Raw genomic sequence first — 72,089 nt, 5'->3', positions numbered from 1 at the left:
AAGTCAACTGTCCATGTTGACCTGAACTCGTCGAGTACAACCAGCCACTCGCCGAGTTCCTTGCATAACTCGTCGACTCGCCGAGTCACTTGAGTGACTCGTCGAGTTCCTCTTGCAACTCTCCAAGTCCATACGTGTCCAAAGGCTGGGAAAACCCTAGCCGACTCACCGAGTCACTCAACTGACTCGCTGAGCCCACGACAATCTACATCGGACTCGTCAAGTTGACCATGCAACTCGCCGAGTCTCTTCAGTCCTTCATCCATACAGACGCTTTTAAGCCATGCTAAGGTTCCAAATTATAGATCCAGCTTCCTAAGGCATGTTTATCACGTAAAGTTGCAAACTTTACGTGCATGCAAAGCTCTAAAGTCTTAAAATGACAAAACCAAGCTTATAAAGAAGTCTCACACTAGAGGGAAAGCTCATACTTGTCAAAGCTGATAACTTTATGGATCTAGAGACCAAGAAGACCTCAGATCTAAAGTTGCAACTTCAGATCTTAGCTCAAACACAAGAAAGGTTACCAAAGAAAACACCCAAAAAGGGATCTAGGAAGAAATAAGCCAAGATAACAACTTAATACCTTCAAAAAAGTGCCAAATGAAGTAGATCTCTTATTCCCACAAGTTCCTTGCTTCTAATCACTTGTTTTCCCCAAGCTTTTCTCACCAAAAATCCTTCCGCAAAGCTTAAATACACCAAAGACGTATACACACACGAATTAGGGTTTTGAAATGTCAAGGGGCTGTGAAGGGGAGGCCAATGATCCTTTAAATAGGGTGCAAAACCCCGGAAATTAGGGTTTCATCCTCCAGCTCCTACTCGTTGAGTCCCTACTTGGACTCGGCGAGTAGGTCACTTAAGCACGCGGACCAACTCGCTGCTACTCGACGAGTCGGGCACCCAACTCGTCGAGTAGGCCTTGAAATCAAGAAAAGTCTTATTCAAACAAAATCAATACCTGAGAATCGGGGTGTTACAATTCTCCCCCACTTGAACTAGACTTCGTCCTCGAGTTCTGCTGTGGCGAACAACTCCGGATAGTGCTCCCACAACTCTGCCTCCGGCTCCCACGTCCACTCGGATCCCCTCCGATGCTCCTACTCTACCTTTACCAAAGGTATCTCCTTGTTCCGCAGAACTTTCGTCTTCCTCTCCAGTATGGCCACAGACCTCTCCACGTAATTCAGGCGTTCATCGACCTGAATATCATCCAACGACACTACTGCCTCCTGATCCATTATGCACTTTCGCAACTGCGAAACGTGGAAAGTGTTGTGGATCCGGCTAAGCTCCTCCGGTAGCTCTAGCCTGTATGCCACCTTGCCAACCTTGGCAATGATCCTGAATGAACCAATGAAACGGGGACCCAATTTTCCCCTCTTTCTGAAGCGGATCACACCCTTCCAGGATGAGACCTTCAGGAGTACCATATCACCCACCTGAAACTCTAACTCAGATCGACGTCTGTCAGCGTAACTCTTTTGCCGACTCTAAGCGGTCTAGAGTCGCTGCCTAATCTGCTGAATCTTCTATGTAGTCTGCAAGACTACCTCCATCCGTCCCATCACCCTGTGTCCGACCTCACCCCAGCAAACCGGGGTGCGACATCTCCGCCCATACAACAGCTCGAAAGGCGGGGCGCCAATGCTGGAATGATAGATGTTGTTGTAGGCGAACTCTGCAAAGGGTAGGTGGGAATCCCAGCTCCCACCGAAGTCAATGACACACGCCCTCAACATATCTTCGAGGGTCTGAATGGTCCGATCGCTCTGACCGTCGGTCTGCGGATGAAATGTTGTGCTAAAGTGCAACCGCGTGCCCAATTTCTCGTGGAATTTCTGCCATAAACGAGAGGTAAATCTAACATCCCGGTCGGAGACAATGGAGACCAGAACCCCATGGCGAGCCACGATCTCGCAGACGTACACGTCGGCCAACTTCTCTGTGACATCCCCATTTTTCACGGCTAGAAAAGACCGATTTTGTTTATGCTTTATAAAAATCAGAGTACCCTTTTTAATAAAAATGTTGCGGAATTTGTTCCCAGAAAAACATGATAAATACGTTATCAAAGCATTTCCGAAGAAATGTATTTTATTCATTTTAAAACATTGGGATGTCATCGTCAATACAGAAACATAAGCATAAACAGAACTTACATTCATTATCACTAGTGATTTATATCTCCTTAATCTCTCAGTGCAATGTAACTTCATATTGACACCTGTGATACAGATAAACTGAGTGGGTCAGGTTAGGAAACCTGGTGAGTACATAGGGGTTTCAAACCCACAATAATATAATTATTATGTCTAATCATCAAACAATTAACCCAATTACCCATCCCCATTATCTTCTTTAATCTTAAGGATCTACCCTAAGAGTCAGCTATTCTTCATTCATTCATTCCTAAGGATTGTCCTAAGGAATAGGCACGAAGTCCATTGTTGCCTATGACATAGCTGTCAAGCACATCTGCTAGTTTTATCACTTAGGCGCAGCTGCCAGAATTGTGACATTCTCTATGCGGCGCAGCTGCCGGTATTGTCCTTCGGGCACAGCTGCCAGGGTTATCTCGTTTATTGACAGTATCATTTTCGAGAGTCCACTCGCAATACATGTCAATGGGTTTTTTTTATAGTACACCGGTGAACACATCGTTCACAATACCTACAGGTTGCGAGCCTGCTAGTGTTCCACTGGACTGTCTAGAATAGTCTGTGGTTGTCATCCATACTCTGCTAGATGACGGGGCCAGCATTTGGGTAAAAGGCTTCTCACATCGTCCACCTCTCACCCTCACCTCATGGTCTATTTCACCTCTCACCTCATGATCCGACTCATATTTCATCTACCCATGTTTACCCAACATATTTTGTAGATATAAAATATATATACAGTTTAAATCATTTAAAACATGTATAAAATTGTTTATCCAACATAGATAGCAAGTATACAGATAAGATTCACACATAGCACGTAATTTATATTAAATACTTCATATCTATGTGTAAGATGAAAGTAACTATGCACTCACCTGATAAGGTGGTGACTCGGTACTCGGACAACACTTCGTTTACTTTAAACAACTCCTCTGACAGAACCTAGTATCATTACCACTAGAGTTTAGTCTAATATTCTTCGAGACTAATTAATAGTCTAACTATTATTACTTTTATATAAGCATTAAACAATACTCTTCACCCACTATGTACAGACAGGGGCCAGACATGGAACACCGGAGGGCATGATCATTTTGGCATAAAACACTTCTGAATCAAGCAACCCAAGCGGCCCTCCAAACCAGATTCCCCGTACCGCGAGTGGTTAAAAAAATATTATAACGACACTTATATAACTCATAATAATAGCCCAAATAATTATTATAAGGTCCTAATAATGTTACTATAATTAATTAAAAGCTATATTAAAAATAGCGTAGGCGTAACTCACTTACAGCGGGTTTTCTCGAAAACCGGGCTTCGCTTGGAGCAGCGTTTCAGATTCGAAAGAATATTTTTCTTGGGGCTTCGGGAGCCTCGGGGATTCCTTCGGGTGCTAGGGGGTTTACCTAGGCTTAGGGGGGGGGTTGGGGCTAGAGAGAGAGTTTAGAGAGAGAGAAGAGGTTGGAATGGTGTGAAGAATGAGGGAACCCGACACCTCTATTAAAGACTGCCAGGCAGCTGGACTCGCCGAGTTGGGTCACTAACTCGCCGAGTCAGTGCCATGTGTCATCATCTGATGGATTTTCTTGGGGAGAAAGCAACGACTGTGATCGCGCCACATCACCCAAACTCGCACAGCACCCTCCCGACTTAGAAAAATCATAACTCTCGCATACGAGCTTTGATTTTGATGTTCTTTATACCCACGCGTAGGTGGGATCATAATCTACAACTTTCATTTAGACTCCGTCAGCTAATTCTCGACCGATCTTAAATTTATTAGTAGGAGGAGATTAGATTGTTAAATGTCCGCGTAAAATTCATAACTTCTACATACGGACTCCGTTTTCGTCTGTCTTTTTATCGTTGAGTTCCTATTAATGAGATCTTCAACTCTCATTTAGGTCGTGTAGGCCAAAAATCGCTCGAACTAAAATTCGAGTTTCCGATAGTGCACTGCTATGCCAAATTTTATAAAATTCATAACTTTCTCATACGAAGTCAGATTTGGGCGTTATATTTTTTGTATGTTCTCGGTTTAACATATACTAAAATTTTTGTTTAGATCACTAAGGCTAAAAACTCCTCTATCGTAAATTCACTATTTACGTCTCCCGGTGCCGTGCCGGTTTTGCCGTAAAGCTTCGACGAGCCATAACTTCTTCATTATAACTCGGATTTCGGCGTTCTTTATATGTACGGAATCCTTGTAGCATACACTAAAACTTTTATTATGATTATTCATTCTAAATAATCTTCTACCAAAAAGTCGTTTTCAACACTTATTGTCTCTATAATGACTAGCCCGTATCTACGGGCGTTACATTCTCGGCCGATGAACTCTCCCGTATGGCCAAGAAATGGGCAATCTTGGTCAATAGATCCACGAGGACCCATATAGCATCAAACCCCTTCACCGTCCTCGACAACTTGGTAATAAAGTCCATCGTGATCTGTACCCATTTCCACATGGGAATCTCCATGGGCTGCAGCTTGCCACGCGGCCTCTGATGCTCGACCTTGACTATCCTACAGGTCAAGCACCTCTCGAAGTACCAAGCGATTTCTCGCTTCATGCACAGTCACCAGTAGCTCAAACTCAAATCCCGGTACATCTTGGTGGCTCCGGGTGAATGGAGAAGTGAGACTTATAAGCCTCCTCCATCACTGTCGGTCTGACCCCACCAGACATCGGAACCCATACCCGACCGCATCGGGTCAATAATCCTCGGCTATCCTGCACAAACCGGGTGTTCTTACCCCTAATCCTTTCCAGTTTCCAGTTCTCTGGTCGCATGCCCTCCACCTGAGTATCCCTGATCAAACTCACAAGCGGAGAATCCACCACTATCCTCATACATACCGCTGGGGTGGAAGACCCAGCGGACTTGCGGCTCAGAGCGTCCGCCACCACATTCGCTTTACCGGGGTGGTAAAGGATCTCGCAGTCGTAGTCCTTGACTACATCCAACCACCTGCGCTGCCTCATGTTCAGGTTCGGCTGATCCATGATGTGTCTCAAACTCTTGTGATTCGTGTATATGGTACAACGGACCCCATATAGGTAATGTCTCCATATCTTGAGAGCGAACACCACCGCTCCCAACTCTAAATCATGAGTAGGATATCTCGTATCATGCGGCTTCAGCTGTCGCGACGCGTATGCTATCATCCGTCCTCTCTGCATGAGGACCGGCCCCAAACCTGTGATGGATGCATCACAGAACACCACAAAATCCTCCACTCCCCCCGGGAGTGTCAAGACTGGAGCCTCACACAAACGCTGACGGAGAGTCTCAAACGCCCTCTGCTGCTCAGGACCCCACCAGAAATCCACCCCCTTCCTCGTCAGACGAGTGAGGGGTATTGCAATTTTAGAGAAATCCCGAATAAACCTCCGGTAGTACCCTGCTAAACCTAGAAAACTCCTGATGTCCGAAGGAGACCTCGGCACCTCCCACTTCATGATTGCCTCGATTTTGGCCGGGTCGACCAAAATCCCCTCCTGGTTAACGAGATGTCCAAGGAACTGGACCTCTCGCAACCAAAACTCACACTTCGAGAACTTGGCATACAACCGTTCTCGTCTCAGAACTCCCAACAACTCCCTGAGGTGCTCCTCGTGCTGCTCTCGGGTCTTGGAATACACCAAGATGTCATCTATGAACACAATGACCAAGCGATCAAGCATTGGTCTGGAGACCCGATTCATCAGGTCCATGAATACTGCTGGCGCGTTGGTGAGCCCAAATGGCATCACCACGAACTCGTAATGACCATAACGAGTCCGAAACGGGTCTTCTCCACGTCCTCCTCTCTGAACTGGACCTGATGATATCCCGACCAAAAATCAATCTTGGAGAACCAAGATGCACCCTGCAACTGATCGAAGAGATCATCTATCCTCGGGATTAGATAACGGTTCTTCACCGTCAACTTGTTCAACTCCCTATAATCATTGCACATCCGGTGTGAACCGTCCTTCTTCCTGACTAAAAGGATCGGTGCTCCCCATGGAGAATTGCTAGGTCGAATGAACTGCTTGCCTAGCAGTTCCTGCAGCTGTGAAGACAGCTCCTGCATCTCGGGTGGCGCCAACCGGTACGGTGCCTTGGCGATAGGAGCCGCACCCGGCACCAAGTCGATCTGAAACTCGACCTGCCTCTCCGGAGGTATCTCTGGCAACTCCTCAGGGAACACGTCGGCAAACTCCCTAACCACTGGAACCTCTGAAACTGAAATCTGATCCCTGACCCGCGTATTCACCACATACGCTAGATAACCCGCACACTCGTGCTGAATATACTGTCGATCCCTGGCAGCTGAACAAAACCCTGATCCCACTATGGTGCCCTCACCATATACAATCAGTTCTCCCCCACTTGGGGTTAGAACTACCACTCGCTGGCCCTCACAGACAATCATGGCACCGAACCGACTAAGCCAATCCATCCCTACAATCACACACACCTCCCCCATGGGGATCGGAATCAAATCTATCGAAAAGGACACCCCAAAAATCTCCAACTCACACCCTCGGTAGACCGAAGAAGCAGAAACCCCATGTTCGTTGGCGATAGAGACTCGCAACGGACACTCTAACTCGCCCACTGGCACACTGAACTCCCTACTAAACAACTAAGATACGAAAGACCAACTCGCCCCCGAGTCAAATAAAACCAATGCAGGCAAAGAGTTCACTAAAAACGTACCTAATCACAGGTACAACGGATAAGCATAAAACATATATAATAAATGAGAGAAATGATAGAAACATACCGGGAACCACATCCGGTGTTGCCCTGGCCTCCTCGGTTGTAAGCTGGAAGGCACGCCCCTGAGCCTTTGGAGGCTCCGCCTTAACTGGCCTCCCATCTGCAATCCTCAATGTAGCCGGTGATGGAACCTGCGTCGGCCTGGCTGCGAGCTGCGGACAGTTGGTCTTCACGTGACTAACCTGATGACAATGATAGCATATCCTCATGTCCGATGCAGGGGCGGACTGGAGACAGTCCCTAGCATAGTGCCCCTCCTTGCCACACTTGTGGCACCCACTACCCGCTCGACAAGCTCCAGAATGACTCTTGCCGCACTTTCCACAAGTGCGACTCTGCTGACCCCTGGTCCTAGAATCAGTGGTCTTAGACCACTTTGGCGCCGGCTGAGACTGTGTTGGGGCCTGACGCTGCTCCCTCAACTGCAGATCAATCTCCAACTCACGCCACCTAGCGGCCTCCTGTAGATCCAGTAGAGTATCACATCGCTGGGTAGACACAAATTGACGAATGTCAGTCTTGAGCATGCTCAGATAACGGGTCATCGCTCAGAAGCAAACTCTGGGCAAAACATCTCCCTCTCCGTGAACATGCGGGTGATCTCCGTCACCGACTCCCCATCCTGTCTCAAACTCAAAAACTCTTGATCCAAACGTTCTCGCTCGACCCGTAGAATGTATCGCGCGCGGAACATATCCCTGAACTGCTCCCAAGTAACAGCAGCTCTCTTCTCATCAGTGTACGACCCCGTCGTCAACATCCACCAGTCCTTGGCCCCGAGCCTCAACATGTTCAGGGCACACCTTACATTCTGGTTAGTAGGACATGAACACATGAAGAAACAGCCCTCCACGTCAGATAACCACCTCATGGCTCTAATCGGATCCTGTGTACCATCCAATGTCGGGGGCTTCGTGTTATCGAAGTCCCGGTACTGGAAGCCCCGACTGGATCCACCTCCTCCTGCCGCTGTAACAGCCGATACAGCTGCAACGGAAACCGTCTTTTCAAAGGCTGCGTAACGCTTGTCGAAGTACTCAACCATGGCGGTCTTAATAGACCCAAACATCTCCGACAGCTGTGCCCGGAACATAGCAGCAACCTCATCATGCAGGATCTCTCGAATCCTGGCATCCAGCTCCTCTGTACCCATCTGCACCACAGGCTCAGGTGCTGTTGGCCCCTCCGTCTCGCGATCCTGATCCTGAACCGGATCCAGTCACAAAGCGTCTCGTCATCACCATTCTGAAACATACCACAAGATATCAGATAATCCACATAAATAACTGGGAACCAACTCCCGACTAAACCCTAGGGGTTGTGACTTCCTTGATACGCGTATGGGTCCTGTGCTTTCAGTAGTACGGGCCCATACTACCTTCCACACCTACCCATATTTGTCTCAAGTATCACCACAACACCCTAACAATATACATAAGCATAACGAGCGCTCAATCCTCACCCCTAGAGGAAGGCTAACTGTCTCACAACTGACCTACCGGTCCCACACAACTCATCCATCCATGAAACTTCCATCAACCCTGTAGCACTAGTGTATGCTAGCCATACATAACGCTAGACCCTATAGACTTTCGAATATCCAGTCCTACCCTAAGCCCTAATCGATAAGAACAGTTAATAAGGCCAAATCAAACATTCTTGGGCTATAAGATCTTAATTATGTATAGCAGTGATGCATACACAAGTAACTACAGTAATGATGTCAATCTCATATAAAGAAACCCTAAGCTAGCAGGCATCACGTAATCAGACAATTCTATCATGCCATTCCTGAGGATCCTTAGCCTAGTACTAGCATGTTGTTCTAACATATCATAATATCAAATAACTGTATGGTATTTTGGGGTCTACTTATTGGCTCCGGTTGATCGTAAACTTCGCATCATCCTTTCTTAATTTGAAAACAATTTAAAATTATTTCAAAAATCTTTTTCCTTAGTTTGAGACTGGATTCACACAAATGTTCCTCCAATTTACTCAAACCAAGGCTCTGATACCAACTTGTAACACCCATAAAATTCAAGCCAATTTAAAACTTTTCAAAACATTTAAAACCAACAGTTATTACAGATTTGTTTTCAAAATAGTCTATATCAGAGTTTTTCTCATAAACATAAATAAAACATGAGGAGTTGTACGATCATGCCTTCGCCTTGCCGCGATCCCCTGATGTACCTGAAACAATAAACTAAAACTGTAATCCCGAAAGCTTAGTGAGTTCCCCAAAATACCAACCTCATATAACTATAATAATATCTTATCAACAAATACAGAACAACATTCATAACGAGCCTTCAGCCTGACTGGACCGCCTCGCAGGGCCTACAGCCTATTTGGACCGCTCCCGAGCCTACGGCATGACTGGACCGCCTTGCAGGGCCTACAGCCTATCCGGACCGCTCACTGGGTATGTTGGCCTACAGCACAAAGCAGGACCGCCTCAACCCAACCCCCAATCGACAAACATGTTTACATAAATATCATACGCTAGCTCATATCATATAACAGTCAAACCGATCTAGCATGTCACTAATCATAGCAACATCTCAATAATAAGGGTACAGACCTAACCGGTCACTAGCATAGCATCATCCTATAATCAGGACACTGACCTAACCAGGTCACTAAGCATAAGCATATCGCCATTCTAACTACCAGGATGTAAACAATAAACATATCATGCCATAATCCAGATATGAATCCACAAAGGGCCAGCCTTGGTGCCTTAGACCCTATTGATATAGTGAAGATAACTCACCTCGCAACTGTTGACTCGAAAGATAAGCTCAACCTCTCGGATCATCAAAACGAACTCCACCACCTATAGTTACCATAAAACCCATGTTCATAAATTCCCAAAATGCCCCAGAAGTCCAATATTTAACCCTTGGTCAAAGTCAAAGTCAACTGTCCATGTTGACCTGAACTCGTCAAGTACAACCAGCCACTCGTCGAGTTCCTTGCATAACTCGTCGACTCGCCGAGTCACTTGAGTGACTCGTCGAGTTCCTAATGTTGATGGTCGTGAACTCCTTGGCCAGCTCGTCGAGTTCCTCTTGCAACTCGCCAAGTCCATACGTGTTCAAAGGTTGGAAAAACCCTAGCCAACTTGCCGAGTCACTCAACTGACTCGCCGAGTCTCTTCAGTCCTTCATCCATACAGACGCTCTTAAGCCATAATAAGGTTCCATATTGTAGATCCAGCTTCCCAAGGCATGTCTATCACGTAAATTTGTAACGACGTAAATTTTTAAATAAAATTTTCATTTAAAATCGCATAATTCTCATAACACATTTCACGAAAATCTCATTTATTAAATTTACAATTCAAAATCCCACAATTTCTCGGTTAAAATACAGGATCCTCAAAACGTAAGTCTTTCACTGGTGTGTGTACAATCAAGCCGGTGCCTTCCCGCGATCCTCTGAGATACCTGAAACACATAACACATAACACGGTAAGAACGAAGCTTAGTGAGTTCCCAAAATACCACATACAACATATTAGCCACTCGAGGCTATAACTCTGTAAGACCTTCTGGTCAATGTGTCTCAGTGGGACCTTCCGGTCCCACAACTCTGGTAGACCTTCCAGTCCTACCCATGATGACCTTCCGGTCCTACTCTGTTGACCTTCCGGTCCACTCTCTGTTGACCTTCCGGTCCAAGCCATGCAAGATCAGGATATAACGTACACATATCACATAGATAAAATCATATATCACATAACCCTTATAAACACATAAGACCTTCCGGTCACACATAATTACCACTCTAGGTAAGGTATAGTGAGAAGACTCACCTGACAAATAGCAAGTAAATAACCTCGCACCCGAATCTCGAACTAGCCTCCGCCTAACACAAAGGATGAGTATCTCTAATTAATACTCATGTTGACCAAAACCCCAAAGTCAACAGAAGTCAACAGTCCGAATTTGACCTGACTCGCCGAGTGCACCTTTGTGACTCGTCAAGTCCCATCGTTTTACTCAGAAGTTTTGTGAAGGTTGACTCAGCTCGTCGAGTTGACTCCTAACTCGCCGAGTGATTGCATGATTCAGCTCTACGGGACAAACCCTAATCAACTCGTCGAGTCGGCTCATTGACTCGGCGAGTTCATTCATACCCAAAGCTCATTCAGATGATTTAAATTAGATCTATCACTCCAAACACTAGATCTGTCCTCTCAAGGCTCAATAGTCACGTAAAGCTTCTATCTTTACGTTCATGCATGATGTTATTGCTCCAAAATGCTAACACATGCCCTTCATGAATGGTTAAGCCCAAAAACCCTCATATGGATGAATAAAGTTGGGACACCTAGGCTCTAAGGACCTCACAAGGTCCAGATATGAGGTCTAGACTTCTTAATAACTCGTGCTACTCAAAAACCCAAACAAAAGATGGCAAAAAGCCCTAAAACTCCATAGATATGAGATCTATCCAAAATAAGAAGAAAGTAAAGACTTCTTACCTTTCTCAGGAGCTCTGGACATGAATTCATTGGATCCAACAGCCTCACCTCCAGCTCCTTGCTTGATAACCTCCTCCTCTTCCTCAATTGATGCACAAGAGCCACAATATGAGCTTCTCTCTCACTCTCTAGCTCCAATAGCAATTAGGGTTTGCTATCAGGGGAAGGTAGCCGCAAATGAGGCTATAAGTGCCTTTAAATAGGTCCCAAACTGGGGAAATTAGGGTTTCTCTGCCCAGTACCTACTCGGCGAGTCCATCCTCTGACTCATCGAGTCCACTCATTAAATCCACGCGAGTAACTCGACTCGACTCTGAGAGTTGGACCCTCAAATCGTCGAGTCTCTCCTTCAATCTCAAGATTAACATACACAATAATATCCCTGAAAATCCGGATGTTACAAAAGTTGCAAACTTTACGTGCATGCAAAGCTCTAAAGTCTTAAAATGACAAAACCAAGCTTATAAAGAAGTCTCACACTAGAGGGAAAGCTCATACTTGTCAAAGCTGATAACTTTATGGATCTAGAGACCAAGAAGAGCTCAAATCTGAAGTTGCAACTTCAGATCTTAGCTCAAACACAAGAAAGGTTTCCAAAGAAAACACCCAAAAAGGGATCTAGGAAGAAATGAGCCAAGATAACAGCTTAATACCTTCAAAATAGTGCCAACTGAAGTAGATCTCTGATTCCCACGAGTTCCTTGCTTCTAATCACTTGTTTTCCCCAAGCTTTTCTCACAAAAAAAATCCTTCCTCAAAGATTAAATACACCAAAGAAGCATACACACACGAATTAGGGTTTTGAAATGTCAAGGGGCTGTGAAGGGGAGGCTGGGGAGGCCAATGATCCTTTAAATAGGGTGCAAAACCCCGGAAATTAGGGGTTCATCCTCCAGCTCCTACTCGTCGAGTCCCTACTTGGACTCGACGAGTAAGTCACTTAAGCACGCAGACCAACCCGCTGCTACTCGATGAGTCAGGCTCCCAACTCGTCGAGTAGGCCTTGAAATCAAGAAAAGTCTTATATAAACAAAATCAATACCTGAGAATCGGGGCGTTACATACCAACTTGTAACATTCCAAAAATCATAAAAATTTAATTTTTTCAAAAACAACCCATTTCAACCATAAAGTGTTTACAAAACCATTGTTTCAAAAGTATAATTAAAATCAGAGTTTTTCCCAAGATCCAATGTCATGAAAACAGGAAATGTGTACGATCACGCCTTTGCTTTCCCGCGATCATCGCAAGTACACGGAACAATAAACTGAAATTGTAAGCCAAAGCTTAGTGAGTTCCCCCAAAATACCACCACACAAACAAATATCATATGCAATTTTGCAATGTGGGTCCACAACCTCCCGATTTGCTTACCCTGGCCCACAACCTCCCGGATGGATTGCCCTGCATGTAACATACTTGGCCCACAACCTACCGGTTGGATTACCCTGGCCCATAACCTCTCGGTTGGATTGACCTGGCCCACAACCTCCCGGTTGGATTACCTCGGTCTATTGACTGATAAAAGAAAGCAGTAGTCTCAACCCAAACATAAACATGTCAGCATATAACAAATAACAACATACTCAACAAGCATATAATCATACAACCAGAAAATCATAGGTAATCCTACAGATCTACCAATCTAACACATATCATCAGCCATCATAATATCATACATGTCTACCACATACTCAGCATAACATCAATCAATATATATAAGGATACCAAATCCAATGGGTCAGCCTTGGTGCCTTCGACCCACAAGTATAGTGAGGAAACTTACCTCTCAGTCTGAAACGATTGCTGAATTGGACACATCTCAGAATATCAGCTCTATCGATCACCTATCCAACAAATAGTGACAAATTCTCAATACAACTCAAAGTACCCAAAATACCCTTAGGTCAAACTCGGTCAGAGTCAAAGGTCCACGTCAATTGGACATGTCACCACGTTGTGGCCTCACATTGACACGTTGTGGGCGCTTCACGACAAAATAGTCGGGTTTCCCCAGTCGCTACGTCCTCGCATCCAAACGCCACATCGTGGGAACTGGGTTCTAGAATCTTAATAGATCTAGCCCTTAATATGTTAATCCCTTCCCTTCCAATCTTACAGAATCCTTACTAAGGTCCAAAACATTCCCAAGATCATTGCTTTTTCAAACATGCATGCCCAAAGCAAGTCTAGATTCCAACATAGGTCAAAATGAAGCAAAGTCACCAAAAATCTCATGCATGGAACTCAAAATAGCATTAAACTCCAGATCTGCAACATATGATAGCAAGGGGACCTTACTAATCTATAAAGTTGCCAAATTTATGGACCATTCCTTCTACTCAACCCAACATGAAGAAATAAGAACAATAACCTAGATCTAGCATGCTTGAAAGAGAAAGGTAGAAGCTTGATGACTTATAAAGGTCCAACAACAACACAAGATGATGGAAAGAAGCTTGCTTGCTCCAAACAATACACCAATGGAGTTTTCTTCTTCAAGAAAGAGCTAAAAACCACCCACAAAGGCCCAAATGAGCTCAAAAGCTTCAAAGGAGATTAGGTTTATGAACTCAGAGGTTTAAGAGTGATGGAGGTTGAGGGTGGGCAACCCTAGCCTCCCTTTTTCCTTTAAATACCCGAGAAATTAGGGTTTAATGTTTCATCCACTCGCCACGTCGTGGGGGCTCATTAAAGTCCCGGGAACATTCTAGCATGGCCACTCGTGGTGAGTGATAACTTGATTATTTTTATATATTTTAGCAATCGTTATCTTTTACTTTTAGCATTTTTAATATTCTTTTTGCATTAAATCGTTAGATTTATTGTTTTGAATATTTTTACTCGTTTAAGCTATTTTTATGTAGATTTGTTCGAGCAAGATGGTATTTTGGAGCATCGTTAAAGCCATATCGAATTCCTTGAAACCACGATTGAAGTCTCGTAGCAAAATCTGGGAGTGAAAAGAAAAACGAAGCTATATAAATTAATTTTTTGGATTTTGACAGCTTTACGCGGCTTTCTTCAAACGATCAGACGGAGGAGAAAACGTTGTCCGATTGAGCTAAAATTTTACGGACGTCTTCCCAACTCATCAATCTTAGACCTCACAAAAAATGAGCAGATTTGAACAAGTTTTGATATGATTTTTGGTGTCGTGAACATCAGAACAGGAAGCTGTCAGCTTTAGCTTTGGCAGCCCAATACATAAAGCTTGTGGCAGTCCGTTTTCAGATTTTAAATAGCCCAACTAATTCATATGGTAGCCCATTATCTTTATTTATCCAGCAACCCATGTTTCAATTTAATTGAGCCCACTTTGACTTATTGTGTATGTAACATCCCAAAAATACAACCCAAAAATTTTTGTTTGAAAACTTTACTAAACCATAATATCAAATATTAAAAGATAAAACCATGAATCATGTGTCTCAAAATGTCATAATAAATTTATCAAATCGAAACTAGTGTCAAGATCATATCAAAATATCAGAGTCTAACTCCCAGGCTAAAACTGTGGTGTGTGCCATGCCATCATCCCGAGCCCTTCCCTTTGCTAGTTGAAGTACCTGAAACCAAAACTGAAACTGTAAGCACGAAGCTTAGTGAGCTCCCCCAAACTACCACATACCATACAATAACATATAAAGCACATACTGGGTCTTGCCCACTGCATCGGACCGAAGTTCGGAACTGCATCGGACCGAAGTCCGGAACTGACTAGGGCATTGCCCACTGCGTCGGACCGAAGTCCGGAACTGCATCGGACCAAAGTCCGGAACTGACTAGGGCCTTGCCCACTGCATCGGACCGAAGTCCGGAACTGCATCGGACCGAAGTCCGGAACTGACTAGGGTCTTGCCCACTGCATCGGACCGAAGTACAAAACTGCATCGGACCGAAGTCCGGAACTGACTAGGGCCTTGCCCACTACATCAGACCGAAGTCCGGAACTGCATCAGACCGAAGTCCGGAACTAACTGAACATAGCATAACATAATCATAACATATAATATGAACACATATACTGTATATTGTATCAGACCATAGTCCGGAACACATAACACATACCATGCATGTATCACAAAGACACCAAGCATACTGAACTACTGCATCGGACTGAAGTCCGGACCTACTGCTAACTAAACAGGCCGGCATTGTGGTCGTAGACTCGTTCCTACTGGAAGGAAAAACTCACCTCGTAAGGCTGGCTGCTGAAATGTTGCTCGGGAACTGTCTGACTGCTGCTCCGGTAACTCCCCGGCTACAATTCCCAAAAGACACTTAATCAGACACTGATAACTAATCTTAGGGTAAAATGACTATTTTACCCCTGGTCAAAGTCAACAATCCGTTGACCTGACTCGCCGAGTTGGGCCGCTAACTCGTCGAGTCCCTATCTTTCCTTCTACTCCCTTTCCCGACTCTACTCGTCGAGTTTAACCAAAACTCGACGAGTTCTCCTTCTTTACTGATATCATGCCAACCTTCATCCGACTCGCCGAGTTGTATGAACAACTCGTCGATTCTGTTCTTACGGGTAAGGAGATTGCCTTGGACTCGCCGAGTCAGGGCGTAGACTCGTCGAGTCCCTCTACACTCAGATCCCTGTCTTAACTCACCGAGTCTTTACTCCACTCATTAACGGACTCGCTACTACTGAACAGGGAATCTAAGACTCGCGACCGGACTCGCCGAGCCCTTTGCATGCAGTTTCTATTAAGTCGATTCTAATCAGTTTCACTGCATCCAATTCATAGATCTGGGTTTCTGGGACAATCTGAACACGTAAAGTTGCTAACTTTACGTGTATCTATGATGCAATGAAGCAATAACACTCAAACTTGGCTATAATGGGGGTTACTTGTCTAGAACAAGGCCATGGCTGCCAAAAGGTGGCCTTCTTGAGCTCCTGGAACTCAAGAGAGGCTAGATCTGAGATATGGCTTGATTACAAAGCTTCATCACTAGGGATTTGGGGTTTTTGAGCTCAAAACCATCAATTTGGGGACAAACTAGATCTAGCAATACAATAACCAAGATGAAAGCTTTATTACCAGAAAGGATGGCCAAAGAGGAGTATAATCTGGATCTACTTCTTCTTCCTTGAGTTCTTCTACATTCTCCTTCTTCTTCTTGCTCAACAATGCACCAAGATTCCTTCACAAGGGCAAAAATCACTCACACACACTTCAAGGAGGCTAGGGTTTCGGGAATAAGTCTCTGAGAGGTGAAGGAGGCTGGTTTGGGGCTATAATGGTGTTTAAATAGGGTACACTCCCTAAAATTAGGGCTTCATCCAGACTGGCGGACTCGCCGAGTCCGGAATATGGACTCGTCGAGTCGCCACGCCAACTCCACGTGCTGACCCGCTGCTACTCGATGAGTTAGGGCCACTGACTCGTCGAGTAGCTTCTAAAATAAGAAGAAAAATAATGTTTTAAATGCATACCAGGAACGGGGCGTTACAGTGTAGCTTGGAAACGCAGCAAATCAAGGGCATGAAATAGAAGTATCACAATTCACATTAGTAGAAGTTAGGAGTGGCAAATCGTGCTATCGTTTTGTGTTTCTGTCTGACACGACACGACACGACAATGTTTTATGTAACACGAAAACGACACGACATGATGTCGTGTTTTTTTAACTAACACAAAAACGAACGAATTTAAAAACAACAAACACGACACGACACGAAAAATATAACATATACTAAAAACTAGTTTGTTTAATGAATACTTTATCAAATATAACATGACAAACACGACAAAAATGAAAAACACGATAAAGAACTGCTAAATCGTGTCAATTTCGTATCGAATTTTGAACACGAACACGACATCGTGTTTTTTTACAGTTAACACGAACACGACACGAACACGAATTCAAATTGCAGTTTCGTCCCAATTTCGTTTCGTGTCGTGTCGTGTCCTAAATTGCCACCCCTAGTAGAAGTAGGAGGGAGTGACGACGCCTTTTGTGTCTCCTCCTTTCTTATTTTTGGAATTCAAATAATATTATCATTGATTTTATTATCTTGTAATTAGTTATTTTCTTTAGATTAGATTAGGTTAATTTTTGTATTAATACTTTGATTGTGGATGGAGTTTTTGGAGCAACAAGAAGTGACGATTTCAAGAAGCTTTGTCATCTTCGTTTCGTAATCGGTATTGGTATAATTTTCATCCTTTTTATTGTCATCATTATTATGTGTAGTTAGTTTTTATTTTCAATATTGGGTGAATGTATGGAACAATTAATTGATTAGGAGTATTTTTGTATGGTTTTGATGGTATACTATGAAAATATTTTCTAGTAAAACATCTATTTATGTTCATATGTCTTTAATCATGAGTTTAGATATGTGAATGTTTAATTAGTTGGTTAATTTATTGATTACATAATGGATCCTCAAATTAACAAACGACAAATGGTTCTCGTGATTGCTTTCCTTTCACACAATCATTAAAGTATTTTCTCCAACATGGTAGTGAAAACATTTTGACTCCTCTTGGATTTGGTGACTTTTAAATCTTAATGCTAGTTAATTTTCATTAATTACATGCTCCATGGAAATTATGACTTTAACTAAGAAAATGTGTTATGAGCTTCTCTAACCATTGTATTAACTAAGAAAAGTTTAGGTGATCTCAAGCTTCTTAGATTGCTATAGCCAAATTAGTATCCATTAAACCCATTGCACCACAGAATTATGATGATTAGTCAAATAGTTGAACTTGCGATTTATCCCGATATTAGAACGTTTTATTTTTATAGATTTTGTATTTTTCTATTTTTGTTAATTTTGTAAAATAGTTTTTATCGCATTTAACATTTTGAACCCCCCCCCCCCCCCATATAATTTTATATTTTTATTTTGTAGAAACTGAATGCATAGATTTGATTCGAACCAATCCCTGTGGATTCGATCCCTATTACCGCTACTACAATTCATTTTTGTATGTCGTCGTATTTAAGGTTTTTTTTATTTGGTAGTCTCGACACCCACCAGTGAGCCATCACCATGTCGTGGTCAACCAAAACTCAAGAATTGTTTATAAAAATTTTACCTTAGAGAAACCGAATGTTACAAACACTCGTGTATTTATGACTCTTACCGCAACATGAGGTATTAGTTATCCGATTATCGATGACGACGTGCGTCAACTAAGGAAGAAAAATTCAATCATGATACACACAACTCATAAATGTTATTGAACACGCTTATGGTGTTTTGAATGTGAGATTCCCAATCCTAAAGCAAATGAATCCTTTTCTTTTTTTCAGTGCAAAGAGACATAGTCATTGTTTGTTTTGCAGTCCATAAATTTATAAGGAAATGCAATATTCATGATGAATTATTTATGACGTCTAGGGAGAACATCGATCAAGCATAAGGGGGGGAGAGTGATGGAGAAAACGTACACGATATGGAATGGGGTTCACAAGGCAGGAAATACATGACTAGTTTGCATAACCATATTGCGAATCAGTTGGTGTCAGATACTTCAAATTAAATTTGTAAGATTTTATTTGGATTTCAGTATGATTTCATAGATTTAAAAATATCTGTGTTTGATTTGGATTTGTGTTTAATTTTAATTTATGTTCAATTTGGATTTTGTATGGTGTTTATATATTATTTTTATAATTATTTAACAAATTGGTTTGATTATTTTATAAACAAACACTTGAATTCATTAAAAATAAAATAGAAGAGTAAAATAATTATTTTTATAATTCAACACAACTATATATAGAGGTTCCAACTAGACACCATGTTAAAAATTTAAATTTAGACCACTTAATTAGATTTTAAAAATTCAAATCTTAGATCACCCTTGTGCCCTAAGAGTAGGGATGTTATTCGGGTCGGAACTGGATCGAACTGACCCGGACCCGAAAACCAAATAATGGTGATTGCATGAACCGAAAACCGAACCGATTAACCAATACAGGTTCGGGTATTAATCGATTCGGTTCGGTTATTACCCGAATAACCGAATAATATGTACAAGATGATTAAGGACCTAATATAACTGAAAAAAACCCGAACAAACCATATTATGATTTTATAACCCGAATAACCCGAATAATAAAATAACAATGTGCTTTTATACATCAACATAAAACATTCAAAGACTAACATAACACAACAACACATTGAAAGAATAACATTTACATTGTAGATTAACATAATGAGAATTAATTTCATACTTGAGTTTCTTGAGTTAGAGCCCAATTTTCCATGACTAGACAAAGTAGGAATTTGTGAATCCTTAGAGACAATAGGAATGGTTGATTTTTGAATGTTTGAAACAAGAGGAAGGATCTACGGGAGTGATTTCGAATTTGGAACTAGATGAGAAGATTGGTCGATTTTGAAACGATGAGAACAAGCGTAGGGTTTTTTTTCTGTTATGAATGACGAGGACAAAAGTGTGAATCATGATTTTGATTTATGTCGATCAGAGAAAAGGGAGGAGGAATGCTTATTCGGGTTGGGTATTTAGAACCGAATAAGCTCTTATTTGGGTAACCTGAACCGAATAACCTGAGAACCGAATAAGCATAATATAGATACCCGAAACCCGAATCGAATTGCTTATTCAGACTTAATTCGGTTCGGTTCGGGTTTTCAGGCCGAATCCTCATCCCTACATAAGAGGGTGTTTGGGATTACTTTTGAAATGACTTTTGACTTTCAACTTTTTTAAAAAGTCAAAAAGATGTTTGGGAGATACAAAAGTTATTTTCAAAATAACTTTTGTTATTGAAGAAAAATGTGAGGTTTCAAAAGTTAGGAAAGTGTGATTTTTGTGACTTTTAGCATTTTAAAGCTAAATTACACTCAAAAGTCAAGAAATGCAACCCAAACACTTTTTAAAAATAACTTTCGCCTTTTTCCTCCTCAAAAATTAAACTAAAAAGAACTTTTAAGTTCAAAAAGTAATCCCAAACACCCCCTAAATAAATAGTAGAAACGAAGGTCAAGTTCACAGTATATATATATATATATATATATATATATATATATATATATATATATATATATATATATATATATATATATATATATATATATATATATATATATATATATATATATATATATACTCGCGCGTTGCGCAAAATACTACAATATATTTGAAATTTTTACAAATATATGTTTTTTAAATATATCAATGACATTGTTATTAGCTTTTATATAATAAATCTTATAATAAGTTGGTATAAACATTGTTTGTTTTAAATTATATGATAATGTAGATATCTTTTAAAATTGTATAATCCTAAGTATCTTAATAACGTCTACCTGCAGCTTACTTATGAATAAAATTAAATATAATATATGATTTAATGATATTTATAGTTGTTGTTATGATTAATTAATTTTAAAAAGTTTATTTGCTTAAGATTTTAATTTCTACCATTGTAATTATTTAAAACATCAAACATTGTTTTTGTTTTTAAAGACAACAATATAATTTTTATATATAATTTTACTTTTAACTATTGTTGTTGTAAGTTATTTAAAATAACGTATTTCGAAACTCTTAATTATTTTAATTTGGTTTCTGAAATTTAATGTTTTTAAAATTTATTTGATGAATATTGTTAGTTTCTATGATTGTAGTTATTTTAAATAAAAAACATTGTTTTTGTTTTTAATGAAAATATTATAGTTTTTTTATATAATATTACTTTTTACTATTCTTATTATAACTTATTTTTAAGCTATTTATTTGAAAATTATTAATGATTATAAGGAATAGTTTCATGGTTTTTTTTTTGTTAATTTAGGATTATAATTTAGGTTTAACATTATAATTTATAATCTTTAACTATTTATAAAACAGTCTCTCGATTTTTTTCATGTTTAATTGAAATTTTTATTTAAGTTAATTGTTTAATATTATATTGAAATTAATAATTTAACTATTTTGCATCAACTTATAAATTATACAAATATTGTGACTTTAAAATGCTAATTGCTCACATATAACAACATATTTAAACTAATAAGTTAACTATAGCATGTTAAAAAGTTAAAGTCATGATTTTATAAATATAAATATAATATGAGATTTTAATATTGTAGTTTAGTCAATCATTTGAATGACTTCTACCGGCGAGTTACACATGAATAAAATTAAATATAATATATGGTTTAATGTTATTTATAATGGTTGTTATTGTTAATTAATTTTTTAAAATTTATTTGCTTAACGTTTTAATTTCTATCATTATAATTTTTTAAAACACCAAACATTGTCTTTTTATTTTAAAGGTAACAATATAATCATTTATATAGAGTTATCTTTAACTATTGTTATTGTAAGTTATTTTAAGCTATTTATTTGAAAACTTTTAACGATTATAAAAATATCTTTAGGAAATATTTTAGTTAAATTGAGATTAGAATTAAGTTTTTGCATCTATCACTACAATTTATCACTTTTAACTATTTACAAAATATTCTTTGGTTTTTTAAGTGGAACTGAAATTTATATCTAAGTTGATACTGCAATGTTATATTTAAATTAATAATTTAAATATTTTGTCCAAACTGTTCAAAAGTTGTAGCTTTAAACTGATAATGGTTTACATACAACAACATTTTAAATCTAATAAATTAAGTATAATATATTAAAAGTTAAAGACATAACTTTATAAGTAGAAGTAAATATATTATTTTAAAATTGAAATTTAGTTGATTTATGATTACACTTTAGGTTTGATATTTATTTAACTTTATTAACAAACTTATAATCATTATTAAAAAGACACTACAATTTAACACTTTAACTATTTACAAAATATTTTTTGGGTTGTTTAAGTTAAACTAAAATTTATATTTAAGTTGACCCTGTAATGTTATATTTAAATTAATAATTTAAGTATTTTATACAAATTGCTCCAAAATTATATCTTTAAAATGATAATGGTTTACATCTAATACTGTATTAAAACTAATAAATTAAATATAATATGTTAAAAGTTAAAAAAATATAACTTTATCAATAGAAATAAAGATATATTGAAATTTAGTTTATATATGATTACACTTTAGGTTTGATATTTATTTAACTTGCTAACCAATTTATAATTATTGTTAGAAAGAAATTGAAAAGTCATTTGAAATGAATATGATAAAAGAAAAAATATATGGAAGTTTGGAAAGGAAATTGAAAATGTTGTGCTAGTCCCGCCAAAACCACCTATGGGGCAAGTCTTAACGGTGGTCGCAGGTTCTTCGTCTCCAGCATTTCCGTCACTCCTCTGCTCAACCACCGCAGTCCTCCTCTGCTCCGAAGATGCTTCCAAATATATTAACATGATGCTTCGAAACGACGGGGCCACATATGGCAGTTCACTGCCTCCCCTAGTTTCCTTTATCACATCAAAATTTCCTGGTTTGTTTTCTTTTTTCTATCATTCAAGCAATAGTCACAATATCCACCTCCGTACTGGACTTATGCTGACAACCTGATCGTTTTTACCCAATACTCAGCCCCATAATCGATCCCTGTTGCAAGTCTTAGTCGTATACTCATTGCTGCTGTTAATTTAGAGTAGGACTATTCGACTTTGTTATTAATCTGGTGACACTTATTTTGGTGTAGGTTTAGTAATGCGATCTAATAAAATGATATGTTCGGTTTTTGGGGATTTAGTTGAATTGGGTTTTGTAGTTAGGTATGCTTCAGGGTTGTTGAAGAAAAAAAAAAGGATGAACTAAATGAAGAAGACGAGGGGATAAAAATGATATACCAGATGAGGGAAAAAGTTAACTGCGGGCAGTTGACCTCGGAGGAACGAAAAGTTTGAGGTATTCTTATAATATGGACCATAGGATGATTTTTATAATTAAGTCAAAATTTTATCTTAAAATATATATGTATCACATCTAGTGTTATACTTAAAAACTCAAAGAAGTACATAAATGACAGCTTTTATTGTTTGAGTATTTCACCCACTGAGATTCATAATACATGCCAGACCTCTCTCTCTCTCTCTCTCTCTCTCTCATATAAACTAGTTGTATCTATCTATCTATCTCTATTCAATCACGTGGCAGAGGTGCTGTTTCAGAATTTGTTCTATCTGATGGATGCGGCTTTGCATGGAGGAGAAAGTAGTAATCAACAGGGTGTCTCAAGTGACCGGAGAGTTTATCAGAAGGCTGCGCTTCTTGTCCATATTGTAATCATTTTCTTTGGCTTACAACATTTCTTTTTCATCCATAAGAGTGTATTTATACAGAGGAAAAATACAAATACCAAAATTTCATTGATTATAATACCAACATTACATTAATCCTAACCGATACATCACTTTAATCGTGATTGATACTTGCCAAGTGTTGGTTAAATCTACTATTTTTTAAGTTATTAACTGCTGTTTGCTATTTCTAGGCTGAAGATGGAAATGGTTTACCAGAGGAAATCCTCGAGTTACCAAACTCTGAAACTGCAAAGTTGTATTGCATATTCATCCGCTTTAACATTATACGGAAACTTAATTGTTTTGCACTCATAACTTTGAATTTCTTTGAGGTTAGTCATCTTTTCTATAAACGACTTTCTGATTATCTTAAGTTACTGTTGTAGCTTTTTCTATCATGACTATTACTTATTCTTATTACTTTCAAAATCTACAACAGAAACCATTATGGTGTAGCAGTGTTTCCAAAATCTCTTGTGGTAACAGAGACTACTATTATCTTGGGGAGCTTCCATACTTGACTAATGCAGGATCTTTGGCATATAAGGTTTGAGTCCTGTGTATTATGTAGAAACTTATCGATTGGAACCTTATTGTAAAAATATAAAACGTCTCATTCTTTTATTGTTTTCCTGCCTGTATAAAAACCCAAATTTCTCATGTTGTATATAACTATATAACTATATATATGAAGGTAATCTAAATGATTGACAATTGACCTATTATCTTATGCAGGGTGTGACCCTGACAATTCTTGTGGTGCATACTCTGTTTCCTATTTTATATAAAGGAGGTCAGCTCTATTGGAGAAGCCATGTTAATAAGCTGAAGGTACACGATTGAAATTGCTAAAAATCCTGCACATGAAATTGCTATATGAAGTTTATTATCTGATTATATTCAACTGAGTGTGTTTTCAGGCAATTGCACTGTTAATTCTGGCTGCTGATTTAATAGTTGATATCCTCAATCTCTCTCCAGTGGCCATATATTCTTTTCCATTGAGGATTGCACCTTTTTTTAGGGTTGTTTTCTTTATCTTGAGCATCAGGTATGGCATGAATACATACAAAACAGTCCAATATGATATTAACTGTATCCCAAGTGAGTGACACAAGAATCAATATTAATGGCAACAATGAGAAAATTAACAGGATGACTATGTTATGTGGTGAGGCTAATTTCTTTTTTATTTATCTTGACTTAGGGATTTACAAGACAGCCTCATCATATTGGCTGGAATGCTTGGCACATATCTCAATGTTATGGTTTGTATTCCATAACCTTATCATAAATTTATACTTTCACATCACATTACTTGGATCATCATTTATAATTGCTGATAAATTATTTCTTGAATGCAGATTTTGTCACTTTTGTTTCTTCTGATCTCCAGTTGGTTAGCTCAAGTCATCTTTGAAGACACTCAACAGGGAACTACAATCTTTGTTTCTTACCGAGCTACATTGTATCAAATGTTCCTTCTATTTTCCACATCCAACAATCCAGATGTTTGGATTCCAGCCTACAAGTGAGTTGCTTAATGTCCATGAATATAGTCCAGCTTAGGGTCTGCTTCTTTTTTTATTTTTTATTCCCATCAAGTCCAATATGGATAAAGTGGATGAATGGCTAATGATGTCTATCTGGATATAGTGCTGTATACACAGGTCTGTTTCTGTTCTAGACTACATAACCATCTGAATGAGACTAAATGACCATTTTACCCTTACATTCCAATTTTTTCCCGAATTCATCAATTTTAACGTGAGAGGATTGGGAGGAAAAAAAGAACAAATAGGTAAAGGGTTAGTGTCATAACACATTAAGCCATGTTTTTTTTTTGCTTAACCCATTAAGTCAAAAAAGAAAAGTCATATATAGCTATCCAGATTAAGTGTTTAACTCATTAAGCTCATTTAGTCAAAAGAAGCAACCCCTTAGTCTGAAATGCATAAAATAATGTGTATATATATGCAACTATAGCTTTTAAAATGACTTCTTATGTTCTCCATGAGCTTTTACCATATTTTTGTTTCCATCCATAGTAGTAATGTGTCTCCCTCTTCTTTCCAGATCATCAAGATGGTCTTCCCTTTTTTTTTGTTCTTTATGTCCTTCTGGGTGCTTACTTTTTCACAAACTTGATTCTTGCTGTTGTGTATAATGGCTTTAAATCTGAGGTACATCTTTCTTGAATCCTTTATATTTCTTTAATGATTACTTCTGAAAGTCCATCTAATAATTTCAATTCATGTTGATGTTCCAAGTTTCTCCGAGTAAACAACTCATATCTTTGGCCAAATTCACTGAAACTCAGAAATAACTGCTTTAAGTTTATTGAATTTGAATCGTTCCACTCCAGTTCTTTAGGGATTGATATTTTAGTAACTCTGATTATATAATTTTATTTTACCTTAGGATAGAACTTGTTACACATGCCAATTTAACTGCAGCTAGCTAAACAAGTTGGTAAGAAGGACCGAATGAAGACAAGAATATTGGGTAGAGCCTTTAATCTCATTGATGAAAATGTGAGTACAAGTCATTAATGTTGTGAAATTTCCTTCAAGGCAAACATAATCTTCTCATCCAATTCCTTTTTAAATCAACAGGCTGTTGGCACTCTTGATAAGAATCAATGTTTCCAATTGTTTGAAGAACTTAATAAATATAGGTAAGTAATTCTCTTTCTGAAAAATACATATATTACACTTGTGCCCCCCATCTTGAAGCATTCCTATTCAGGGCACTAAAAAGCACCTTTTATACAGGACACTGGCAAAAATATCAAAACAAGACTTTGAGTTGATATTTGATGCACTGGATGACAGCCATGATTCTAAGGTAATTTTTGGTCTATAGCCTCTTGTTGGAATGAATTACTGAAATAATTCTTCTTCCCAATGTTATACATAGAATGGATTCTTATCCCTTTAGTCTTTCTAGCTATTGCATGCAACGAAAATCACTTGGAATTTTTCTTATATGTTTATATTTTCATGTAGATTGATGCATCGGAATTCAATGATCTTTGCAATGCAATTGATATAAAGTTTCAAGAGGAGTAAGTTGCTATTAATGATGCACATTTTTTTTTATCAATTTCATATGGAATAACAAAAAATCTGTATCTAACTCATCTTTTGTTTTGTTGTGCCTTCATTTTGCAGGAACCTTGGTTAAGAAAGTTCCCCTTCTATAATTCTTCCTTCTCTGAAATACTGAGAGACTGTGTAAGAAGTAAAATGTTTGAACGTGTAGTTGTTTTCCTTCTCCTCTTGAATCTGGCTTCTATTATTATCGAAAGGATGGTATGACCTAAATCCTTGATGGCTACTTTTATTTTTTCCCATTACCACATTTTCAATTTTTTCTTTATTGAGGCATTGTACTTTCAAAAATCAATCCAGTTATACGTTATAACATTGTACTTTCAGTTTTTATCTTATTAGAACATTATACTTGGAAAATTTCACCTATTTATAAAATGTAAATCATTTGTATTTGTATGATATTGCAAGTTTTGGGTAGATTTTTCAAAGTACAATGTTGTTGTAATAGAAAGGCTATAGTAAACAAGTCAATGAAACTGTATTGATATTTCTTGCATTTAACCCTATTCTTAATGTGATTGTTGAATCAATTACTTAACTAATGATGTACATTCTGACTCTTTCTTGGACAGCTTGATACAAAAAACAACTCTGGTCAGAAGTTCATGCAGAAGGTGGAGTTGGTGTTTGGTAAAGAAAAACTGATACTTTATATTTGTTTATGTTCACCCATCTTTGTTTAAAATATAATCTTTGGTTTAAACTTTAAAGTAATATACTAATTCATTTAACAGCAGATTGATAATTTCTTTTGCATGCAGGTTGGATATATGTAATCGAGATGGCTTTGAAAGTTTATGCATATGGATTTGAAAACTACTGGAGAAATAGTCAAAATCGATTTGACTTCATTGTCACGTGGTTCATAGGTACATTTCACAATTCCAGTACTAGTTTATGTGATTCTTCCTCTTTCAATGGGCAGAGTGCAGACATATAAAATAAGTAAATGATAACTTTTTCCTTGTATGAATGTTTGCAGTTATTGGAGAAACAATAACATTCATATCTCCAAAGGAGCTAGAGTTCACTTCAAATGGGGAGTGGTAAGGCTGTAATATCTTTTAAGTTTTAATTAATGAGATGCTATACATATATTTCGTTCAAAATTCTGTTGAATTGCAAAATTTATATATCTCTATATTGTTTCCAAATACGCACTTCTAAACATTGCTCCTAAAGGCTAAAGATATTCTTATTTTCCATTGTATTGTTTCCAGGATTCGCTATCTTCTAATTGCAAGGATGATAAGACCGATTAGGCTCATAACACGTGTTCATAGTTTTCATGCCTTTGGTAGTGTATTTTTAACAGTGATCCCAAGTTTGATGCCATACCTGGGCACCATCTTTTGTGTTATGTGCATTTACTGTTCCATGGGTATACAGGTACTTCATATGTGTGTGTGTGTGTGTGTGTGTATATATATATATATATATATATATATATAACTTGCAAAATATATCTGTAATCATTACAACTTAGTCTTTTCCTTATGGTGCCTAGATCTTTGGTGGGAAAGTCAATGCTGGGAACCCAGATGTACCAAGTACAGATCTTGCTGATAACGAGTATCCTACATGAATCATTTGCTACAATGCTTTATTTATTATTCACTATATTTATTATTATGAAGCACCTTTCATCTAATATCTTCTTATACATATAAAATGAATCTAATATTCGGGCTTAGACAATGATATATTGTTAGCTTCTCACGTGCTATTTAATTTCCCACATATGCATGGGTTACTAAGTAAATTTCCCTTGACTCTATCAGTTACTTGTTATTTAATTTTAATGACTACCCAAATGGCATGGTGACCCTTTTCAATTTGCTTGTGATGGGAAACTGGCAAGTTTGGATGCAGGTATGATTGATTTATTTGCAAGTTATATATGTATTGTATACTATCGATGATTAAGATGTTCATAATGCATCAAGTAAAAAAAGAAACAGCATCATTTTCATTTAATAAAAAAACGACATTAAATTTCAGGCTTATTATACTAGGTTTAACCAAAACAATTCTATCAGTATGTTTCTTTTTCTTCCATCAAAATGATGTGTATATGAAGCAAAGACTATTCTTTTTTTACTGAGTGAGAGTAAATGACCATTTTATCCTTTTGTATAGAAGTAATCAAGTCCATTATATGAAAAAGTCAAAAAGAAACAGACGATAAAATTTATCCTTCTTACCTTTGAAAAATGCTCTTTCTCATCATTTATATGAGTATGACCTCAGAGGACATATTAAATTTGCATTTTCAGTTTTTTATTGAGCATAGAAAATATGAAATATTTAGATTGTAATTTATTTAATTACTTCAGGATTATGGGATGTTGACAGGAAGTAGTTGGACCTATGTGTACTTCATCAGCTTTTATCTAATAACAGTTCTACTCATCCTCAACTTGGTGAGTCTTAGTGATTAGTATTCAAGGCACCCACATTTTTATTATTATCAATTTTAATTGCCAAACATATATATATATATATATATATATATATATATATATATATATATATATATATATATATCATATGCACAAAACATCGCTCATAGATCCACCAAATTCCACCTATCTGTTCGGTTCTCAGGGATTACAATGACAGATTATAGCAGAAATAATAATAATAGAACCATGAATCTATTTGCATTTGTTTGGATTTTGGAAAGAAAGAACAGTTTTGCATTATAGCAGAAACTTCTTTTAATCATTTGTAGATCGTGGCATTTGTGTTGGAGGCATTCTTTGCTGAGATAGACCTGGAAGGTTCTGAGCAAGAAGAAGAAGAAGAACATCGGGAGGTTAGTGATGTTCAATTAAATCATATGTTACCATATCAAATTATCAACTTCATTTCCAAGTTCCACTTTCAAAAAGGCTTCTAATTGGTTTGCATCACTAAGCTTTGGTATAATAGCCAGATCCCAGATATAATGTGTTGAAGCTCAAATGGTTGATATGTGTTTAGTATACCACAAATAAATTGCTATTGTAGTTGCATTGATTTTGATTTGAAATAATAAATAATTGTTATTATTTTTATTATTTCTTTTTTGGTGGTAATGAAAATTCATATTCATCTTTACCATCATTACAATATTTAATTATCGTATTTTATAATTTAAATCCAGGAAACTGGAGGGAGGAGACGCTGTGCCATAGGGTAAGTAACTACATAAGCAGCTCATATTTTAGTTGTGAATACATACTCAATACCCATTTCAAATTTTCAATGGTGTAGGAAATAGCAACCCACTTTCATTTATTAATTTACTCTATTATTTCTTCTATTACAATGTTGTACTCTAATTTTATTTCATAATTGTACTTAAAAAAAATACCCAATTATAACATTGTAGTTTATCTAATCAATTGTAACAATGAAACTTGCTTTGTAAATAGATTCTTCAAAGTACAATGTTATAACAAGAAATGAAAGTATAATGTTATAATAAAGAAATCAATGAAAGTACATTGCTATTTTTTGCATTTAACAAAAACTTTGTGATAAATTTGTCAGCACAAAAACACGCAATCGTAGGACTGATATTCTACTTCACCAAATGCTGAGTGCAGAGCTGCATGAAATACAGAGACGTTCTGAACCTTAAATGTATAAATTTCTCTTGGTATATCTATAGAAAATAAATTAATTACTACACCTAATTCATCTTATTCATGCTTTTTGTGTTTCTGATATGTGCTTACAGATGTAAAGGAAAACGATTACACTGATTGCAACAGTTACAATTCCCTACTTTTCTGCTTGAGGCCAATTTCTAATGTTTATATGGAAGTGGATAACAAAAGCCTATCGAGATAGAGAATTTATTTTGGTTTTCTTGCTTCAACATAAAACCCAAATTATTTTGATACTTCTTTTATGTGGACTGGTTTTTTTAACTTGTAGATAGAAACTTTTGATACTACTTATGTGGATTGATATTCTAATAAATTTAATTTATATGTCGTAATTATTACTTGCTACTTCATTTTACATCTTAATCATCTACAATGTTTACTTCTTCATAGTTAGTCATCCTACAACATATCCTCGTATAATCATTACTTTTTGTACTTGATACATTTAAAAAATCAAGCCGTGGAGGACTTTGTAAGATATTAGAATAAAGAGAACTTTCATTTTGCGGGTTACTATTCTCTTTCCTCTTATATAGGGGTGACAAACCGGGCAATCGTGTCGTGTTTTTATCTAACCGGACACGACAAAACAATTTTTTATGTAACATGAACACGACACGAAACGATGTCGTGTTTTTTTAACTAACATGAAAACGAACCAATTAAAAAACAAAAAACACGACAAAGATAACATAAAATAACAATTAGTTTACTTAGTTAATACTTAATCATACATAACACGATAAACACGACAAATAAATGCTAAATCGTGTCAATTTCGTGTCGAATTTTGAACACGAACACGACATTGTGTTTTTTACACTTGACACGAACACGACACGGACATGAATTCAAATTTCAGTTTCATCCTAATTTCGTTTCGTGTCGTGTCATGAATTGACACCCCTACTCATATATGTCTTAAAATTTCTTAGCTTTCAATCATAAGGTCATTGGGTATATACTCCATACGGAGCTTCCGTAACCATGATGTGGCAAGACATTTTACACATGAGCACAACTCAAAATGGGTGCAAACGTGCAATTTGTGGTGTGGAGTGAATCCCTTTATGGAGAGAGAGAGCTCTCTCTCTCTCTCTCTCTCTCTATATATATATATATATATATATATATATATATATACACACACACGTAAACATCACCATCTTGGGTTGTGATGGTGTTGGTGGGGTGGTCTTGTGACGAGGTGGACGCCCCTCCCGTCTTGCATACCGTATGACCTAACATATATCGTGCCCTTTATGGTATATGAACTTCACAAAATAGCCAATACAAATATCTTTATTGCATAAAAGTAAACACCATAGCTTAAACAACTTGGTCTCGCAACTTGAAAACTTGAACTCTTTGTCATATCTCATACATACATGTCTCACTATATGAACCAAGTCCATTAATGCGATAACTTGGTTTAGTTGTGCTTTCAGACTAAAATGACGTACCATGTATTGTATAGAATGAATATAATAAGTCAGTCATATGAGATCACATGAGATCTCTGTATGTAATGGAACATCTTTTGTGTGAGTTACCTGATCTAGTCATCAAAAATTTAATTTCAAAAATATTTTTATAAAAAGAGCATCACTTAAAAGAATCACTTTGCATATGAAAACCTCAGATAGTCAAGTTCTTAACATTTGAAAATATTTAAATTGTTAAAGCATACGAGGGTGTAACAAGATAATCAAGTGGCAATAGTTTAAAGTAAACATTTATAAATTCATCTTAAATTCAAAATAAAGAATCATCTAAATATCCAAGTGATAAATCCATCATTGGTCTTCAACTAAGTCTTTCGACCCGAATACATGTCAAAATCCAAGATTAGGCTTGACAAACCTAATCAGCATTTTCGGAACCAACCTAGGTGTGGTGTTGAATAATGTTAACAACCCAAACCTAAATTAAAACTCCTAAAACCTTTTCTTAACATAAAAAATATTGGTAGCATTTATATTTAGGGACAAGAAGCATTTAAAATATAAGTATTGCCAATTCATCATAACAGGTCAATAATAACAAAACATCACTACTAAAATTGCAATGCATATGCTTCTATTTTCCTGATGTACAAGTCTCTACTCTTATAAAACCCATTTTTTCTGTAAAGGTCATGACAACTCGAAGCAAAAACAAGATATTAGCACTTTTAACTTTTTTTTATCCAACATTTAAAAATATTTATTAACAATAATAATGAATTTTTTTCTCATGTAGTATAAAACTTATAAAACATTTCGTCTGATATGTAAAGTAAAAGGCGGTGTCATTGGATTTCACGAACAATAAAATTAAATCTCAAAACAAAAAGCTAAAGATCAAACTCTCAAACTCTTAAAAACATTCCCTCTAAATTTGAACACCATCTTTATCTTCTCAAGTCATAGTTCTCTCGGTAATGTCGTTAAACAGCTTCAAGGAAATTCTCAAACCCTGTGCATACCAGTCAAAATCACCATCTTCCTCTTCATACTCACAAACCGCGTCGACTCTAAACCCTAGAAAACCACCCAAATCTTCCCTCTCTCAGCAACTGTTACGACTCGAAGATGATTATAGTTTCTTATCCACCTTGCTTCCTACAAAACAATCGAAGGAATTTAGTCAATTTAAGCAACAAGATCCACCGGTCGATGATGTTATCGAAGGAAAATTTGAAGACGAGGAGGAAAAAAATAAAGATTTAGAAAAACAAAATGGGTTTCGGATTGCAAGACCTAAGTTGGAAGCCCCTCAATTTTTTGATCCTACTGGACCTTATGAACCTCTGGTGCTTTCCGAATCCGGCCAAAATCCTGTTGTGCAGGTAAATTATGAAAACCCTTCTAAATTAATGAATTCCACAAGTACGGAAGTACCTATCTTGTGATTTTTTTGCTGTGTTTAATGTTCTATTTATGTTTTTGATTGTTGTATTCTATGTTAAGCTAGAGGGAAAAGTAGGTAATGAAATACTTAAGGGTGTTTGGATGTGCAATTTCAAAGTGATTATTGTTAGTTCAAGAATAGAATCAAATAATCAGTAGTTTAATTTAAAATAAGGGATATATTGGATAACTTTATATTGTTTCTTGAATCAATGGATTGTTGGGTAATATCATATTAATCTTGAGAATCTGTTTTCTTGCCACTAAGATGAGTCAAAAATAGCATCGATATTTGACAGTTGGGAAATTTTAAGTTTTTGCTTAAAGTTGGCCATTTTTGGGTGCTGTTTCCTTAATACTTATTAGGCTTAACTGGACAACACTTAATCTATGGATGAAAGTTTAGGAGATTTATCATCTGACAAACTGTTCTCCAGGTACCTGCTTCCATAAATTGCAGGCTGCTAGAACATCAAAGAAGTGGTGTAAAGTTTTTGTACAACTTATACAAGAAGAACCATGGAGGCATTCTTGGGGATGACATGTGAGTAATCTATAAAAAGATATTTTATAAATAAAGTTGTCATTGATATTTCATGTTTTCTTTAAATGTGTTGCCATACAGGCATAAAAAAATATATGCAACTACATATGTGTATTATTACAACTTTTTTCATCAACTTGCAATCCAATCAAATGATGAAATGAACATGCTTAACTAATACACAATTTGATGAATTTTTTTGGTTGAAAACTTGTTTGATTTCATTTTCCCAACATTTTTCATGGTTTTGCTTTATGATTGGTCAGAGTTAAGTTTCTTTTCCTAACTTATCAGGGGATTAGGGAAAACTATCCAAGCAATTGCATTTCTTTCTGCCATATACAAAAAAGATGAAGATGATGACAACACAACAAATCCAAACAAGAACAAACAAGAAACAAAAGGTCCTGTCCTAATAATCTGTCCATCTTCTGTAATCCAAAACTGGGAAATCGAATTCTCCAAATGGTCAACATTCAAAGTTGCTATATACCATGGTGCCAATCGTGACATAATCTTCAACAAAATCGAATCTCATGGGATTGAAGTACTTATAACAAGTTTCGATACATACAGAATCCATGGAAACATTTTATCCGAATTAAATTGGGAAGTTGTGATAGTCGATGAAGCTCATCGGCTCAAAAACGAAAAATCAAAACTTTATGAAGCCTGTTTATCCATCAAAACCCTAAAAAGATACGGTTTAACAGGAACCATAATGCAAAACAAAATCATGGAATTATTTAATCTATTCGATTGGGTGGTTCCAGGGGGTTTGGGGACCCGTGAACATTTCAGGGATTACTATGATGAGCCTTTGAAACATGGGCAAAGATCAAGTGCTCCTGCAAGATTTGTTAAAATTGCTGAAGAGAGGAAACAACATTTGGTGTCAGTTTTGGGGAAATTTTTGTTGAGAAGAACAAAAGAGGAGACGATTGGACATCTTATGATGGGTAAAGAAGATAATGTTGTGTTTTGTGCTATGAGTGAGGTGCAAAAAAGGGTTTATCAAAGGATGCTGCAATTACCTGATGTTCAATGTCTTATTAATAAGGATCTCCCTTGTAGCTGTGGGAGCCCACTTAAGCAAGTGGAATGTTGTAAAAGAATTGTCCCAAATGGTGTTATTTGGCCTTATCTTCATAAGGATAATCCTGATGGTTGTGATTCGTGCCCTTTTTGTCTTGTTCTTCCTTGCCTCACCAAGCTCCAACAGGTAAAATCTTTTTATTGGATAAATTCATTGAGATTTTATAATAATTGAGCAGCTAAATTGATAAAATGGTGAAACTGTGATGTTGCTTCCTTCACATATTCTAATAAGAGTTGATAATTACAGATAAGCAATCATTTGGAGCTTATTAAACCTAATCCAAGGGATGACTCAGATAAAGTGAAGAAAGACAAGGAATTTGCCTCGGCTGTTTTTGGTACAGATATTGATCTGGTGGGAGGGTATTATCAAAACGAGAGTTTTATGGGTCTAAGTGATGTTCAACATTGTGGGAAGATGAGAGCTTTAGATAATTTGATGACATCTTGGATTGTAAAGGGGGATAAGATTCTTCTCTTTAGTTACTCTGTCAGGTAATTTGATTTATGTTAAAAGCTCAGTTTACTCTTCTACTACATTTCTAATACACAAAATATGAAGGTTTATATGCAGGCAATAGCAACATACTTTCATTTATTTGTGAGATATAGCATTTTACTTTCGTTCCCTTCTATTACAACATTGTACTTCCAGTTTATTTCTTTAAATTGCATTGTACATTGAAAAAAAATCTACCCAATTAGAGCATTTAAAATTGCTTTGTATTTGGATGACATTGTTGTAATTGGTAGATTTTTCAAAGTATAATGCTGTAATAGAAAGAAATGAACGTTAGAATCTGTAACAAACAAATCAGTGAAAGTATTTTGCTGTTGCTTGCATTTAACCCTCTATAATATGAAGAATTTTATGCAAGAATAAAAAACATACCTTCCTTGGTTTGTTTATTATAGCATCTTACTTTCATTTGTTATTATTACAACGTTAAATTCTGAAAAATGTACCCAATTATAGCAATGCCATCCAGAGACAAAGCAATTTTCATTGCTAAAAATAAGGTGGATTCGTCAAAATATAATATCTTGATAAGATAAAAATTGGAAGTAAAATTCTACAAATGAGTAGATTTTTCAAAGTAAGATGCCTTAAAAAGAAAAGAATTGGAAGTACTTTATTGTAACACTGTAACTAAAAATAGGATGCTATAATTCACAAGTAAATGAAAGCATATTGCTATTTGTTGCATTTAGCTAAATTATGGATAAGAGTAATTTATGTCTAGTACTTGGGTAAACATTTTTGTTAGATACTTAGGTATTGTTTGGTATGAAGGAATGGGGAAAGGGATGGAATGGTTCTTTCCCTTGGGATGACAAAAAACTGTTTGCCTTTTCTGATGGAATGGAATTAACCATTCCTGAAGGAATTTGATTCCTTTCGTTTTTATGTAATGTAGCAATGTGAAGATAGATAGATATACATAATACAATCATAAAGGAAAGGATTGTATTGTTGTAATGTAGGATGCTGGATATACTTGAAAAGTTTCTTATACGCAAAGGATACAGTTTTTCAAGGCTTGATGGGTCTACCCCAACTGGCATACGCCAATCTCTAGTTGATCACTTCAATTCAAGTCCAAGCAAACAGGTCGATTCCTGTGCCTTTTTTTTTTTTTTTTTTTCTATCCACAATGGCATTGTTACTTATTATGTTTTTACCAATAGTAACGTTACTTTATCTCTTATGATTCATGGGTGAAAAATAAATTACAAAGTAGAGTGTAAAATGTTGTGATTTCAGGTTTTCCTCATATCGACCCGTGCGGGTGGGCTTGGGCTGAATCTTGTGAGTGCGAACCGTGTGGTTATATTTGACCCGAATTGGAACCCGGCCCATGATCTGCAGGCCCAGGACCGGTCTTTTCGGTTTGGACAGAAGCGGCATGTGGTGGTGTTCCGGATGCTGGCGGCTGGTTCCCTTGAAGAACTTGTTTACACCCGTCAAGTCTACAAACAACAGCTCTCTAATATTGCTGTTTCTGGGAAACTTGAAAAACGTTATTTTGAAGGTGTCCAGGTAGGTTTAATTATATATTATAGGAAACATTTCAATTTCATTCTCTTGAGAATTATCTATCAAAATTCAAACACACCCTTTCTTTTTTTTTGATCTAGGATTGCAAGGAGTTCCAAGGAGAGCTTTTCGGGATCAGCAATTTGTTTCGTGATTTGTCAGACAAACTGTTCACAAGTGAGATCATTCAATCACATGAAAAGCAAGGAACAGATGATACTGAAAAAAAACAAACTTTGTCTGATTTCGGGATGTGTTTTCTTCCTCCACAATCACGGGAAACATTTTCTTTAGAATCCCAAAGCCCTGATATGTTGGGTAAGTTTTTTTTTTCTTTTTTTTTTTTTTAAATCTTTGCTTTATGAATTGCCTTACTAGGCAAATAATTCTGTTATAGAATTCCACTCCTCAACCGCAGGCCTTCTCCCATCACAGGGGTAAAATGGTAAAAATACTTTACGCATTGTGCCTTTTAGGAAAATTGGCTTTTTAAAACTGTCAGGTTAAATAGTTAAAGTAGCTGGATTGATAAAACGACGGAAACTGAAAAGACAATGTAATTTCAGAATTTCACCACTAAACTATTAGTTGTTTAAATTGTTATAATAATAGTGCAGGGGCTAAATCGATTAAAAACAAATAGTTTGCTAGCAAAATCGATAAAGAATGATAGTTCAGTGGCTAAATTAGTAAAATGGTGAAATTACAATGAAAGTAACATGCTATAATGCACAAATAAATGAAAGTACGTTGCTATTTTCTACATATAACAAAGATTTATATTCATCCATATTACTCCCATTTTATCGAAGATTCACATTTTTGGTTACTGTTTGAGTTCATCATAACGAAAATAATAAAATTGGAAGTACAATGTTATATTACTGATAATGTTTTTTTTCAGGTATTGTTTACGCGCATCGTAATGAGGATATCATCAGTCATGGGCGTGGATGCAAAGTGACACAAGAAGTGGGTCCATCCACCGAAATTCCCATTTTGCCCCCGGTCCCTAAGAATAAGAAGAAACCAATTACAATTACAGTTACACATAGTGACAATGAAAATGGAAAAGCTTCACGTAAAATGAAGCAGTATAGGCTGGTTGCCCGGTTTATGGGCATGGAAGTAGTCGAGTTTAGCAAGTGGGTCCTATCAGCAAGTGTTAGTGAGAGAGAATGCGTATTACGAGACTTCAAAAGGCGAAAGGAGAAAATGCCCCTTACACTTTAGGTGAATGAATATAACATACATATTGTACAATGTAAATGTTGTAATCATAGAAGCTATTTAGATTTTCAAAAATACCCCTTGTGTATATTAGCTTTTTACGCAATTTGTTGTGCATCTTTTTGTTATAATAATTTTGTAAATTATACTATTCAACAAATATACCCAAATAAATTATTTGTATATTATCATTTCAAAATAATTGTAATATTGATAAAACAAACATGTTATTAAGTACAAAAAAATATGCTTATAACATATTTAAATAAATATTGCACATTCGTTTATAGAAATATTATACAATGCAAATGTGCATCAATGAAACTTTAACATCAAAATTGGTGCTAATGGATATTATAAGGTCATCAAATTTGGTGTAGGAAATGATGTTTGGATGGAGTTACTTCACACTAAAAACGGTGTTATGTTAATGTCATCAATACTATGTCCTTTGTTTTTTCGTTGATTATTGAAGTTGTTTAGAAATGTTTCAATTTCTTATATTTGGAAGATGAATGATGTATCTGATCTGACCGATGAATGATGTATCTGATCTGACCAATTCCTCTACAAAAAAAAAAAAAAAAAAAAAAAAAAAAAAAAAAAAACCAAAAAGCTTTTGACTAAAGTGTAGCAACTTCATCATTCAAAAATTATATATGTAATGGATGTTAGGTATCACGTATCATCGGTATACGTCTGGTCAAGAATTCTTTTGTCAGTAATTATGAAAAGGCATGTGGTAGATGGATGGTGAGTCCTAGGTTTATGAAAACTATTTTTTTTAAGGGCCTAACTACTTTCATGGAATATGGGTATTAGGTCCTACCTTTTTTTTCTTAATAATAACACAAGGAATGTAAGGAAAAAAATGGAAACCTACCTTATCATTTTTAAAGGACATACCTTATAATCTTTGGCAAAATAATAATAATAATAATAATAATAATAATAAATTATATCCCATATTTTATATATTCCAATCCACTTAAAATAGTCCATTGCTTCAATCCATTTAAATTTAAACAAAAAAAAAGTCTCATTAAACGTGATCACTGATCAACATTTCCAAAAGCTTGACGCCTCATCACGTTCTTGCAGGCCTGATCGACCGATTCCACATTCCCACTGCCCGCCGTGCAGCCAGGCCACCGGCTATCGCCCACTGTCGCCCCTTCGCCAAGTACCACTGCATTTTGTCCTCTGTCCCTCTGCGCTTACCCCCTCCAGCAGCCCAACCTCTTGCTGCCTCCACTAGTATTTTTTACACTTATTTTTTTTTAGATATAATGAATATGGTGCTCAAGGTTGAACTTATACCCCACGTTTAGATTCTCACATCTTTTCCGCAAGAAAAAACATACGTAAACAAATTATAGAAAATTCAATAAGCTTAATTCTATTGTATATTCAAAATTCCCATATTATGAAAACCTAATTGAATATGCACCTAGATTTTTGACTCTCTGGTGGTTGCATCATACCAACTGGGCTTTAAAATCCTATCAAACGACATCTTTTGTGTGCTATGTCCATGACACCAATTGGTTTTTGGTTTAACTTTTATTATATAGTGGAAAAGATGTGAGCATGAAAGTTATACAAGGGGGAACCCACAACCAAATACAACAAAATTTGTGTGGGTCTAGTGTGATATTACTAATCGTATAAGTCAAATTATTGGTGTTTAAAAGTATTTCAATATGAAGATCTGATTTCAAAATCAAAAAGTTGATTAGAAATTAAAGGGGAAATTCTTTTGTGATATAAATTCGGGTAGTGATTTTACACAAATTTTTTGGAATTTCGGATTACCTAAAAATTAAAATTATGTATCTTCAATCTTTTAGTATGTACTTATTATTATAATGAAAAAACTTCATTTTAGCTATTTTTTTCTTATATCAAAATCAATAGAGATCTCAAATAACAAAGAGAGCTAAAGATTTTTTTCTTCTTTTTTATAATGGATTTTTCAACAAATACACATGCATAGTGCAAAATGGCGTTTTAGAAAAGGGATGATGACTTAAAGGGATAATGTATTTTTCGATTTGTACATATTTAGCCACTGAATTTTTTTTGGTCCACATTTATCCATTAAACTTAGGGATGAGCATATGGACCGGGGAACCGGCCGGAACCGGAACCCGATGGAACCGGTCGGGCCGGGACCGGTACTATAATCTCGTCAATTTTTGGAATCGGGAACCGGTAAGAACCGGTCGTTGGAACCGGCCCAAAACCGGAAACCGGACCGGATAACTCACTCAAATTTTGAAAGTTGCATAACTCACTCAATTTAACTTTTTTGACCCGAATCTTTTTCCTACATGTAGATTATGATTTGTACTTAAGTTTAGACTATAAAAACGATTGATTTGGTTAAAAATAGAATGAGTTACAAGCCCTCAAGGAAGGATATCAAATCAGAATTTTTTTTATGTTTCAGCAATAAAATGTAATCTGACTTTGTTGTTCAAATGTGCATAACTCACTCAATTTAACTTTTTTTGACCTGGATCTTTTTCCTACATTTAGATTAGGATTTGTAGTTAAGTTTAGACTATAAAAATGCTTGATTTGGTTAAAAATTGAATGAGTTACAAGCCCCGCAAGGAAGGGTGTCAAATCAGAATTTTTTTTTATGTTTTAGCAATTAAATGTAATCTGACTTTGTTGTTCAAATGTGCATAACTCACTCAATTTAACTTGTTTTGACCTGAATCTTTTTCCTACATGTAGATTAGGATTTGTAGTTAAGTTTAGACTATAAAAACGCTTGATTTGCTTAAAAACTGAATGAGTTACAAGCCCCGCAAGGAAGGGTGTCAAATCAGAATTTTTTTATGTTTCAGCAATTAAATATAATATGACTTTGTTGTTCAAATTTGCATAACTCACTCAATTTAACTTGTTTTGACCTGAATCTTTTTCCTACTTGTTTTGACCTGAATCTTATGACCAGTTGATGTGAGTTTAGCCAGTTTCCGATGGTCTTTTCATCTCCGGCGAGACTCTGGTCATATTCTCTTATCTGGCGAGTCTCTGGCCAACATGATTTTTCCGGAAAGTTGTAACATACACAAGTAAGGATTCGATTTTCAGATCAACAACTCAAGAACACACACACACACACACATCACACCAAATTTTGATTTTCAAATAAAAAATACAAGAACACACACACACACATCATATATGGGTATTTGAAATCGATCAGAGCATCGTGTTCTTGTTTGAGTTTTGAAAGCATGCTTGAGTTCTTGAACAGAAATCGACGTGTGTGTTCTTGAACAAAAATCGATATGTGTGTTTATATTCTTTCCAGAAATCAAATGATCTTCAAGGTTTGTAGATCTTCATCGTGTTCATCTTCTTCCCAGAAATCAAACGATCTCTAGAAGTGTTCGTGTGTATGTATTTATGCTCGAACATCAGATATGAGTTTTTGGCGCGATTTTCAGATATGTGTGTTCATGCTCGATTTTGGAACAACACACACACTTCTCTCTTCTCTCTTTTTTGAAGTCGGTTTTGGAACAACATCAACTGAAAACCATAAACTCTAAAACACGATCAACTGAATAGTACAAAAAAAGTTCAATAAGAAAATGTGGAGAAAAAAACTTAGTGATTAAATGTATACAAATAAAAAAATAGGTACCATTTTAAGTCATTATCCCTTTAGAAAATTAATATATATATATATATATATATATATATATATATATATATATATATATATATATATATACACACACACACATGCACATATGTTCATGTGAATATACATGCATATGTATAAAATATGCATTTTCTTTACAAAAAAAATTCTAATTTTGTAATCGGTTATATAAACTACCTGGATATTACTTGACATAAAGAATGTCTTAGAAGGGTAATAAATTTTTTCTTTTGTTCAAAACTACCATTATGTTATAAATTAAGCGTAATTAAGGTAAATTTAAACCAAACCAAACTAGTAACTTTGATGGAGAAGAAAGAAGATTTAAAGAGAATATGAAACTTATATCACTTATGAAAGTGTAACTTTTGTGTCTTTTACCCTTTACAATGGAGGTATATTTATACTACACATATTACTATTCATAATCTACATATAATTATAACTAGTTAGAAATGTTGACAAATTTACCATGAACCAAATATTATATCAACAACCAATTATTTACAACACTTCCCTTGGATGACATTATTTCAGATTAGAGCTCAAATTAAAGTACTGCCATTAAAAACCTTGCTAAAGAAAACCCAGTGGGAAAAAACTTTAGCGAAGGGAAAAAGAGTGCAGTGTATAGTTGACTCCCCCTCATTTAGACATTTGTTACATTATATTCTATGCACATGTTACATTCCGATGCCATGGACATGCTTCCTAAAGATTGCAGTAGGAAGTGCCTTCGTAAAAAGGTTTGTTGCATTGTTGCTGGATTGAAAATTTTTTATTTCAACTTGATGATCTTTTATATTCTCTTGAGTGTACTCAAAAAACTTTGGAGGTACATGTTTTGTCCTGTTGCTCTTGATATATCATTATTTCATTTGAGCGACACATGCTGAGTTATCTTCATAAATTAAAGTTGGACATGTATCCTTTTTTAAGTCCGCATGAAGTTAAAACTAGTTTTGTCATCGATCTTAACCATGTACATTCTCTACTAGCTTCATTTAGTGCAATTACTTCAGCATGATTTGAGGATGTGACAACAAGTGTTTGCTTTTAAGAACACCAGGAAATTACAGTACCTTCATTCATGAATCTATATCCAATTTGAGATCTAGCTTTATAAGGGTCAGACAAATGACCTGCATTTACATAACCAATCAAGCCTTGTTTTGAATTGTTAGGATAAAACAACCCTAACTCACTAGTTCCTCGAAGGTATCAAAAAATATGCTTGATCCCATTCCAATGTATTTTTGTTGAGGATGAACCGAAACTTGCTAGCAAGTTTACAGCGTAAGAAATTTCAGGTCTAGTAAAATGGTAAGATACATAAGAGCTCCAATTGCATTAAGATATGATACTTCTGGATCAAGGACTTCTTCATTTTCTTTGCATGGACGAAATGGATATTTGTAAATATTTAATGATCTAACACCATTAGAGTGCTTAAAGGATTGACATTGTCCATATTGAAATGTTTCAAGAATATTTATGTATAATTTGATTGATGCACAAGTATTCCGTTAGGCATATGCTCAATCTGTAAACCAAGACAATATTTGGTTTTTCTAAGGTCTGTCATTTCAAATTCTTTCTTCAAAAGTTCAATCACTCAAAGGATTTCTTTATTTGTCCCAATAATGTTTATATCATCAACATAAACAACGATGATCACCTATTCGGATGTTGTTTTCTTAATAAATACCAGTGTTGCAAATATCGGCCTAGGCGGCCGATTAATCGGCGCCTAGGCGCTTGGCGGTCCTCTACGGTCGACATTTATAGCTAATCGGGCTATATAATCAGACGTGGTCAAAGTCGGTCAAAGACGGGTCTAGGCAGGTCTAGGCGCCCAAATCGGTCAACGAAAGTCAACGTAATTTAAAAAAAAATTAAGGGCAAAATTGTCAAAATGTAACAAATGCTTCTAGGGTTGCATTCGTTTTCTCATTCGATGCAGTAAAAAAAATCGACATCCTCTCTGCCTCTCTGAACCACGAACGAGAACGAAGTGACGAACAAAGGGAAATCGACACATCTTCTTCTTCCGTTCACCTTCGACTTTAAGTCTCACGTCGTCGTTTTTAGCTCTGGCCCCCGGTTCGTCATCTCCTTCAAGCAACGACGTCGCAGTCTCCTTCCAAGCTTCAGTTCACGACTTCAGCTCCTCCCGTCACGAAATTTTTGGGCTCACGAAGTTTAAAGATTGCAGTTCACGAAGTTTATCGGTTCCAAAATCAACTCTTCTTCCGACTTCAGCTCCTCTCGTCGACACTAATTGAGTTATCCGAGTTAGTTTTCACTTCTCTGTGACAGCTTCTTCTGTTAACAGCAAACAATTTATCAGTTGGTTAACACTAATTAAGTCTCAATTTATCATTTGGTTAAGCAATTTATCGGTAACATGTTTATTAACCATGGGTTAAGTCTCAATGGTGAAATCGATTTGAGATTAGGAAAATAGAATAGCTTTCCAATGATATTATTTTGTACAGAGCAAAAAGATGAAGACTTGGGGTCTCTGTGACAACTTCTTAACATGAAATCTGTTAACAGCTTCTTCTGTGACAGCTTGGGGTATGAAGTCTTCTATGTGACAGCTTCTTTTGTTAACAAATATTATCTGGGTAATTGAACATTTGTTAAAGTTGTTTAACATGAAATATGTTAAGAAATTTGGTATTGGTTAATTGAACATTTGTTGAAGCTGTTTAACATGAAATCTGTTAAGATACTGAATTTCTGTCTAGTTTTTTTTTTTGAAATCTGTTAAATATGAATATGTTGTGCATTTGTTGAAATCTGTTAAACATGAATCTTTTAGGTATTTCTTTTAGCACTTTAGCATTAAGGCATTAACATGAATCTCCAAGTTGTTTGGTTGATTGATAATCATTTTGTCAAGCATTTATATTATATTTTTTAAGGTGTTAATTTTTTTTAATGTGTTAATGCGATGATTTAACAGTTGACAATCAATGACTTCGAATGCTTCAACAACACCGTCTGTGGGATCAATCGCCATCGATACACATAAACGGAACTCGGATGATGTTGGTTGGGAATATGGTTTTATCCCGGATAAAAGCAACTTGGATAGATTGAAATGTAAATTGTGTGGAAAAGTGTTTGGCGGAGGGATTACTAGAATGAAACAACATACTGCTCATGTGAAGGGGAATGTATCTTCATGTCCAAGTTCTACAAAAGATGATCAATTGAAATGTCGAAATTCTATTAATGAAGGGAAGTTAAAAAAAGAAAGCTAAACATTCACAAGATGAAGCCTTACGATTTGAGGTGAGACACGAATTTCATGATAGCGTGAATAGAGTTGAATCTTCTTTGGGGTTGAAAGCACCAAATGTTATAGGCCCCATGGATGGCTACGCAAACAAAATAAACCTCGAAGAAGATTTGAATGCGAAAAAGGGAAAAAATGTTGATCTTAACATATTGTCCGAAAAGAAAGAATACTCATGATCCATAAATACATTAGTAGGTAGGCATATGAAAGCGCAATTCCTTTTCATGCCTTTGAAAGGGATAGCTTCAAAATGATGTTGGAGGTTGTTGGCCAATTTGGAACCGGGCTTCCACCTCCTACTAGATATGCTTTGAGTGACACGCTTCTAAAGCATGAGGTTGAAAGAACAAAAAACTTGTTGAAAAAAACCGAACAAGAATGGAAAGATGATGGATGCTCGATTATGACGGATGCTTGGTCTGATCGAAAGAGAAGGAGCATTATGAATTTATGTGTTAATTCGAAGATGGGTACTGTTTTTTTATCTTCAAATGAATGTTCCAACGAAGCACATACAAGCCAAAAAAATATATGAATATGTGGAGTCTTGCATTCAACAAGTTGGTCATGAGCATGTTGTTCAAGTTGTGACCGATAATGGCACGAATAACATGGGGGCGGCAAAGTTGCTAAAAGAGAAAAGACCATCTATTTTTGGACATCATGTGCGACACATACCATTAACCTTATGCTTGAAGGTACTTACATATTTTTGTTTATTTATTGTATTTATTACTTTATTACTTTATTTTGTTTTAAAATGTTTAATTTTATACTATAATTTGTTATTTAATCGTGTTTATTTCTTCAAGGTATCGGTGCACTTCCAAGGTTTAAGAAACTTCTAGATCAAGCAAAGAAGCTAACCATCTTCATTTACGCTCACCACAAAACCTTGGCGATGATGAGAAGTTACACAAACAAAAGAGAAATTATCCAACCGGGAGTCACGATATTTGCTTCCGCCTTTCTAATATTACAAAGTTTGGCCGAAAAAAAGGAGCAACTAAGACATATGTTCTCTAGCACCGAATGGGAGGAATGTAAATTTTCTAGTACGCCTAAAGGGATTGCCTCATATAAAACGGTGTCACGTGTCCAATTTTGGTCCGGTGTGACACAATGTTTAAAGGTGTTCTCCCCTTTGGTGAAAGTCCTTCGAATGGTTGACGCAGATTGGAAGCCCTCAATGGGTTTTGTTTACGGGGAGATTAAAGTTGCTAAAGAAGAAATTATCACATCATTGGGTGGTAACGAGAAAGCTTACAAGCCTATTATAGATATCATAAACAAAAAGATGAAAGGCCGTCTAGATTCAAGTTTACATTTAACGTCTTATCTTTTAAATTCGTATTATCATTATAAGGATCTACAACTCCAATATGATCCCGATATAATGAATACGATTCTTGATTTTTTTGATACATTACTTTGTGACAATTTTGAGATGCAAAGGCAAGTTGTAACAATTGACTTGCCAAAGTACAAGAAAAAAGTTGATAGATTTAGTTGCGATCTTGCAATTAAAAATTGTAGGGTGAATGATGCCGAGTTTGATCCGGGTAATTCATTTTACTTTTAGTTATCTATTTTAGTATTTTATAAAATTTTGATATTTATCGATTAATAATGTGTTTTTGTTTAAAAAATTGTAGCTAGTTGGTGGGGACTATTTGGTGGCACAACTCCTCATTTGAAAAAGATTGCAACAATGATTCTTTCTTTGACTAGTAGTTCATCGGGTTGTGAAAGGAATTGGAGCACGTTTGAAGGGGTTAGTATATTATTAAATTTATATTTTATAAAATTTATATATTAAACACATTTCAACTCTTTGTTGTGTTTACATTTCTAGCTACATACAAAAAAACGAAATAGATTGGAGGCAAGCAAATTGAACAATCTTGTCTATGTTCAATTCAATGCTAATTTAATGGAAAAAAATCAAAAGCGAAAAGATAGAAATATGGAGGTGTTATTAGCAAATGATTCACTCTCAGCTCAAGAATGGATTGTTGATGTAGATGAAGTAGACCCCGAAACGGTTAATGAAGATCTAGGAACCAATGATAATCAAGCACCCTGAGAAAGTCCAAGAATGAGGGAACTTTCCGATGAAGATTTTGAGTCCGAGAGTGAGGAGCAAGTGTTAGAAGAAGACGAATATGAGTCGGATGGGGTTCAAATAATGGAAGTGTGTGGAGAAGATTAGAAGATAATATGTTTTATTTTTGTGCTATTTAAACTTATTATGAACTTGTTGGATGATCATTTGGTGTGTTTGTTGAAGTTATTATTAGCTTTTTATGTTTGTTTTGGTCTTTTGGATGATAATTTGGTGTGTTTGTTGAAGTTATTATTAGCTTTTTATGCTTATTTACTTATATTATTATGATTAAATTTAGATTTATTAATTTTTGAATAATTTTCTTAATAATTAATGGTCTCCGATTAATCCCCGCCTAGCCGATTAATCCCTTGACCCTAGTCCACCGTTGAGCTACTGTCAAGTGATTTTTGCAGCCTTGATAAATACACATGGACAAATAGTGTTATTTTTATAACCTTTACTTGTCAAATAATCGGTTAAACGATTATACCACATGCACTCAGATTGCTTTAACCCATACAAAGACCTTTGTAGTTTTATAGAATACATTTCTTTGGGTTTTGTACTTAATGTTTCATGGATTTTTATATAGATATCATCATCAAGTGATCCATACAAGTAAGTTGTAACAACATCCATATGACACATCTCTAAATTTGTAGCTACTGCTAGGCTGATTAAATATAAAAATGTGGTTGCATCCATTACATGAGAATATGTTTTCTCATAATCAATTTCAGACATTTGAGAGAAGCCTTGAGCCATAAGCCTAGCCTTGTATCTTATAATTTTGTCTTTCTCATTTCTTTTTCGTATGAAAATCCATCTATATCCTAATGGTTTTACAACTCCATGTGTGAGAATAATGGCCCCAAAAACCTTTCTCTTATTAAGAGAATTTAATTCAGATTGCATAGCATAACCTCTTTCCATTTAGCCCAGTCAGGTCTCTTTTGACATTCAATGACAGATTGTGGTTCAGGATTATCATTCATAATATCACATGCAAATGAATAAGAAAATATTTCACTTATATTACCAGTTTAATTTTAGTCATATGCTCTATTTGTTTCACCATAATTTATTGCAATCTCTTTATCATTTATTTCCTCTTTTGGGGGAAGTTATGATATTTTTTATGTTTCTCCAGGAACACTTTACTCATTATGAAGTGTACTTTTTGTTCCTCTTCTTCTTTGGGGATTTTTATCTATAAAAGTAAATGGTCTTCCACGCGTCAAGCATGTTTTAGATTCCTAAGTGACTTTATCATTAGGTTGTTTATCTAGAATTTCAATTTGAGTTGGAGCATTGACAATTGATATATATGATTTTATCATTAGGTTGTTTATCATTAGTCACTCTTTTCGTGTTAGTAAATGCATCAGGGAATTGATTTGATATTTCTTGGAAATGCATTATCTTTTGAACTTCTAGTTCACATTGATTTGTGTGAGGGTCAGGATAAGATAAGGAATGTTCATGCCATGAAACATCATTTTCTATGTTTTTCTTTTCTCCTCCTAATGCTGAGAAATTTGCCTCGTCAAATTGGCAAATTAGAATCCATTTATTTCAACAAATATTACACAAAGAGAAAAGGTATGTCTATCATTACATACAAGATTAAAAGTATGTGAAATTCTATATTATCTTCGATGTTAAGAATTTGGATGAAAAGTAATATGACTATTATAGTCATGATTACCACAAACGGGTGAATCATCTTGAAATTGATTTGTTTGATAGAAAAGAGAAATATTTGTTGTGGTGAAAATAAGTAGGGTAAAGATGTTCTTTTATAGTAAAAAAATATAGTTGTTTATAACCGTTGGGTGTGTGTGTGTGTGTATATATATATATATATATATATATATATATATATGTGTGTGTGTGTGTGTGTGTGTGTGTGTTTGTGTGTGTATTTTGTATGTAATTGTAAAAGATAAAAAATTGGTAAGCATGAAGATTATATACAATATTAGAATGTATAAATAAATGTTAGTTGTATAATTTAAATGTTAGTATGCATAAATAAAAGTTAGTTGCATAATATAAATGTTAATACGAAAAAATAAAAGTTAGAATACATAAAGAAATGGTAGTAAGGAAAAATTAAAACGATCTCTTCAGTATGAAAACGCCAACGCTATTTCTGAAGTAAAGAAAAATTAAAAGAAACCAAACTACCGATATCCAACCCACCATGAGTCTTATCAGCCAACACTTGATCCCAATTGATCCAATGCAATTTTTGATTATCCTTAGATCCACCACAAGAAATTAACTTCTTAGAACTTCCAAATCTTTTGCAACTTTCACATGCATTAAAAACAAAGACAAAATAAATACCCATGGATCCCAACACCAACTTCAAGAGCATCGACATACCCCTAATATTTATAACACATTAAACTTAATAAGCTATATAAAATATTATTTTTTGACTTTGTTCTGTATTTTTTTTGTTATCTTGCATCTCTCTCTCTCTCTCTCTCTCAACCACCGCCTTTGTCTTCCTCCTTTTCTTTCCTTTTTTAAACCTACAACTAAAAACACATATTAACTTAGGTAACATTTTTTTCCTCTAATTACCAAGAAAGTTATAACCTTTTAACTCTTTGGAAGAAAATGGACTTATAGAGCATAAACTTATCACTAATCACCAAAATTTATATGCTATAGTTGAATCATTTAAAGTCAAAAACAACAAATTTAAATCAAAATTTGTGCTAGATTTGATGTCATAAACTAGTTATCACTGATCATGTGGTTTTTTGCAAGTGAATCTACCAAATTCAAAGCTAATTTCATAAAGGTACAAACATACTCAAAGTCAAAGGCATTTAGGCAAAAAGTGCACTTTTTGCATGAAGCAAATAAACCAAAAAGATCAACCTAGCCTCGAATCATCACAACACATGAATAATCAACACAAATGGTCAGAAAATTCAACAAATAAACTATAAATTTGAAAGAATTTGAAGACCAATGCATACGATTCTCCACGGGATGAACCAAAAGGTCGCTTACTTTGAGAGTTACTAAATGCATGATCTCACAATCGTTTCATATTTTCAAGATCAAACCATAAATCAAGATTGTTTAAAGATAAGCGTAAACTACAAACAAATTCCAAATATAACACCGACTATATATGTTTTATAATATCAATAAATTATAACAAGTGTTTGTAAGCAATATTATTGCTTAAAACTGACTGTTTTTCCTAGTCCTCTTACCATAGCCCACATAGAACGCCTCAATATTTTGATTGGTGACCCATATTCATATTGATTATGAAAAAAAAGAATATTAAGAATATTAAGAAAGTACAAACAATAATGAGTATGTTACAAGCTATAAAAGGGAACAAGAATGAGAGATTATCTGCGATTTGGACTCCAATTTGGTCTTCGATATAATCTGCACATTTGGTCTTCAATTTGGACTATCATCCCAATTTCATTCGAGATATTGCCATTCGGTTTGCACATTTGGTTATTGGACAATCTTCATGGTTATTAGAATTGGGCGATGTTTGGGGGTTGCTGAAGATACTAGATTTGACGCAAATGGTGGTGACGTTCGGGGCCGAGTAATGAGCGTCAATGTTAGAGATACTAGTAGACGACGATGGAGTTTGATTGATCGATTACGAGGAGTTGGTTGTTAGGGATGGAGACGACAACTTTTGACGCCTTGTTTGGGATACTTGTTACAAATATGCATCCGATGAATCTGTAAACTAGACACAAATCAAAGAAATACCCAACTCGGAGAAAAATGTCAAATCAACACTGAACCTCTTATTTTCGGTAGCAGTAGTGTTTTTGAATATTTTTACAAGTTTAATGGTGTAATGTACAAGAAAAAAATTTAATAATATATTCTGAAAAAAAAAATAAAAACTTTGTTACCATTCTTAAGTAATTTTTCCAAATTAAAAATTTCAAAGTTTTATACATATCCAAATTTCACATATAAATTCTTATATCAAATTCAATGTCCAAAATTTGAAAAACTTGCTATCAAAAGTCTATTCAGAAAATCAAATATCCAAAACTATTCTTAAGAGAGCCGGGTGTGGGCAACGCGGAAGACGCGTTATTTGATTTGGCACCCTAATAACGGTGCCATAACGGTGGAACACCGCCCCGCGTAGCCGTTATTAGGTGTTATGTTAAGATACGTTATCACGAAAACGGGAGGTAACGCCGGTTATTTGCTTCAAACGGTCATAATTTCGACCGTTTTTTAAAACGGTCACTTATTAAAAAAAACAAATTTTATTTACACTATAAATAAATACAATTTATATCATTTTTAAATACAAAAAACATAAATTTCTCTCAACTACATATTTCTTTCAATATTTCAAAACCAAAATATGGATCAATTTGATCCGGCCCATCCGTACAACGATGATAACGATGAAGACGATTTGTTCGTGACTATGATGTACCGTTATTATACAGACAGCCTGGTACAGCCAGATCCAGCTCCACTACTCACGCGACGTGCGGCGTTAAATAGAGATCGTGAGGAATGGCATAGACGGCTAGTTAACGATTACTTTGCGGAAAATTGTGTCTACCAGCCAAACGATTTCAAAAGAAGATTTCGTTTGCGAAAAAATGTCTTTGAAAGGATAGCCAACGCTATGGAAGCAAAGTATCGTTTGATTCAACTTTTATAATTTACAAAATGTCACTTTTAGATAAAATAAATACAATTTTTACATGTTTAATATTTATTTAGGTATGAATTTTTCCAAATGAGATATGATGCTAGAGGCAAACGAGGTTTCACAGGGTTGCAAAAATGTGTTGCTGCAATTAAACTTATGGCAATGGGGGAGTCGCCCGATTCTGTTGACGACCGATTCTGTTGACAATTATATGAGAATGTATGAGAGGACCGCACGAGAAAGTTTGTATTTATTGGCAAGAGGTGTTGTCGAAACCTTCGGTGACCAATACTTGCGCAAACCTTCGTTGCATGATATGCAACAACTATATGCGGCGCATGAAGAAAGACATGATTTTCCGAGTATGCTTGGGAGCATTGACTGCACACACTGGAAATGGAGAAATTGCCCCATGGCGTGGAAAGGCCAGTATTCGAGCGGTCATCATGGAGCGCCTTCGTTGGTATTAGAGACTGTTGCTTCACAAGATTTATGGATTTTGCATGCTTTTTTCGGGGTTGCGGGTTCTAACAACGACGTAACGTTCTCGATCAATCACCAATATTTGACGATCTTTTGTCAGGAAAAGCCCCGGATGCTCCTTTCACAGTGAATGGAAAAGCCTTCGTTGGTATGAGTAGGATGCTATCATGACACATTTTGGGTGTGGTAATGTTGCCCACACCTAGTAGTCTAAATACATATCTTTTTAAACACTTCTCAACCCAAATGTCAATTTCATCGAAATTGTTGATTAGTCCATACTCTATCATCTTCAATGTTGGGGTGGACTCGATTTTCATTTTCATTGCACCTTGAATTCTTGAAATAACCTCCCCGCAATTATCTACAGTGAATAACAACTCCCTGGCACCCACCACACCAGAGTTAGCACCCCTTCTTACTTTTTGAGTAAACAAAGAAAAGAAACAAGAACATCAGCACCCAACTACTCTTTCATAATATCATTCTAATTTCTACAGTCTTGGTGATATATTTTAGACAAATGGGTTTTTTCTGGTTCTCAAATTGACTTCTGAATTTCTTTCTTGTTGAAACAACTACTTTATTTATGTTCAATCGGTTGTTCAGCTCTCGTTTTCCTTTCTCAATCGGTAGTTTAGGGCTGTTGTTGACTCCACTCGAAGCAACGATATCTTTCACTCTTCCTTCGGAGTTATATCTATGTTTCGGTTGTGAGAATTTCTTCTTCCACTTCGCCCGATTGTAATTTAGCTGAGTCGTGATTGGGTATTTTGTGATCAGAGAAGACTTGGGGTTTATGGGGTTGAAGGTGAAAGAATTTAGGGTTTTCTTCGGGTTGTTGTGGGTTGTCCTGTCAATTTTTCAACCGGTTGCAGGATTAAGACCTCTCAGGGAGAGAGCTAGTTCATGGGGTGATGAGGTTAGTTTCTACCAATATTGTTGATTTTATATCTTGCATATAATTCCTTTTAAACTTAGTTTTATGTTAACCAGACTTACAAGTTCTATTAATTTACAGGAAGATTGAACTTTGCTATTCTTCTTAATTTTCTTTGTGAACTTTGAAATGAGTATGTCTGTTGAATCTTTTGAGGAAAATTTTCCCGCTACATTGCACTTTGGGGAAAGTGCTAGAGAGAAAAATGTTGAAGTAGTAGACTAGATGTAAAGAAATGTAGCACTTTCTATGTGATGAGGGAGTATTTTGAGTTAGTCAACTGGAAGCAAAACCTCAAGATACAAATGAGAACATTCTTCTTGAATCTAGATGTAAAGAATGTAGCACTTAATGAGAACATTCTTTTTGACTTAATGCAGAAAGAACAACTTAATAGAATTTCCATATTGTTAGAATAAAACATGATTTTGAGATACCAAATGGGTGTTTCTTTTTTTACTTAATGCACAAAGAGCAACTTAATAGAGAAAGTCAGAGGTCTGTGGTGTAAATTACTTATGATGACAAAAAAGAGCTTAAGTTTGAGTAAAGTCTGATTAAAACCTGTATGCTTCTTTCAGTGGCTTGTTGCAAGGAAAGATGAGAATGAAGTGGGCCCATTCTCTGCATGGAATATAACTGGGACATACAGAGGTCTGTAGTGTAAATTACTTGGTTATGATATTTGGTTGTTATCCCTTCTTACTACTATTTATGGCCTGGATGAAACTCTTTTTTATGCTCTTGATCTCTCTCGTATGTGCAAAAGACGTGAATGCCCTCTTACCTCTTCTAGGTTTCCAGATCTTAAGAAACTATTTTTCGTTTTTTTGTGTTATATAATTAATTCACTTATGTTGGGTTGTGTAATAATGTCAGGGGCTTGGAAGTTCATCCAGTCCTCAAATACCTCTTCCAGGTTTCCAGATTTTAAGAAATCAAGTGGAAATTCTGTATTGGAGTTGATGACTAGGCCAACTAAAATAAATGGTGTACATTATGTTCAGGTAAGGTGTTAATTACTCTGATCATCTTATCATTCAGTGCTGCATTGATAAATGATCAAAAAGTATTTGAGAAAATAACAGCACACTTAGGAAAAATGGAAAGAAAAAATAACTTTTTCTTTTAGCAAATCTGTAAAAAGTTAGGATTTAATGGAGACAGCCTTACTTCCTGATTTTCTCTATAAAGTCATTATTTCTGCATTAAATTAAAAAAGAAACACACGTATAACTTATATAACTTACCGAATCGGTTCCTGTCCTCTTTAAGTCCATTAAGTCAAAAAGAACCATAACTTCTTGACTTAATGGGGAAGAACTTAATCTGTTAAGCTATACATGAGTGTTTCTTTTTGAATTAATGCAGAAAGAATAACCTAATCTTTTACAAATTTACCCTCATGTGTGTTCTTTTCTTCTGAAGTGTCTTTTTATCTGGATAAAGAAAGAATAAGGAAACAAGATGTGTGTTTATATCTGTATGCATTACTTGAATTAAAAGATGTTTGTTTGGCAACTGTGGTATTAGATACCTTAACCTGGATTTGAAAAAGTCTGATTATAAAATTATATTCCAAATAATGATTTATGATTTATTACAGGGTGTAATGATTTTCCATGATGTGTTTGATAATGAACCAGAAGTTGGTCGTGTCCAAATTAGGGTAGAAGGGGTATACATATGGCCATTCAGACAACTTCGAATGGTAGCTAACAGGTATTAAATATCTTCAGATTACCTTATTTGCTATAGAACTTCATATTTAAAATATGTTGATGGAATATCTTTATGAGATTAAATAAATACATGTACGATAATTTTGACTTACAGTGGAAGAGAGGGAGAGTTTGGTCAAGAAGAAGATTATATATTTTCCAACCCCTACCACTTGGTAATCCTTATTGCATCTTCATATTATAATACTGTATCTGTATGTAACTCTATTGATTCGTTCTTTCTGCATAATGTGAAAAAAGAAACACCCTTATATAATATAATGGCTTACCATATTTAGTCTTGTCCTCACTAAGTCTATTAAGCAAAAAAGAAATCACGTGGTTAATTTTTATTCTTAGTTGTAAATTTATGTTACTAACCTTGCATCTTTAATGCCTTCTCAGCTTGGAGTTTTCTCATCACAAGTATTTCAGGAGTCCCCACGAGATAAGATCTGGAAGAGCAAACAATGTAGTTTTTCCTCCCACACTTTTGTATTCTTTCTTTTTCTTTAATTAAGCTTAATATAATTATCTAAAATTGTTCTTGCAGCTCCAATTACTGACATGGACAAGCATTGTAATGTTGAAATCTCTGCTCAAATTTCTCGTGTCTCGTCCACCCAAAGTGGTACTCCCATCTCTATACTCAATTCTTTGCTTTCAACTTTATTTTTCTTCTATAATATATATATATATATATATATATATATATATATATATATATATATATATTGAAGCGATTTTGATTTGTTTGTGGTAGATGGAGAGCATGATCGTTATTACTTGGAAGGGTTAATGGAGAGCCCTTCTGCTGATGATGATGGAGATTGCTTCTCACCCATGTTAATGAATGCTACTTCAGTCAACATTGAGGTTTACTATAACAAAGCAGTGAATTACACTTTAATGGTCACCTTTGTATCCTTCAAGTCATCCCTCCCTTGTTGATTTTAAATAAATTGATGCTAGATAAAATATTTTAAATAAGCTATCACATGGGTTTTCTGTTTGACTTAATGCATAAAGCATGACTTGACAGAAAGTCAACTTTCCCCGTTTATTTACTCCCAACTTCTTACAAATTTGTCCCATTAAGTGCTGTATGGATGACATGTTGAACAGATAAATGATGTTGGTCTGGAAGAAGTGTTGTATGAACAAATGCTGCTTCTTTTTTGGACTAAATATACCGTCTAAATGAATAATGGGAATGACCATTTTACCCTTGTGTCTGGATATTGGTGTTAAATAACAAATTTACTGTCTATTTTATGTAACTGTTATAAATATGAATTATAAATTGCAGCAAATAAAACTTTCTGAAATTCTTAAAAAAAGTATTTGATATAAATAATGATATAGATTCAATTAGTTGAATCCAAAATCTGGTAAGTTACATATGCATGCTTCTTTTTTATTTAATGCAGAAAGAAGTCAAAGAGCATCTTAGTAGAGAAAGTAGGAAAGGATCCATTAAGTCCTAACTTTTTACAAATTTGCCCTCACTTATTTTTCTCTTCCATTTCTCCAAGTGTGGTGTCATTTATGCATCAATGTTATTATTCTTTATCAATTGTGAATGATCAACTGCTTTATTGTTGCTCCTTAAACTTTTTGGCGTATCAGATTTCTTTTCTTCAGGTTCTTCTATTAATTCGGCAAATGGAGCATAGTAATACACAATCTGTAAGATCTTGCCCAATAAATTGTACTTGTACACTAATATTCAAATAATTTAAAGATCATTATTTCTTTGAGAAGATGAGATACCAATGTGGATTCTAAAATCTCCTGCAGGGTGCTGCAAAGGTATCGATTTTGATGATTGGACAGCAGGCTATCATGGATGCTTATCTTTGTCTTTTACATTTGACTGCAGGGATATTAGTTGGTAAGAATAAGATATATACTTCTTTTGACATTGTTTGCCAATTTTTGTTTGTGGTTTATTTATCAACAACATTACCATTTTGTTGATTATCTTATAATTTATATGATAGGATAAAATACAGAAAAGCACTTCTACTTTCACTGTTCTATCCATTTAACCACTTAACTATTTTCTCTAATGACTGAACCATTATGCTTTTTTGACAGTTTGAAAAAAAAAATCCCAGGTTATCTGTTAGTAGAAGTACAAAAAAACACAATGTACTTTCACCATTTTATTGATCTAGGCATTAAACTATTACTTTGTTTTATTGGTTTAGCTACTAAACTATTATACACTAATCATTAAAAAAAAAATAGTGCAGTGGCTAATTTTGGATAACATGATGAAAGTACATACATTGTACTTTGACTAATCTACCCAACAACTATGACAGTGAAACTGCTTTGTGTTTCAAATACATTGTTATAATTCGGTAGTCATTTCAAAGTACAATTCTGCATTATGAAAAAAAAATTGTAAGTAGAATTCTATAATAAACAAACAAGTAAAAGCACAATGCTATTTCCTGCATTGAAACCCTACTATTAATCCTCCATAGACACATTTTTCAATTTTCTATTGCTTATGAACATGTGATGAGTTTGTGTTTTTTTTTTGGGGGGGTTGCAGAGTCGCTATTTAATGCTTTTGCTACAGCTGCATTTTTTAAGTTTGTGGTGTTCTCCATCTTTGAGATGAGGTATCTTCTTGCCATATGGAAGGCAGGTAGATCTGCAAATAATGGAGAGGGTTGGGAAGCTATGAGGCGTGAACTTTCGGTTCTTTACAGTCGATTCTGTAAGTTTTATAAATCATCATCTTCTCTGTTTATTTTGTTTTCCTAGTAAATTTACACATTAATGAGTAAGTATTAAGCAGAAGATGTATTTATTTTGCAGATGGAATCCTTTTAGGTGGAATTCTGATCATGTATGAGTTCCATAGATATCTAAGGCCGATACTTCTTGTTTTACACTCGTTTTGGATTCCACAAATCATCACTAACATTGTGAGTGATTCAAGAAAACCATTGCATCCTCAGTATATAATTGGAATGTCTTTGACTCGGCTTGCAATTCCACTCTATGTGTTTGGGTGTCCTCATAACTTCATGCGAATTGAACCCGATAAAAACTGGTGTATTACTTTGGGTCTTCTTGTCAGTTTCCAGGCTGCAGTTCTCATTCTACAACACTATCTTGGATCCAGATGCTTTATTCCTCGCCAGGTTTGTTTGTTGTTGTTTTTTTCTTTTATTTAACAAAATACTAAAAGGGCATGTTTGGTTGGAATCCGAGATTCCATTCTACAACACTGTCTTGGATCTCGATGCTTTGAGATTCCAATTCCTTTGAAAAATTCCATTCCTCGCAGACATAAATGTTGCCATAAGGTGGTGTTTGGTAAGATGGATTAGAATTCAAAAAAAAAAAAAAAAGTTGTTTGTTGAACTTGAAAGAATGTTATTCCTTGGTAAGGGGGTGTCTTTTTTTTTTTCCATTATGGAGTGGAATGAAAAGTTGGAATATAAACCATTTTTATCTATGTAATTTTGAAGAACATCCCTTTCTTTATAATTTCACGATTTTAGTTAGATTAAAGTTTTGTTTTCTAAAAATAACTAGAAAATATTTTCTTTTTGTTGTAATCAATTTTGGGGTTTCATGAGCTTTCATTAAGTTTAAATTTTTGTTATTATAAATAAAAAAAGTTCATTAATTATAATTAGAAAATTGTGTAGTGTGTAGAGTTAAAACTACACATTGTTTCTACATATAACATAAACAAAATTCATATGAAAGTTCATTCCATTCCTAGAGTCCAACCATCATGAGATGTAATAACTCATTTTATTACCTTGCTTATTTCGACCCATTCCATTCCATCCACCCAAGCAAACCCTTTTTTAGTCTACGTGCATTGTTCAATAGTGACATACAAGCAAACCCTGTTTTGACTTAATTGTCTTTGCTTTGACCAACTCTGATCTTGTAAATTTTGATGTATTAATGCAGATTTTGCCCGAGAAATATTGTTATTTTAGAAAAGTTGATCAGGATTCGGCTCATGCCACCGATTGTGTCATTTGCATGACTGCTATTGATCTGACTCAGAATTCAAATGATTGCATGGTATTTAATGGAAAATAAAATATAGAGGACAATTTCAACTCATTCTTCATTAATTTGTATATTCTAGCATCCTACTTTTTTTTCTTCCTATTACAACATTCTACATTGAAAATATACACAGATATAGCAATGTATATTCAAATTATGTCCTAATAAGAAAAAACGTAAGTGCAATGCTATAATTGGGTAGACTTTTCAAAGTACAAAGTCTTGATAGAAAAAAAAAAAAAAAGTAGGATGCCATGACATACATACAAGTAAAAAAAGTAGATTGCTATTTCTTGCATTTAGGCCTGGCCTGGCCTACATTTAATTGGTAACCAGTCACAAAATTTATCTAAATAGGAAATGGAAACTGCTTTATCTATTTTAATAATGATTTTTGTAACTGAAGTTTTAACTTTTTCTATATAGGTTACTCCATGTGATCATTTTTTCCACTCGGGATGTTTACAAAGATGGATGGATATAAAAATGGAGTGCCCAACATGTCGGCGATCACTTCCACCTGCTTAAAGTTTTATAATATGGACATTATTATATCATTACCACTCTGCTCATGGCAATGGTTACCTACTTTGCTCTTTTTACTTTTTACTAATATAATTCTTTTACAAATGCTATAACTGAAAAACGAAAATAGGATGCTATAAAGCACAAATAAATGAGAAATGCATGCCCATTTCTTGCATTTAGCCCTTTCATATTTGTATTTAACTGCCTCTGTCTCATGAAAGTTGCAACATTTGATCTGCAATGTAATTAGGAATATATGCAACTATTTGACAAATATCTAAAATGTCATTCAATAAAGAGAAAATAAAGAAATCTTATGGATTTGGAATAATAGCATCAATTTATTCATATCTACCTGAATTTGCTTACTGATAAACAAATGAATTCATATCTATTTAAAATTTTAAACTACTATGCTTGTTTGACATTAAGAGGTCAAGGGTTAAATGCAAGAAATAGCATTTATTTGTTTGTTAGAGTTTTGTACCTTAAAAAACCTATCCAATTATAGAAATGTCATCCTATTGGGTACATTTTTCAAAGTACAATGCTGTAATAGAAAGAAATGAAAGTAACATTCTACAATACACAAATAAATAAAAGTATATTGCTATTTGTTGCATTTAGCCCTGTTAGTATACATTTTGATTGGGACATTTCATACACCATTTTTTTTCTTCCTATTTGTGTATTGTTATGACCAAAGTGCTTATTGTGCGACAATTAAGTTCATATATATTTGAAACTTAGATGTACCATTTTTGACAGTGGAAAGTCAAAGGCTAACTGCAGAAATAAATGCCTTAGTAAGAAAAAAATTAAAATTACGATTTTGTATTTTGAAAAAATATATCAAGTTATAGCAATGTCATCCAAATACAAAGCAATTTTTACAATATACAAATAAATGGAAGTAAGTTGTTATTTCTTGTAAACCGAATTGTATTATTCACCATGTACTTTTGACTGCAGGTTGATCATGGATGTTGAATTGCAGCCGAGAGGATATTAGCCAAAAATGGACTTTTGTAGAATGTAAAAAAAAAAAAAAAAGGGTGAGAGGGGCAGGCTGCATAAAAACTGTATATTGTACATTATGTAACTCATTTCAAAGTTTCCTGAATTTATTCCTCATGAATATTGACCTGAGAAACCACATTCCAAGCTACTAATTTGTACGAATGTTTATTAAGATGTATATACAAATGTACACATTGGTGAATCCCATGGAAATAACTTCAGTTTCTTGATTTTGTATCTTTTGAATATCTTGTTTGTGGTTTTAGTTGTCATTATTCAGTATGTATGGGTAACAAATGTTAAGTATATTGTTATTATGTGTTACATAAACTATATTGCTTATATTGATAAAAAGAGAAATATGTCGGTATTACATGCAGTTTGTTTGGAAAAAGATGTTAACAAGCATTTAACCCTTTTTTTTTTTTAAAGTTTAAATAAATACAAATACCCATATGATTTAGTGATAGTTTTAAAGATACAATGTGGTTGCCAACTAAGATGAACACATTGAAATCCTTTGCTTTGCTAATGATTGCTTTAGTTGTTTTATCAACTGAGGGTTTGAGCACATGTAGTCTTGAAATGATGTCTTTAAGTTTCCCAATATCTTCAAATGCTCCTCTTTTGGATCATGGTTAAGCAAATCCTCAAATAGTTTCTTCCAAAGTTCCACTTTTTGGTATCTGTAAAAAACAATAACCAATAACAAAAGCTCGTGAAAATATAGCAAACCTATTTTCAACATCATAAACAACAAATGTCTAGAAAAAAAAAATACCGTTTGAAAGGCATTTTAGGTTGATATGTATAGCCACCATCTAGAGATGCTTTCTTCTCTATCTCCATATATGAATTATGAAGCATCATATGAACAATCACACAAAGCCCATAAGTATCAACCTACCAAAAACTCAAACAACAAAATAAAGTCAACAAAATTTTATATTTATTTTGGATAATTACAGATGAATTGAGATATTTTTACCTGATATGTCCATGGTTTGTTCTCTTGCATTTGAATACAACGGAAACCAGAAGTTCTACAATCTCCATTGAACTTTGTCTTGTTGGGAAATAAGTGCAGGTCTATTCCTCTACCCCAGTCAACAAGGCAAAGTCCCTGCCAATGGAATTAACAATTATAATAAAACAAAAATACAATTTATAAATATTTATCCAAAATGTGACATATATATATATATATATATATATATATATATATATATATATATATATATATATATATATATATATATATATATATATATATGCTAACCTGTTCACGCCAAGAACCACTTCTGGTGCGAAAACCATCTTCTGTTAGATTGTCCCTGCAAACACATTGTAATTCCAATCCTTAGGAATTCAATTCCATTTCATTAACGCTTTTGGTTGCAAATTCACAAAATCCTACGAGTGATGGAATTCTTCAGCATAAACTCATGGACTTCAATTCCAATCCTCCGTCATTTGTATATACAATTTACTTTTTGTTCAAACATAGTTGTAAAAAGTTTTGTGAACAACAAGTTAATAAAAGGGTAATTCAAATATTTTTACAAGTATTTAGAAGACTTTCATGAGCAAACATCAACAAAGGGCAATTCTATCATTTGTGGAATAGAATTGAACAACTACTTGCGGAAAAAAACAACAAGTAATATTGTAGAACTTGTTTTACTTATTACCTAGCATTGCGCATCAAGAGATTATCAGGTTTGAAATCACCATGAATAATACCATTAGCATGCAAACTTTGAAGCATGGAGAGCATCTCAATTGTGTAATGTATGCACAAAACTTCATCCATGGAGGCACCCGTACACACATTCGTATTAATGGCATCCTACACAATTTCCTCAATAATTATTAAATGCATGAAATACCAATTTACTTTCATTGTTTTTCGTTTTACATCCGCATTGCGATAATTGGGAAGATTTCTCCACATGCATTGTACCTTGAAAAATCTTCTCAATTATACAAAACAATTTTTAATGCTATATTTAGGTGTATTTTTTTTAAGGACAATGTCCTAATAAGAGAATTTGAAAGTACAAAAACTGAAAGTAGAATGATGTAATAGAAAAAAATGAATGTAAGATGCTATAATATGCACAAATGAAAGTACATTGCTGTTCCTTGCATTTAACCCTGCAAAAGGGATATATACAGAATTTTCTAAACTCACCTGAAGCGTTCCATGGGATAAAAAATCTGAAACAAGAATGCTGTAGTCTGAATAGAGGTGCAATTTATGAGCATATCCAAAAGACAATCTCTGTAAAGAACAATTGAAGTTAAGCAGCAGTTGCTTACCCTAATGATAAATAAAGATGGTTAAACACAACATACTTTCATTAGTTTGTTTATTATAACATCCTACTTGCGTTTTCTTCCTAATACAACATTATATTTTAAAAAATCTAACCAATTATAGCCAAATGCAAAGCAATTTTCACTGCTATAATTGGGTAGATTTTTCAAAATATAATGTCTTAATAAGAAAAAAATTGAAAGTAATAAAAAAGAAACAGAAGTAAGATGCTATAATACACAAACAAATCAGAGTACATTGCTATTTGCATTTACTCATAAATAATAAGAAAATGAGCATGTACTTCAATTTCTGGGATCCTCTTATCAAGTTGGCGATACATGTAGAATTCCCATGGGAATGGAGGCTTTTGTATCTGCAAGAGTCTTAAATGTTAGAAATCAATCCTCAAGTCTAGTTATGGATAAAAAAAATTAACTACTGTATGGATAAATGCATGAAATAGCTATGTACTTTTATTTATTTGTTTATTGTAACATCCTACTTTCATTTCTTTCTATTATATCATTGTATTTTCAACTTTTTTCTTATCAAGGCTTTGTACTTTTAACTTTTTCTTATTATAGCATTGAAAATTGCTTTGTGTTTAAATGACATTGCTATAACTTGGTAGATTTTTTAGAGTACGATGTTGTAATAGGAAGAAACTAAAGTAGGATACTATAATAAACAAATACATGAAAGTGCATTGCTATTTCTTGCAATTAACCAGATTAATATATTCAACCACCTTTAAAGCAACAATGTCATCTGCATTGTTGTTGATAGATGCCTTGTATACTTGTGCAAATCCACCCTTACCAGCACATCCCTTGATCTGATACTTCTTTCCACCTGTGAGAGGATTATCACCATCAATTACAAAGACAAGAATCTCTCTAAGGTTGTGTTTGATTTGTGGAATCCAACAGAGTAGGAATTCATGACTCCATTATGTGGTGTATTTGGTTGCCAAATGGAAGGAATTCAATTCCGTTGGAATCCTTCAAAGCCGATGTTTGATGTAAGCAAAAGTAACATTACCTATCTCAATAACCTTATTCCTAGCCGACTTCAGCAAAGATGATAATGCCACTTTCCCTGAATAACATTTATTACTTGCATGGTATCCCTGACAGATGTAAAAAACGGCTAGTGAAAAAAAAATCCAGTGCTTATAGGTTATAACATCCAACAATGAATGACCAAAGTTTCTTACTGTGTATTTTGATATTTGAGCATTCATCTTTTGCAATAGATTGTTGAGAGTAGAGATTGACCATGGATTCATACAATTTGAACCACTGTTAAGAGGGGATCCTCCATCCACCTTCAAATAACCATAATTGACATTGTTAAATATTATAACCATATTTGAAGAGCAAACTCATAATAAAAAGAAAAAAGAAAAAACTGTTTCAAGCATCATATCATAGATACCTTCTTATGTGAACAAGCATCTATTATTGCTTGCATTCTCTCAAGAAAATAGGTATGTGCCTTCTTCAACTTCTCTATTGGTTCAGCATTCCTATAACAAAACTTGACACTATACCCATTAGCAATGAAAACCATTAAGAGAGAACAACAATTTAATTTTAAATTATAAAAAATTATAACCCCTTGGTCATAAGATTAGACATAGATATGATATAAAGAGGAGAAGATTGTAAAGACCTTGAAATGCCTGACTGATACACTAAATGAGCCTCATTCATCATTCCCTTTGCTTCCAAGAACAATGCATATGACTCATATAGCAAAGCTTTATCCAAACAAATTTTAAGCTGTTCAATTTCCCTGAAAACAGCCTCGTAGTTTGGACTAAAATCCATCTGCAAACACAAAAGCGCTTTTTTTGTTTTATTACAGAGAAATTTTTCTGTGATGATAAATGAATGTCTTACCCACAAATTATTCCGAGTTAAAAACTACACTAAGCTTTATAAAGGGCAAAGCAGATAGATAAATCAAAAATCCAGGGTTAATTTGTTCATATACACTGCTTAAATTTTGTATGTCAAAGTGATGCCTTGACCTCAAGCAATAAACTATATCACTTCATTTGGAGCTAATGTAGTGCATCCATATAGACAGAGAAAAAGAGGGAAACGAGATTACATATATGAGCCAAATCTTGAGAAATCTGGTATCGTTTCGATATTCTGAACTATTCTTAAAGGTTTTGATGCAGTGAGATACAAGTTCGTATACATCCGCCCCATCAGTTTGGGATAAATCCAACTTGTCTAGGGCTGCTTTAATCGACCTATCAGGGCAAAGTAAAAAAAAAACACAGAAACTGAGTTGTCTGTGAAAAAGGTAGAGCGAAACATATCATTTTCATTTACAATAAATGTCCAGCATCCGTGAATCAAGTGTGCTACGAGATTTTGGTTGATTTACATAAACTGGGGGTTGTTTCAAGCAATTTTATTTTGCGAAGTAGCCTCTAAATTGACGTGGAAGGAGTAGTAAGCTAAAAGAGATGCGAGTTACCAGAGATGTGGTAAAAGAGGATCTTCCCTGTAGACGGTACCGTTCGCCGGAGCTCTGGAAGTGACTGCCATATGATTCGCCGAAGATGTTGAAAAGAGTGAAAAACCTAAGGGCGCGGAAATGAATAATTGAATGAAAATATTCAAAAAACGTGCATAGAGGAACATTATTATTACGAGGGAAATTACACCAATCGTCCCTCCTCCTGCACATGCCATGTTTAGTCTCTATATCCAAAAATTAACCCGGACCGTCATTGTTTGGTTAAAACTTACATGTTTCATCCCTCATTAATTTAATTTTACACGCTTCATCCCTTACGGTACCTGAAATGACAATTATGCCCTTTTGGTATTTATTTTTTGATTAATTTAATGTTCTTCTTATTATTGTTAACTAAAAAAAAGATAAATATTATGACCCACTTAATCTCTTTATTTCCTGTCCAATTCATTTAATGTTCTTCAAGATCTCGATCACCATATTCGTTCACAAACCCGGTTCCCGACACCACCTTCAGTCACTATCTTCGTCTATAGACTTAGTGCCCGGCAGCAGCTCCGGTCACCATCTCCGTCCATAAACTCGAAGTTGCGACTCAAATACAAAACAAAAATCCAATCTACAACTTAAACCCAAAACAAAAATCAAACCTGACGAATTAAACCATCACCTAGTATTCCGGCGACGCTATCAAACTCTTACCCTCTAGTATTCCGGCGACGACATCTATGTGTGAGATCGAGTTGTCAAGAGCTCAAGGATTGGGTTTTGAAATCTAGTTTCCGGCTACGATGGTGGTTGTCGGATCCATGGCCTCGTTCCTCACTGGAAATCTGCACCACCATGGAAATCGACCCTCACCTCACCCACCCCAGTCCCTGGTTTAAAGCTCAAGACCACTACTGTCCTTCCATCGAGCACCTGTTTCACCTCCTCCTTATACCACTTGTTACTTGGAAAATAACCATAAACCACCACCTCCTTCACCAACAACATCTTTCTGTACAAACACCAGCTGATAACAACCCCAATTCGAAAACCACCTAACCAGTAACCTCATCACCCCCAACAACTTCCACTGGAAACCCCACCTGCAAGAACTTCAAACACCAATTGCAGAATCTCGAATAATCACCATTACTACCCAAATACCACCAATCGACCTCCTTTTTGTAGATCTGCAACCCTCTCGCTAGATGGAGAGGTGGTCCAATATAACCTGGTTTCCAGTGAAGGCAACAGGAAAAGGGGAAATGGAAGGGGGAGGGGTGTGGTGTGGTGATGAGGGTTTTATTCTGTTGTCGGAGATGTCTTAGAGTGACCGGAGATATCTTCGAGTCGCCGGAGTATTGGAGTCGACGGTGATGGCGGTGATCGGTGTTGGTAGTGATGGGGGAAGAGACGAGTTATGAAGGTGCTTAGATTTAGGGTCAATTTCTTTTTTTAAAGGCAGCAAATAATTATTTTTTATGATAAAAAATCAATAAATAAATAATAAATAACAAATAAATAGAAAATAAATCAAAAAATAATTAATTAAGGGCAAAACGGTATTTTTATGTTCGGAGGGACTAGGCGTGCAAGAAGAAACACACCCAGGGACAGTCCGAGTTAAATTTTGAAAATAGGGACTAAACACATTTTCTGGCATATGCACAAGGGACGATTGGTGTAATTTATTATTATTATTATTATTATTATTATTATTATTATTATTTATTAATTGAATGAAATTTTAAAACGAAATTAAGAAAATGACCATTTTTTGAACAAAGAATCCAAATGACCCCATAGTACTATTTTATAATTATTATTTTTTTTAATCTATCATTTATTTTTCGGAATAATGACTCAGGAGGTTAACCAATTATTGAGTTTGTTCACATTTTATCATTTTCCTTTCTTTTTTTGTACCCAGTATACTATCAAACTTGTTGTTTGTGTTCACCATAACCCTTTTGATCGGCTATCACATGTGATAGACAGTCATAAGGATTATGATAAACACAAACAACAAGTTTGATGGTATATTGGGTACAAAAAAAGGACCAAATGTAAACAAAATCAACAATTGGTTACCTCCTGAGACATTTTTTCCACAAAAGTTAAATGAAATTAAAGCTACAATACTATCGAAGATTGCAACCTGCTTAGGTCATAACGTATATGAAGAGCGTTTCGAAGGGGTAGCTTGGTCAAAACAATGTCTATGTTACGCCTACTGTGGTTAGCTGTCAACAACTCTCTGCAAAAGGATATTACTATGTATGAGAGGTATCTTTATTAGCATAAACGTTTAGCTCATAATATATTAAGGTGTTGTGTCTGCAAAAGTCGCATGATCCAGTATATATTGATGTTGAATATTATCCGATGAATTCGATCTTAAATCCAAGTAAACTCAAAAATCACAACACTTGTGATTCCACTCGTTTGTAGAACTCTGTAGAATCCATGATACGATAAATCATTTGATTGGAAATGTAAATATAGTCATGAAATGCATCTGTTCAATCAAGATTCCTCTAATAAATATGCAAGTGCATTACAAAGTTGTACATGTATGAATAATGTTCTTTGTGGGTTATATTTTAAAGAGAAGCAAGAATGAATCTCACAAAATCATTAATATGAGTAGGAGATGACGTGAGATTTTCTGTAAATGAGTAAAAAAAATGGTTGGGGAGGGTAACCAGCTGTTAAGTTTGTTCACATTTGGTAACTTTCCTTTTTTTTATACCCAATATACCATCAAACTTGTTGTTTGTGTTCACCGTAACCCTTTTGACCGACTATTACAGTTGATAGCCGATCAAAAGGGTTATGGTGAACACAAACAACAAGTTCGATGATATATTGGGTACAAAAAAAGAAGAAGACCAAATGTGAACAAACTCAACAGTTGGTTACCCTTCTGAATCATTATCTCATATTCTTTTTCGTCATTCTCCATGTTAATTCTCATCAATCTTTTTTTCATATCTTAATTAATAAAAAATTGATTTTTTTCCAACTTTTTGTTATATATCATTATCCTCTACACAAAACAAGTTTGAAAATCAATGAAAATATATGAAAAACAAGTTCAAAACTCATCGACCAGTTTGAAAATTCGAAATTGTACCTACATTTCAAACTATGCATGAATTTTCGAGCCCAATTTTCTAAAACGATAACTTGCAAAAGTTTTTTTATTAGAAAAATTGGTTTAAAAATATACAATTTTTGAATTTGGTAGTTTATTTCAGGATTTTTATAAAAAAATATGATTAATATTTAATATCTATTTAGATGTGGTTTTTTTAATAGCTTAAAGAGAATCTTTATTAAAAAAAACTAACAAGAAGCTAAGTTAGAGGAAAAGAAATTACGAAGACATTACAAAACAATGAGTTTTCTAACCAAATTGTCCAATTAAGTATACTTATGAAGTTCTTATTGGAGAACCAATCAAAAGAAAACATGACAATTTTTTCAAATATTCTTTTAATTTTGGACGATTGAAATATCAAATTATTTCGATAAGTCCAAAGCATCTAGATAGCGGTCAATATGATTACCTCCAAAACCTTCCTCTTCCCAGCCACCATATTCACCATATTTGTCCATGTCAACAACTCAACAATATTGATCAATATAGGTAAAGTAATATCAAGCCATATTTCAATCTGAGACCAAATCTAGGCAGCAACCTCATAGAACAAAAACACACGATTTGTATCTTTAACACGCTAACACAAATCGGGCATAACAAACAATGAACCTCAATAACTCTCCCACTAAGATTCAACCTATTGATGATTTTATTTAAAAGGATATGCTAGATTAAAACGTTAACCTTTATAGGAACACATCTATTCCATAGAGTTGGCATATTACCCGAGTGAGTAATAACCTCATCACTATGAATATGAGCACTCTTGGCCGTGAATCTGCCCTCAACATCAAGATTCCAAATCTATGAATCTCTACCATCTTCAATAATAACATTTTCAAGTAAGCCACTCAGCGCCAAGCGCTAATAACTTATCAGTCATATGTCCGCCGATTATTTATCTAATCCAATACCACATTACCACTCCCAATTACCATCTCGATATCTGTCAGCAATAACACAATCTTTATTAACTTCCAAAGCATATAATCTAGGAAAGTGGTCCATAAGCTTTGCATATCCAACCCATATATCCTTCCAAAACTGATTCAAGACACCATCACCAATTTTCTCTGCATAAAAACATGGGGCAATATATCTTTGGTATTTAGCTTATCAAACAAAAGCATTAAATTTGACTAAACCTATGCCCTAGTTGGTTTTTCATTAAAACAAGCCAACCCCTCCCCCCAAACGACCCATGCATACTTTTAATCATCTTAACCCATATCGCTCCATTATCCGCAAGAAACTGCCACTTCTATTTTTGAAGCAAAGCTAGATTAAAAGCTTTCAAGATTCCAAACCCCAATCCCCCTCTGTCCAAAAACATCATCATTGTTTCCCATTTAATCCAACATATTTTCCTTTCCATCTCATACCCTTCCCAAAAGAATTGAAGCCATAACATTTCCAAGATATTACACACAGTATTTGGAACTTTAAACAACAACATAAAGTAAATATTCAAACTCCCAAGCGTTGATTTAATCAATGTCAACAGGCCGCCAATACAAAGCAGTTTAATTTTCCAATTTGCAAGTATTTTTTAAAAATTGTCAACCACAATTTTCCATCCCTCCACCCTCCCCATTTTTTGAACCTATAGGCAACCCGAGGTACAAAAATGGCATTTTGTACAGAGCAACCAGTACTAATCGCAAGGTTTTCAACTTCATCCATAGCCACTTCAATCCTAAAACGATTAGACTTATGTAAGTTAATCTATAAACCATGAACTAGATAAAGCAGCTTCGAATTGTAACCAAGTTAGTGATATTTTACTTATCCCACTCTCCCAAAAAAGAGCATCATTTGTATAAAAAAAAAGATGAGACAAAACCAACCCATCTTCTCCAACTAAGGCACCACGAAAAAACCCATGCACGACTATGTCTTCCATAACAGCATGTAACCATTCCATAGCTATAATAAAAAGAAAGGAGATATAATGGGTTATCATGTCGAATACCTCTTTGGAGATTAAAGTCTACAGTAGGGCTACCATTATGTAACACTCTAAATTTTCAAACAAAATTTTTATTTTTAAATAACATAAAAACAGTATCACATTTTCTCAAAATCACAATGTATCAAGTGTTAAAAACACGATTTAACAAAACAACTGATAATATCCCAGAATCCTCGACATAGTCTCAAACATGTGTGTACAATCAAGTCGGCGCCTTCCCGCGATCCTGAGAAGTACTTGAAACACATAACACACAACACGGTAAGCACGAAGCTTAGTGAGTTCCTCAAAATACCAAATACACAAATAATAAGCCTCTCATGGCTATAGCTCGACATGGATCCTCCGGTCATGCGTCTCGGTGGGGACCCTCCGGTCTCACGGCTCGGTGTGGACCCTCCGGTCTCACGGCTCGGTGTGGACCCTCCGGTCTCACGGCTCGGCGTGGACCCTCCGGTCATGTGTCTCAGTGAAGACCCTCCGGTCTCACAGCTCGGGTTGGACCATCCAGTCCTGTATCTCAGTGAAGACCCTCCGGTCTCACAACTCGGTTTGGACCCTCCGGTTCTAACTCAGTAAAGCACATAATAATATAGCATATATATCACAAAGACAAAATGCATAATATCACATAACTCAATATAAGCACATAGGACCCTCCGGTCGATAACTCAAATAAGACCCTCCGGTCACACAGTATTACCACTCAGGTAAGTATAGTGAGAAGACTCACCTCGTAAGTAAGCAAGTAAGCCTTGTACCCCTCCAACGGTCTAATCCCCGCCTACATGTCATAATCATCTCTAATTAACACTTATAACCACAACTCTAAATAAATTAAGCTAACCCCTCTCTCGAACTCTTGGAATGGGTAAAAGACCATTTTACCCTTCCATGGTCTCCATAATTCATGTCCTAACCAAGCCCTAAAGTCAACAGAAGTCAACACTCGAGTCAACAGTCCATGTTGACCCAAACTTAGTAATTGAATGGAATGCTTTTGGAGAGAAAGGAGTTCAAAAGTTGAACAATGATCAATTCTAGAACCTCCCATAGGGGGGGGGGGGGGTTCTAGAGGAGTTCTAGAGGCTTTCTAAAGCTTTTCTTAGGCTCTAAGGAAATTTGGATGCCTTAGGGGGGAAAGCAAAAAGATTAAGGTTATCTAAAAGGAACATGCCTTATCCTTAGTCTCCCTATCACCTATATAAACCCCATTGGGTTATGATTTTCGAAATCAATTCATTCTAAAGAGAGAATTCGAAAATTTCCTTCCTCCTCCTCTCTCTTCTTAAGCCTCCAACTTGCTAGGGTTTGGGTGTGAGCCATTAGAGGCACAAGACTTCTAGTGC

At 35.3% G+C, this 72,089-nt stretch overlaps 4 protein-coding genes and 1 pseudogene across 6 annotated transcripts; 4 read left to right on the top strand and 1 right to left on the bottom strand.

Moving 5' to 3' along the window:
- Positions 1-23,861: 23,861 nt before the first annotated feature.
- Positions 23,862-30,777, top strand: LOC145105047 (two pore calcium channel protein 1B-like; annotated as a pseudogene). Its single transcript, XR_013707215.1, has 23 exons — positions 23,862-24,002; positions 24,110-24,217; positions 24,406-24,501; positions 24,591-24,721; positions 24,878-24,938; positions 25,035-25,201; positions 25,747-25,853; positions 26,127-26,204; positions 26,286-26,347; positions 26,445-26,517; positions 26,679-26,744; positions 26,844-26,984; positions 27,359-27,416; positions 27,548-27,655; positions 27,769-27,832; positions 28,007-28,175; positions 28,294-28,358; positions 28,568-28,658; positions 29,123-29,209; positions 29,521-29,604; positions 29,935-29,966; positions 30,324-30,416; positions 30,514-30,777. The product of XR_013707215.1 is annotated as a two pore calcium channel protein 1B-like (transcript).
- Positions 30,778-32,767: 1,990 nt separating this feature from the next.
- Positions 32,768-38,429, top strand: SWI2 (switch 2). The gene is made up of 8 exons (XM_079044271.1): positions 32,768-33,275; positions 33,774-33,880; positions 34,175-35,102; positions 35,226-35,473; positions 36,464-36,590; positions 36,744-37,019; positions 37,118-37,334; positions 37,921-38,429. The coding sequence occupies exons 1-8, from the start codon at positions 32,868-32,870 to the stop codon at positions 38,247-38,249; spliced, it is 2,640 nt and encodes an 879-aa protein (XP_078900397.1). The 5' UTR covers positions 32,768-32,867; the 3' UTR covers positions 38,250-38,429.
- Positions 38,430-45,494: 7,065 nt separating this feature from the next.
- On the top strand, positions 45,495-46,826 carry LOC145105046 (uncharacterized). Its single transcript, XM_079042182.1, has 2 exons — positions 45,495-45,714; positions 46,057-46,826. Exons 1-2 carry the CDS (start codon positions 45,495-45,497, stop codon positions 46,824-46,826), a joined length of 990 nt encoding a protein of 329 aa, XP_078898308.1.
- A 5,993-nt stretch (positions 46,827-52,819) lies between these two features.
- On the top strand, positions 52,820-61,029 carry LOC145107399 (transmembrane E3 ubiquitin-protein ligase FLY1-like). Of its 2 annotated transcripts, none has more exons than XM_079044269.1 (15): positions 52,820-53,449; positions 54,049-54,121; positions 54,347-54,474; positions 55,074-55,189; positions 55,304-55,364; positions 55,594-55,660; positions 55,742-55,819; positions 55,952-56,109; positions 56,818-56,877; positions 56,989-57,082; positions 57,755-57,922; positions 58,024-58,352; positions 59,140-59,256; positions 59,671-59,818; positions 60,745-61,029. In XM_079044269.1, the coding sequence occupies exons 1-14, from the start codon at positions 53,327-53,329 to the stop codon at positions 59,770-59,772; spliced, it is 1,674 nt and encodes a 557-aa protein (XP_078900395.1). In that variant the 5' UTR covers positions 52,820-53,326; the 3' UTR covers positions 59,773-59,818; positions 60,745-61,029. The 2 variants fall into 2 exon arrangements, 1 of the variants encoding a protein (XP_078900395.1); XR_013707850.1 differs by having other exon boundaries at positions 52,821-53,449; positions 59,671-59,824.
- Positions 61,030-61,196: 167 nt separating this feature from the next.
- On the bottom strand, positions 61,197-65,741 carry LOC145107400 (protein kinase and Mad3-BUB1-I domain-containing protein). Its single transcript, XM_079044270.1, has 14 exons — positions 65,612-65,741; positions 65,234-65,381; positions 64,790-64,947; positions 64,553-64,643; positions 64,332-64,442; positions 64,157-64,244; positions 63,864-63,967; positions 63,417-63,488; positions 62,987-63,076; positions 62,484-62,641; positions 62,072-62,126; positions 61,781-61,915; positions 61,574-61,695; positions 61,197-61,478 (listed from the first exon to the last, which is right to left on the bottom strand). Exons 1-14 carry the CDS (start codon positions 65,680-65,682, stop codon positions 61,289-61,291), a joined length of 1,593 nt encoding a protein of 530 aa, XP_078900396.1. The 5' UTR covers positions 65,683-65,741; the 3' UTR covers positions 61,197-61,288.
- Positions 65,742-72,089: the final 6,348 nt, after the last annotated feature.

The sequence above is a fragment of the Lactuca virosa genome, chromosome 4, assembly GCF_052849685.1.
Source record: "Lactuca virosa cultivar CGN04683 chromosome 4, Lactuca_virosa_CGN04683_v6, whole genome shotgun sequence".
Lineage (NCBI taxonomy): Eukaryota > Viridiplantae > Streptophyta > Magnoliopsida > Asterales > Asteraceae > Lactuca > Lactuca virosa.
This window is presented reverse-complemented; position numbering and strand designations above follow the sequence as displayed.

Coding starts and splice junctions, on each gene's coding strand:
- SWI2 (XM_079044271.1), top strand. CDS start 32,868: ATGTCGTTAAACAGCTTCAAGGAAATTCTCAAACCCTGTGCATACCAG. Junction 33,276..33,773: donor GCCAAAATCCTGTTGTGCAG/GTAAATTATGAA, acceptor ACTGTTCTCCAG/GTACCTGCTTCCATAAATTG. Junction 37,020..37,117: donor GTTATTTTGAAGGTGTCCAG/GTAGGTTTAATT, acceptor TTTTTGATCTAG/GATTGCAAGGAGTTCCAAGG.
- LOC145107400 (XM_079044270.1), bottom strand. CDS start 65,682: ATGGCAGTCACTTCCAGAGCTCCGGCGAACGGTACCGTCTACAGGGAA. Junction 64,443..64,552: donor ATGCTTGTTCACATAAGAAG/GTATCTATGATA, acceptor GGTTATTTGAAG/GTGGATGGAGGATCCCCTCT. Junction 63,968..64,156: donor GAATAAGGTTATTGAGATAG/GTAATGTTACTT, acceptor ATCCTCTCACAG/GTGGAAAGAAGTATCAGATC.
- LOC145107399 (XM_079044269.1), top strand. CDS start 53,327: ATGGGGTTGAAGGTGAAAGAATTTAGGGTTTTCTTCGGGTTGTTGTGG. Junction 53,450..54,048: donor CTAGTTCATGGGGTGATGAG/GTTAGTTTCTAC, acceptor TGCTTCTTTCAG/TGGCTTGTTGCAAGGAAAGA. Junction 59,257..59,670: donor AGAATTCAAATGATTGCATG/GTATTTAATGGA, acceptor TTTTCTATATAG/GTTACTCCATGTGATCATTT.
- LOC145105046 (XM_079042182.1), top strand. CDS start 45,495: ATGATGTTGGAGGTTGTTGGCCAATTTGGAACCGGGCTTCCACCTCCT. Junction 45,715..46,056: donor ATGTGTTAATTCGAAGATGG/GTACTGTTTTTT, acceptor TATTTCTTCAAG/GTATCGGTGCACTTCCAAGG.